The sequence below is a fragment of the Solea senegalensis genome, linkage group LG3, assembly GCF_019176455.1.
Source record: "Solea senegalensis isolate Sse05_10M linkage group LG3, IFAPA_SoseM_1, whole genome shotgun sequence".
NCBI lineage: Eukaryota > Metazoa > Chordata > Actinopteri > Pleuronectiformes > Soleidae > Solea > Solea senegalensis.
In genome coordinates this window covers 1,610,938-1,683,026 of record NC_058023.1, presented here as the reverse complement: position 1 = coordinate 1,683,026, position 72,089 = coordinate 1,610,938, and the positions used below count along the sequence as shown (strand labels likewise).

Genomic DNA, 72,089 nt, shown 5'->3' with positions numbered 1-72,089 from the left:
CTGGGCTTCACCCGATCTCGGATAAGCGGATGGAGGTTGATGCTTAAAACCTGACCCATTCCAGATGAACCCATCTTACCGAACCATAACCTGGCTGATCGTCCGTCTGCAGCGCGTGGTCAACGATTATCTCGTGGGGCGACGGCATTCCCGACACGATCTCCGCTTAGCGCCGACGCTCCGTTTTACGACGGCTGACCCGCGCTCGTCTCGCGGAAACACCTGCCACTTTAGGAGCCACTAAAGTCTTAAGAGCAGAACATAACATCATCATCGTAAAGTCTAATGGCCTGAAAATATGTCTGACATTTACTACAACGCCGATACACGGCTCATCCTGCAGGGATGAATATTTTTATGGGCATCATTAGAAAAGTACAGCGTGCGTTATAAAAGCCCCGTCTCTTAAAAGATCCCCGTTTATATCGGATGACACCATTTGTGGGGAAAGTCCCTGGGGCTGAATTCATCAATCGGGTCAATACGTGGACTAAGTGGGGGGTCGGGGGTCAGATCCCGAGTCTGGGAGTCTGCTTTCATTCTGTATTTATGAGATCGATTTTGGGCAAGAGTCGCGGCTCAGCGCAGGTCACCGGGGGTCGCCGGGACGCGATGACATCATACAAATAACCAATGTGTAGCATCTGCCACGAGCGAGCGCTCCATAAAACTCGCCCTGATGTCGAGTTAAATCAAAATGCGCTGACTTGTTTCAACGTAGCGCGTTTCATTTAGCACCATATGTAGATAACTCTTTATCAACGCTGTATCAAACACATGGTGTTCATCACAGAGCTGATGTCATCGATGGCAGAGGATTACAGAGGTGTTGTTTTTTTATCATAAACGATATCCAACAGGTTTTATATTCCAGTCAGTGACGCAGCCACAAAGAAGCTTTAGTGCTGCAACATAAAGATAATTATCCTGTTTAATCACGTGCCAAAAACGGCCATATGTAACAAAAACAAACACCAGATGTTTATTTATTGAATTTGATGTATCTCAGATTTTTCAGACGCTTGTGTCTCCTCCATCAGAGTGAGTGACCAGCAGGTGGCGCCGACTTATCACCAAAACACAACCATCGTAGTATTGTTAGCGAGGACGTAGCTGTGGTAGGTTTATTTGAAGTTTGTCAACCACTCACTCTCCCACACCAAACCCCATAGAGAAAATCAGTGATTTTAGCTCGCGGGGACCCAGGAGCTGCTGGTCTACCGCTGCCTCGTGTGGTCATTTTGTGTCACTGAGGTCAATCTGAATGAAGGATTTGTAATGCCAAATTTTACAAAAAAGTGTGATCTCAGTGATGGAGGCAGCAGTGGATCAACAACTCCTGTGTGCTGTGACGTTAAAATCGCTGATTTTCTCTATGAGGTTTGGTGTGGGAGAGTGAGTGGTTTTTCAAACTTCAGTTTCCTGTTGGAAAAGTCCGTCTAACAGTGAGATAAAGACGTGAAACATGTTCTTTTTGCCTTTTATTGGCAATATTCCTGTCCCTTTAATACAAACCAGAAGCTTCTAAATTCTACATTTTAAAACGTTACAATCTCGATAGGACCTTTTTAAATAATGTCTTTATTTGTGTAGTCAAGACTTTGAGAATTTGACCTTAAATCAATAAATCAACAATTATTCAGTGATCGATCGACCGTGGCGATCAAAGCGAGAGAGAGCGAGAGAGCGAGAGAGAGAGTGATGCATCAGACGAGTGTGGACAGAGAAATTAATAGAGCTGTCAGCGTTTTCCAACACACACACACACACACACACACTCACACTCTGCAGGGGTCTTGATATACGAGTCTGCGTTTGTGGTCGTGTGCTGTGCTTGTGGTTGCCGCCGGTGACGACTGCATCAAAAACCACCATGATGTCATATCTGTCTAGGTTGATCGTGTGCGTGTGTGTGTGTGTGTGTGTGTAAAAAATGACTGACCTCAGCTTTACTGTAAATCTCCTCTATGTTCTTTTCACCGTCTCTGTTTCTATGTTGTTCTGTGTCACGGTTTTAAATCGCTACTTCCTGTTACTACGTCTGCGCAAAAGCATTTAGCATCGGCACGTACCCTTAGCCTTGTGGTTTTACTCTTATGTCAACATTAGCAGGTTAGCACTGAAACTTTTTTTTAGTTCAGTACAAATACAGTGTGTGGATAATGCTTAATGCTAATGCTAATGATACAAAATGATGAGCAAGGGTCAACATTGCTACCACAAACATGTTAGCAGTTAGCATACCGACGTCAACATGTTGGCAGTCATGATTGTTGACATTAACATGCTAGTGTCAATATATTAGTAGTCATATTTGTTGATGTTAGCATGCTAACAGTGTGAGTAGGTATGCGTCATTATAAAAATCTTTATTTGTTTTTATCCACAAACATAAACACAACTACAGTAAGTCATTCATTAGCTAGTGAAATTATTTTGTCTTGTTTTGAACTGTGAACTGTCCGTCTCTGAATATCTTCCTGCAGGTGGTCCGTCTGTTATTGTCTTCCCCAGGTGTTTAAATAGGACGATGCTGAAAGACGAGTCAGAGTCAGAGTCAGAGGAATGAAGAGCGTTACACACACACACACACACACACACACACACACAGGTCATTAGCAGGTATTAGTCTCAGGTTCAGTGAACAGATGTTTCATTTTCTTCTCACTCCTTCAGTCTTCAGTCTCTGCATCACTCGTCCTTCTCTTTTCTTTCATCCCTTTTTCATTTCTCTCCTTCACTGTGTTGTGCACTGGTACAAATACTATATCAAGTATTTATATCAAAGAAGTATCAGTACTTTGCGTACGTACGTCCTTGTGTAAGCAATGTCTCGTGTATGTTCATACCTGCTTACATACTTACTTGCTTACGTACTTACTTGCTTACGTACATTCTTGCTTACGTACTTACTTGCTTACGTACTTTCTTGCTTACGTTTATTTCATTTGCTTACTTACTCCTTTTTTTGCTTACGTATTTCTTTGCTTACGATTTACTTGCTTACCTTCATTTGCTTACAACTCATTTTTAGGCACTTTTGCTTACATTCTCTTGCTTGCGCACGCTTCTTGCTTAAGTACTTACCTGCTTTACGTGACTTTATTGTTTACGATTTCTTCTTTGCTTACTTATCTTTGCTGGCACTACCTTTTCTTGCTACTCTTTACTTGCTTAATTATTGCCTGTTACTGCACTTACTGCTTTACACTTATTTTTAGGTACTCTCTTGCTTACTTATTCTCTTGCTTTACGACTTTCTTGCTTACGTGACTTAGCTTTTGACTTACTGCTTTACGCACTTACTTGCTTAATTTGCTTACTTACATTTGCTTAGCTTACGTACTTACTTGCTTACGTACTTACTTGCTTACGTACTTATTTGCTTAGGTACTTTCTTGCTTACGTACTTTCTTGCTTACGTACGTTCTTGCTTAAGTACTTACCTGCTTACGTACTTTATTGTTTACGTACTTTCTTGCTTACGTACTTACTTCCTTACTTCTTGCTTGTTGTACTTCCATATGTAATTACGCATGAATGAATAAAAAATAACAAAACAAACTGTAAAACTGCCATGAAAATTAGACATAAAATATGAAAATATAAAAAAAAAAATGGGAGAATGTTACTACGTCAACAGGTGTGAGTGTGTGAGTGTGTGTGTGTGTGTGTGTGTGTTATATGAGTGTGAGCAGACTAAAACATGAGTGTCTTGTGATTGTAGCGTCTGTAGTTGTGATGGTTAAAGTCTCAGTACGTCTTTCATCATGGTCTCATCCACCTCTCTGCACCTTGGTGTTAACATCATTTGTCCTGACAGACGACTCATTCCTTCCCTCTGATGTTTCTTCATCCAGCACATATTAGCGACGATAATTGCCTTCCTGGCTGCAGCAGTTGAACTTTCACAGGAACGTCTTTCAGTGATTTGAACCCTCACCTGCTGTTTGACTCGCATGTCAAACTGTTGTTTCTGGTTTCTCACTGAATGAGCCTATTATTCCTCGCTCCTGTCTCAGTTCTGCCTCTTATCCAACATCTACAGCTGCAGAATCCACAAATACATCAATGTTTTTATTGAAAATAATCAACATTAACCTTTTAAAAAATCAGCACTATATTTCCTGTGAACGTGAGACACTTGTTATAAATAAAAAGAAGAAAAAAACTGATTTTAGCCAATTAACAAGAGACTCAACTCATAAAATCTACATCAGATTAAGTTAAAAAACATGCTTACCTGTTTATTTCACTGTTAAACACATGTTTTCAATGGAAAACAGAGCATTTTGTCAGTTTGTAAAGCACTCACTCTCCCACACCAAACCCCATAGAGAAAATCAACGATTTTATCATGGCAGCACACAGGAGTTGTTGATCCACCGCTGCCTCCATCACTAAGTTCAAATGTCTTATTTTGTCACTTCGGCTTTTGAAATAATCCGTTCAGATTGACCTCAGTGACACAAAGTGACCACACGAGGCAGCAGTAGACCAGCAGCTCCTGTGTCCCCGCGAGCTAAAATCACTGATTTTCTCTATGGGGTTTGGTGTGGGAGAGTGAGTGCTTTACAAACTTCAAGTCTGTCTAACGGTGAGATAAAGACGTGATCATGTGACGTAGATGTCGTAGACGTGAACTGACGCAGATTTTACAACACGACTCTTTTTGTTTAAGTGTTAAAACGTGTTAATATGGCTGGTTACCTGCAGCAGCCACTGGGGGTCGTAAAGTCTCCTTCTAAATTGCCACCCAGTATCTAAACAAGCCTCAGGGTCAAGTACTGGTTGCATTTTTGCCCAGTTTCACTTCATCTCTCCCTCTCTCCCTCTCTTTTCCATTCCATTCTTCCTCTCTCTCTCTCACTCGCTCAGCAGAAATTCTTTATTGTGGTTTTTGGTGTTTTGGTGGAGTTATTCCTCCTTACCCCCCGAGCTTTGGCAAATGACAGAATAAGCCCATGTTAATTCCTCAGCTCCAACCACAAACATGCTCTCCCTGCTGTTCAGTGTGTGTGTGTGTGAAGCTGTGGCCACTCTGTTTGCTCTATGATGTCTATGGAAAAGCCTTATAGTCTCCATATGCATGTGGGGGTCAATACTGTGTGTGTGTGTGTGTGTGTGTGTGTGTAGCAGAATTGTATTTTATTTTTTTTTAGCCAGTATGACTTTACATTGACCTCCGATCAATCATTTTACTACTGTATGTAATTATGGCCCTGGATGCTGACTTTCATAGTGACAATAACAAAGCTGGCTGACTGAAGCGTATACAGACACACAGTAGGCACTGACTGTGCCGTGAGGCGCCCCCTGGTGGAGGGAAAACCAGATTTTAGCCTCTTAACAAAAGACCCAGCTTATAAAACGTACATCAGTTGAAGTCTACGATGTCTTGAGAACATGTTCACGTCTTTGTCTCACTGTGAGACAGACTTTTCCAGCAGGAAACTGACGTCTGTGCACCACTCACTCTCCCACACCAAACCCCATAGAGAAAATCAGCGATTTTAACATCACAGCACACAGGAGCTGTTGAGCCACTGCTGCCTCCATCACTAAGTTCAAACGTCTTATTTTGTCACTTCGGCTTTTAAAATAATTAGTTTGGATTTACTTTAGTGACACAAAGTGACCACAAGAGGCAGCAGCAGACCAGCAGCTCCTGTGTCCCAGCGAGCTAAAATCACTGATTTTCTCTATGGGGTTTGGTGTGGGAGAGTGAGTGGTTTTACTAACTTCAGTTTTAAATTTAACACTGCTTCATCAGCAGCAGGGGGCGCTCTACTGTCCCTTTAAATGGCCTCACTGACCTTTTAAGGAAAGCCACAACCGAGGCAGTCTGGTCGTGTGACCCCTAGTGGAACGCTGGTAGTCGCTCGCAACCTAGAACACAGTGAACCTGTGTGTGACCTCATGACCTCTACATGTGCTTGTCACAGGAATGCCTTGTAGTGTGTGTGTGTGTGTGTGTGTGTGTGTGTGTGTGTTGTAAAGGTGTTGAAAGATCAGGCACAGGGTCCAACTACACCAACTTATGTTAAACAATACCAGCTGAGGTGCACACACACACACACACACACACAGTGTAAAAATGTACCATATATATAAATATTGATACATTGATAAACATGTACTGTTTATTGATGATAATATTATATAATCCGCTTGTTTGTGTGTCATTGTGACACATTTTCAAACACTGGACGATGACGGTAAAGGTGGCTGACCTGTGACCTTTGACCTCCCCTCTGCTGCTGCTGCTGCCGCCGTTGAACCCTGATCTGCTGTTTCATTCACTTTCACAGTGAAAAAAAGAAAAAAGAGTGAGTAACGCGATCCTCAAAGTGTGTTTGGCCTCTGGGGCGTCGTTTATATTCTGAGAAGACACGATTTCACGAGTCTGTGGGAGGCGGCTTTAGTGTTACTGTACACTCAGTGTGTGTGTATGTGTGTGTGTATGTATGCGTGTGTGTGTGTTTGTGTGTGTACACTTGCATTGATCCAGAGAAAAATGATTTAAATAACGTTTACTGAGCGAACGCCTCAGGAAAAGACAGCGTCAACTGCTGCTGATGGACAAACATGACTCAGCAACTTTTATGTCAGTGTGAGTGTGTGTCTGTGTGTGCGCGCGTGTGTGTGTCAGGACCAGGAGTCCTCACAAAGACGTTAAGAACTCGTAGTTTCTCTGCTCGTTTAAGGTTTTTGGTTTTTTTAAAGAATATTTCTAAAGTGAGCAGTCAGGGGCGGAGCTAAGGTCAGGTTCCGGGCAGGGTGAGGGCAAAGGTCAGTCACGCGGTGGTGAGCGGTGAGGATTGTAGTTAAAGTTGGTCGTGTAGTTGTGAGGTCACAGTGTGTGTGTGTGGGAGAGCGCCACCTACCTCGCTCCGCCAGTAAATCTGACAGATCATTTGTTTGGCCTCTGAACTGTGATCACCCCTCAGAGTCCTCTTCTCTGTGTGTGTGTGTGTGTGTGTGTGTGTGTGTGTCTGCTGAAGTCATCAGTGAAGGACGAGCAGAAAAATGGGATTTTAACAGAGAGAGAGAGGGAGAAGAGAGAGAGAGAGAGAGAGAGAGAGGGAGGTGGAAACACGTGGGAGTGGAAAGCGTTTGACCTTAAAGAGACGCCGCCGCTGCCAAGAAAAGTATTTTTATTAAAAATGACCCTCAGATGAAAACTTTAAATATAACCCGTTTGAAATGTCACCAAACGCTGTTGTCGGGACTCACGTGAGTTCCTCATTTCCACGACTATTTTTATTCAATAAAGTCACTTTTCTTTTTAGGTCCAAATAATATAGTGTAGCACAATCCAGGAATTCAGGTTTACAAACCGTGACTGTATGAGCGCCCCCTGCTGCCGAGAACCAGCCTGACACACAGACGCTCACACTTTTCCAACAGGAAACTGAAGTTTGTAAAAACCACTCACTCTCCCACACCAAACCCCATAGAGAAAGTCAGTGATTTTAACTAGCGGGGACACAGGAGCTGCTGGTCCACTGCTGCCTCGTGTGGTCACTTTGTGTCACTGAGGTATATGTGAACAAATGTTTTCAAACACAGAAGTGACAAAATAAGACATTTAAACTTAGTGATGGAGGCAGCAGTGGATCAACAGCTCCTGTGTCTCTGTGACGTTAAAATCACTGGTTTTCTCTATGGGCTTTGGTGTGGGAGAGTGAGTGGTTTACAAACTTAAGGTTCCTGTTGGAAAAGTCCGTCTCACAGTGACATAAAGACGCGAACACATTCTTAAAGATGGACTGAGACTTAAATGAGACCTGTGGAAGGTTCAAGAGTCAATATTTGCTGATTTAAAAGGCAAAAAAGTCAAAAGATTTCAGCTTAATAGTCCTTAATTTCCACGTCGTGCCAGTTCTGTCCAAAAATATCTGAGAAATGTTCAGTGCAGGAAACGCAGTCACACATTTATCACGTTCTGACCAGAGAGCCTGTTTTAGTCTTACACTCAACTCCAACAGCTAAATGAAGGAGTCCATTTAGCAGCAGCAGCAGCAGCAGCAGCAGCAGCATCAGCAGCAGCAGCAGCAGCATCATCAGCATCATCAGCAGCATCAGCAGCAGCAGCATCATCAGCAGCATCATCATCAGCAGCAGCATCATCATTATCATCAGCAGCATCAGCAGCAGCATCATCATCATCAGCAGCAGCAGCAGCAGCAGCAGCATCATCATCAGCAGCATCATCATCAGCAGCAGCATCAGCAGCAGCAGCAGCAGCATCATCATCAGCAGCAGCATCAGCAGCATCATCATCAGCAGCAGCAGCATCATCATCAGCAGCAGCATCATCAGCATCATCATCAGCAGCAGCATCATCAGCAGCATCAGCAGCAGCAGCAGCAGCATCAGCAGCAGCAGCATCAGCAGCAGCAGCTCCTCCTGCACTCTTCACCCCGCCATTCATGAGGAGGAGAGAGAAGAGAGATTACAAAGCGAGGAGGTCGCTGTGTGTGTGTGTGTGTGTGTGTGTGTGTGTGTGTGTGTAAATGAGAAAAGGAAAGTGCGAGATAAAAAAGAAACGTCTGCACTCTTCACCTCCTTGATGAGAGAGGAGGAGGAGGAGGAGGAGGAGATTAGACGGCGAAGGGAGAGCGGAGGTGTGGAGGAAGAGAGGGAGGAGAGGGTTATGGGAGGATTTTAACGAGCGTGTTGGGGTCTCGGCAGAATCAGGGGGCCCTCTTTAGAAAGAAAGACCGTTTATTTGTGGTTGTGTTAAACACATTGACCCGAAGTTTCCCATCACACGGGCTGAGGTTTGGGGAGATGAAATAAACCTACGGGTGATTGACTGAATGAATCAGAACATAATGAGGTAATAAGCTTTTCTGATTCTGCGGATTTCCAGCCCTCAGCCAAAGTACACCAGTTGTCCTCTGACACAAATGAGTGGAAATGAGACGATTAGAGGAGGAAAAAGTCCAGCGAAAGTGGAAAAAACAAGTTCTTTTCTTTTTTCTCCTCCGCGTCAGGTCAAGGAGAGGCTGCGAGTCTGAGTCCCTGACCTCCCCGTGCCTGTAACGGCAGCCTCGCGAACCCTCATCGCTACATCACAGGACCCTCCGCGCCACACCGTGAACTCCCCGCGAGACCATCAGCGGCGTCTCTTACGAGCCCCCGGGCGCCGCTTAACCCGCAGTTTCCCAGGCGCGGACCCCGCGACGCCGCACAAAGGCCCTTCTGTCGCCCCCCGGCACAGGCCCGCCGGTCCCTGCCTGCAGACCACGGGGCGGCGGTCCGAGAGCGAGGCCGTCGCCTCAGGTTCACCCCTCACTTCATCACTTCCCATCACTGATAGTCGTCAGTAATTTAATAACCTGGAATCCACTGATGATTGTAATGTAAGAGGAAGTCATGCAAGAAAATGTCAAAATAATAGTGTTGTTGAGCCAGGTTTGCTGCTTATTCGCCCGGTTCTTAAAGGGACAGTACTGACATGTGGTCACGGCTAAAAACAGCCTCACTGTAATAAAAATAGACGTTAGTTTAAGTCTACGACATCTACGTCACATGATCACGTCTTTATCTCACTGTGAGACGGACTTTTCCAGCAGGAAACTGAAGTTTGTAAAGCACTCACTCTCCCACACCAAACCCCACAGAGAAAATCAGCCATTTTAGCTCGCGAGGACACAGGAGCTGCTGGTCTACTGCTGCCTCGTGTGGTCACTTTGTGTCACTGATTTAAATCATAACAAAGGATTTTAAAAGCTGAATTGACAAAACAAAACATTTGCACTCAGTGATGGAGGCAGCAGTGGATCAACAGCTCCTGTGTGCTGTGATGTTAAAATCACTGGTTTTCTCTATGGGGTTTGGTGTGGGAGAGTGAGTGCTTTACAAACTAACTGTCAAACAGTGACATAAAGACGTAAACATGGTCTTAAAGGTATCATAAATTTGGTAGAACAACCAATGGGAGGCGCACGCTCTCTCCGAGCTGCTCTGTGATTGGTCAAAATATCTAAAGGAGGAGCAGAAGTCTCGTTTGTAAAGCACTCACTCTCCCACACCAAACCCCATAGAGAAAACCAGTGATTTTAACATCACAGCACACAGGAGTTGTTGATCCACTTCTGCCTCCATCACTAAGTTCAAACGTCTTATTTTGTCACTTCGGCTTTTAAAATAATGTGTTCAGATTAACGTCAGTGACACAAAGTGACCACACGAGGCAGCAGTGGACCAGCAGCTCCTGTGTCCCCGCGAGCTAAAATCACTGATTTTCTCTATGGGGTTTGGTGTGGGAGAGTGAGTGGTTTTACAAACTTCAGTTTCCTGCTGGAAAAATGGCCCAAAAACAGAACCGGCTGAACCTGTGTGTGACCTCATGACCTTTACATGTGCTGCGTACAGGAATGCCGTGTAGAGAAGGTGCTGAGAGCTCAGACTGTTCACTAAAACCAAAAAATGTGTTTTAACGCTCCCTAAACGTTGCAAAAATCAGAATTCACCTGAGCTTGTTTTTGCCTCTCGAGGTTTTTGTGGGAAAAGAGCTCCAGGTTCAGCGGCGAGTTCATAAGTCCCTCGTAAGATGCTGCAGAGAGGCCCGAGAGGTTTTCATAACATGCTACTATAGAGGGACCCCTCACACACACACACACACACACACACACACACACATGCCTCCCAGCACTAAAACAAACCATTAGCATCCTGAAAAAAATCCTCGTATGATTCCAAAGAGTCGATTTGTGAGGAAATGAGAAAACCTGGCCTCGCGTCGCCGTCGCCGCCGCTGCTGCTGCATTTTTGACTTTAGAGATGGCGAGGTCAAAGGTCAGGCTTCAGCTCAGGGTCACAGAGTCTGCTATTACCTGAACCGCCGCTCGTCTTGTGGCGTGGATTTGTGCCTGTGGTCTGGTTTCCACGCGCTCGTCCGAGTGTTTTAAGGATTTATATCGTGAGGAAAAACTGCAGCAACGTCATCATGATCAGCGGTTATTGAGTTTTCTGACAAAATAAACAAACAATTATGATCAGAAAAACGTGTTCACGTCTTTATCTGAGGCAGACTTTTCCAACAGGAACCTGTAGTTTGTAAAGCACTCACTCTCCCACACCAAAGCCCACAGAGAAAATCAGTGATTTTAACATCACAGCACACAAATGTCTCAAATGTCTTATTTTGACAATTCGGCTTTAAAAATCCTTTGTTCGGGTTTATTTCAGTGACACAAAGTGACCACACGAGGCAGTAGACCAGCAGCTCCTGTGTCCCCGCGAGCTAAAATCACTGATTTTCTCTCTGGGCTTTGGTGTGGGAGAGTGAGTGGTTTCACCAACGTCAGTTTCCTGCTGGAAAAGTCCGTCTCACAGTGAGAAAAAGACGTGAACAGAGTCTTAAAGACGTCGTGGACTTAAACTCGCGTGGAGACGAACATCAGTTTTTCCCACCTCTATTACGCAGTGACGCCAGCAGAGGGCACTCCACACTCACTCCGATGACCTCGGACAAACTATCGTGTCATTATTATTTGATCGTAATTCCCCGCGAGACGCGATGTTCATTCAGAAAAGTCGGTGAAACGTCGACTGTTTCGTGTCTCTGCAGAACCTCACTCCTCCTCCTCCTCTTCTTCATCCCTCGTGTTCCCATTTCACCTCTGGTCCTTCTTCTTTCTTTCTTTCTCTCTCTCTCTCTCTCTCTCTCTTTCCCCCTTTTTCTTTTTTTTTGTTCCTGACGACGAGTCAAACATGGACTCCTCCGGTCGCCAACACAGACATGGTCGACTGGAAGAACACAATCACTCTCATTAACTCTTCTCTCGCTCGCTCTCCGTCTTAATTCCCTCCGTCCTCCTCCTCTCCGTCTCTGTCCAATGATGTGATAAACATCCACAGATGTGGATGGCACCGGCGCGCACACACACACACACACACAAAGGGCAGTAGTAGCAGCCTGTTAGTGTGTTGTGAAGCTTCATAATTGGCCCATTTATCTTCATGTTAATATGAAGTGGTGGAGTCGATGTAACCTTCAGTGGGAGGCGATTGGTTTCATATGTGAGCCTGGAGCATCCTCACATGCACACACACACACACACACACACACACACACACACACACACACACACATGCACACACACACACACACACACACACACACGTGCACGCACACACACCTTGGCGAACTCTGCTGGGATGGTCCGATGGTTACTCTCCGTTTCATCACTCTCTCCTCTCTCGTTCCTCTTCCAGCTCTGGTTGTCTGATTGTCCTCTGGCTGATCTCAACATCTGTGACTCTCGCGCACACACACACACACACACACACACACACACACACGTGCACTACACACCCACTGGCCACTTCATTAGGTACAAAAAGACATTTGTTTCAAAGATTTAAGGCAGTTCTAAAGGTAAAAGTGAGCTCAACGAGGTGCTTCCAAAGCGTACCTAATAAAGTGGCGGGTATAAATTCAGCCAAAACACAACAATGAGTCGTAAGTCTTGTAATCCTGTCGATAACTGCAGCCACGCAAGGATTTACACAGACTTTTCCAACAGGAAACTCAAGTTTGTAAAAGCACTCACTCTCCCACACCAAACCCCATAGAGAAAATCAGTGATTTTAGCTCGCGAGCACACAGGAGCTGCTGGTCTGCTGCTGCCTCATGTGGTCACTTTGTGTCACTGAAATAAATCTGAACAAAGGATTTTTAAAGCCGAATTGACAAAATTAGACGTTTGAACTTAGTGACGGAGGCAGCAGTGGATCAACAACTTCCTGCGTGCTGTGACGTTAAAATCGTCGTTTTCTCTATGAGGTTTGGTGTGTGTGTGTGTGTGTGTGTGTGTGTGTGTGTGTGTGTGTGTCGTCGCTGACTCAGCGTTCTCCAAGTAATAAAATAATACGCTTCTGTTCAAGTTCAAATGCTTTAACCCGTCGTCCCACTCCTCCTCCGCCTGGGCGTGGGTCTCTGTGGGTGGTTGCCACGGTAACCGGCAAGGTCGTGACCCCGGCGTGTGCCACAGTTGATGGAGCGCTCAGCCTGCGCAGCATGATGTGTGTGTGTGTGTGTTTCCTTGTGTTCAGACACACACACACACACACACACACAGAAGCCCCTTTATGCTGGAATCAGTTGTCAAACAGCTGTGTCTATATGTGCACACACACACACACACACACACACGCACACACGTACACGCACGCACACACACACACACACACACACACAGTGTTTCACTTGGTCAATGTCCAACTGACTGTCTCCATCTACACCAGGTTCACTGTGTGTGTGTGTGTGTGTGTGTGTGTCGACGTAAAGGACGTACAAAAGCGAGCACATCCCATAATAATAATAACATATATATATATATTTTTTTTACATGTACTAAAGTCGTGTTGATGATATTGGTGATATTTCTGTGATAACATTTTCCGGGGGACCCGCGCATTACGCTAGGGCTCTATAGCGCCCCCTAAGGTGAAAACAGAGGCAAAATTGAGTTCCACCGAATTTCCCGAAACTTGGTGAGAACACGTTATAGACTGAGACAAACAAAAAAGTCAACCGGAACCATGACTGCAACTCAACAGGAAGTCGGCCATTTTGCCGTTTTTCACTCTACGTAAATGAGCTAACTCGTGCGAGTTGTTTCGTACTGACATTAAAAAAAAAAAAAAAAAACACGATAATTTGTACTAGACACGTCAAAGGTTGTAAAGTTGACAAAAAGGCCACGGCAACCCCCTCTGCGTTTGGGCAAATTTCGACCATTTGCCACAAAACAGGAAGTACCTATAACTTCGGCATACGTTGAGTTCCACGGAATTTCCCGAAAGTTGGTGGGAAGATGTTACAGAACGAGACGATTTTCACTCTACGTAAATGAGCCATTTGTCGTACCGACATGAAAAACACATGCCAATTTGTTATTGGGGGAAAAAACAATTTGACTTCTCGCGTGGGCGTGGTGTCTCACGTTAACGCGTCGTTCTTCGTAAAGACTCCGTCAGAAAACCGTCGGCTGCTTTCTGAGCCAGCGTTCGCGAGAATGACTCGTAACTTTCATCGCGTCCCGCAGAGCGACGCCAGACGAGGAGGACGTGTGAATTTACGTACAGTAAATTAGTATTATTTATATACTTTGGTGCACATTCTCCTCACAGCTGGGCGTCCGTGTGGATTTAGAGCGGCGTCTTCTCGCGTCTGCGCGCGAATAAAAGTGATTAAAGGACGTCGTTTGTCGTTTTTTACAGCCAGAGTGAAAGATGTTCTAAGCGCCTCCTTTTAATCTTTTGTATAAACTTTATCCATGCCACGGAGACGACGAGGCTCGTCACCTGTGTGTTGACAGTGGTTGCCATAGCGACTGATATCTGAAATACTGCGGGGATAACACACACACACACACACACACACACACCACTGTTGCCAGAGAACAAGGTTGGCGGAGCCTCAGTGTGTGTTTGAGTTTTATGATCCCAACTTGAAACGGGCCAACTTCAACTCACACTGTGTGTGTGTGTGTGCGTGTGTGCGCGTGTGTGCGCGTGTGCGCGTGTGTGTGCGTGCGTGTGCGATGGAAACAACTTTATTGGTAGGTAACAAAGCCACACGACTGGGATGTGAGAAGAGAAGAAAATCACCATCAGACGCTGAAACTTCTGCCTCACGTTCATACAAACATACATACAGACACCAAATACAGTTGTTTTTTTATTTAAAGTACACGAAATTAGCTGATACGACATCGACGTCACATGGTCACGTCTTTATCTCACTGTCGGACGGACTATTCCAACGGGAAACTGAAGTCTGTGAAGCCACTCACTCTCCCACACCAAAGCCCATAGAGAAAATCAGCGATTTTAACGTCACAGCACACAGGAGCTGTTGATCCACTGCTGCCTCCGTCACTACGTCTAAATGTCTTATTTCGTAAAATTCGGCATTCAAAAACCTACGCTCAGGTTTAAGTCAGTGGCACAACGTGACCACACGAGGCAGCAGCGGACCAGCAGCTCCTGTGTCCCCATGAGCTAAAATCGCTGATTTTCTCTATGAGGTTTGGTGTTGGAGAGTGAGTGGGATGAAAAGTGGCGATGGAATTATACGAATATATGTCACATACTCCATCTTTAATGCATCATTATGACCGTGTGTGTGTGTGTGTGCGTGCAGCCTGTTTTAATATATGAACATTAAAATTCACACACACACACACACAGTAGCTGGCTTGTCCCTCAGTAATGTTTACAGCTTTGCTCTAATCTCAGATAATTATGTTAATTACACATCATTAGGCTCTTTTATACACACACACACACACACACACACACACACACACACATTTAAACCACTTTATTGTGTGTCCGTTTTCTGCCTCAGTGAAAATCTTTTTCTTTTTCAGATTTTCAGGCTGAGAAGTCGCTGAGTCAGCTTCAATCGATCGATCGATCAACGATCAGCTCACCCCTGTTCCTGGTTTCTCCACTAGAGGGAGCTGCAGGTCAGATTTCACTCATGGATCCAGAGGTAACGACGCGATGAACGTGATGTGCTCGCGGGGGCTCAGGAGCTGCTCTCCGTGGGCTTTGGTGTGGGAGAGTGAGAGGTTTAAAAGGTGAGTTATTCTTAGTCTGGACCACGTTTGCTTCTTGATTCTTTCTTGTGCTATATTTCGTGCAGTTTTTGGACTCTTATTTTACATCTTTACGACTTCAAATCCACACTTCGGACTATTTCGGAGCATTTTATGGACTTTTTTTTTATGAAATAGCACTCCTCACTCGCTGCCCCGGCGCTGACACTCTCCGACTGTTATTGCTCCGTCTCTCCTCTCTGGCCTCCCCGTGACTCCTCACTCTTTTCTTACATCCATCCATCTTTCTCCATCTCGGTTGCTGTTTTCTCTTTGTTTTTCTTTTTCACACCAGCAAACTGTTAAACCAGACAGCTCCTCGCTGAGCGGTCCAAGACGGTCGTGTAATCAGTCACACACACACACACACAGAGGCCATGTGGAACAGGTGTCTGTGCACACAAACAGTGAATTCGAGCAGAATGTTTGTTCTGAAACGCTGGCAATCGATCAAGCGGGCCGTGTTTTTACAGGGTTAATTTGAGGAAATGGACCGAGGGTTGTGCGCTGGCTAATCTCACTCACCTGATGATGAGGCCACACACGCACTCTCTCAAACAATCGCACATGCTCACATCAAGGGAACACACTGCTAATATTACACAACACGGTTCAATTCTGCGTTAAAAACAACGCACACCAAACCCCATAGAGAAAATCAGTGATTTTAACCTCACAGCACACAGGAAGTTGTCGATCCACTGCTGCCTCCATCACTAAGTTCACGTGAGTTATTTTGACAATTCGGCTTTAAAAATCCTTTGTTCAGATTTACTTTAGTGACACAAAGTGACCACACGAGGCAGCAGTGGACCAGCAGCTCCTGTGTCCCCGCAAGCTAAAATCACTGATTTTCTCTATGGGGTTTGGTGTGGGAGAGTGAGTGCTTCACAAACTTCGGTGTCCTGTTGGAAAAGTCTGTCTCACAGTGAGATAAAGACGTGGACGTGTTCTTTAGATCACGTAGACATCCAGTGTGCGTCTTCTCTTTGATCTTTTTCAAGAAAAGACGAGAATCGAGAAGAAGAAAGGGATTGTGGGAGTGAGAACGTCTCCTCCTCCTCCTCCTCCTCCTCCGTCTGTCTCTGTCCTCTGGTGTACCAGCCTGTCCTCTTCCTCACCTTCCTCTCCTCGTCTTTGTGCTGACTGAAGCTCCAGTCCTGACCCAGACTCCAACCCCCTCACCCCGCTGCTGCCCGCTCACAGCTCCTCTCCTGCTGCCGGTGAGCTGGGCCTCTCTGCTGCTCTGGACCGGGATCTGGTTCGTCAGGAGGAATGTGCACACACACACACACACACATGCACACATGCACACATGCACACATGCACACACGCACACACACACACACACACGTGGAGAAATGACGCAGCTTCTCTTGTCACTTATTCTCCCTGCGTCGGTCTCCGGGGACGATGAAGGGATGAACTTTCACTGATACGACAGAGACCCGAGTCTTTTTGTCCACCTGTGAGGACAAAGAGAGAGGGAGGAACAACAACGACGTCTTTAAAGCCTAAAGTCATTTATTTTCCATTTTCAATCGTCACTCTCAAACCTGTATCCGGCCACGGTGTCGTTTTCCAGAATGAACTGTTTTCAAAGAAGTCCCGTTCAAAATATTCAAACAAATGTCCTCTCGTAGTGTTTAAGACACCGTGTCCACACTCTGACCTTCTCCTCCGATCTAAAGTCACAAAGACACAAGGTTTGACTCGAGTTTGACCTTGAAAAGGAGACGTTCCTCCTGTTATTCGACCTGTTTGTGAAGACTCGACGAGCACAAAGACGGACGAGGGCTGAAAGGACAGAAGATGGACCGGGCATGATGGGACAGGTGGACGACAGGTGATTGTGTGTGTGTGTGTGCGTGAGTCTCCTTTTCGGGTCATTTTAAGTGGCGTCTTTGTCGTTTCCTTCCCGTCCTCCTCCTCCTCTGTCTCTCTCTGTGTCCTTTCTTTCGCCGCCTTTTACCAGTAACCAGAGAGGACGAGAGAGCGAGAGATAGAGCGAGATAGAGAGGAGACGGGGGGAGAAAGAGAGAGAGAGAGAGAGGGGAGAGAGGCTTAAAGAGGGGTCAGGAGATAAAAAGTGTCTCCTCACTGTAAGAGAATCCCTGCGTCTTCTTACTCCTGTTTCTTCCTCCGAGATAAGAAAAGGGGACGAGGTTTTATCTCTTAATGCTCAATTGAGTCTGGAGACGCTGTGTGTGTGTGTGTGTGTGTGTGTGTGTGTGTGTGTGTGTGTGTGTGTGTGTGTGTGTGTGTGTGTGTGTCTCAGGCCTGTCTCTTGACGCTTATCATTCCTCCTCCTCGCCTCTCTTCTTCTGGTCAGTTTTCCACTGTGCATTCATTCATAGATTCATCAGTCACACACACACACACACACACATAGACTTTTCCAACAGGAAACTGACATTTGTAAAGCACTCACTCTCCCACACCAAAGCCCATAGAGAAAATCAGTGATTTTAACATCACAGCACACAGGAGCTGTTGATCCACTGCTGCCTCCATCACTAAGTTCAAATGTCTTACTTCGTCAATTCGGCTTTTGAAATCCTTGGTTCTGATTTAAATCAGTGACACAAAGTGACCACACGAGGCAGCAGTAGACCAGCAGCTCCTGTGTCCCTGTGAGCTAAAATCACTGCTTTTCTCTATGGGCTTTGGTGTGGGAGAGTGAGTTCACAAATGTGTGTCCTCCATTTTGTGAGCCTCTGTGTGTCAGGCTGGTTCTCAGCAGCAGGGGGCGCTCACAGCGCCTCACACATCCACAGCAGCCGCCCCCGGCTCCTTCTTCAATCCTCTTTAAAGCCTCTGGCTAAACATGTGATTACCACAGGCTCTGGTTCTGATTCTGGTTCTGCCAAAGCTACACACACACACACACACACACACACACACACAGTTTTTTTCTGACCAATCAGATTACAGCACAGAGAGCCGATTGTTGTGTCGCACAGTTTATGTTTATGGCTCTTTATGGTTGTTAAATATGAACCTCAAACATGGAGAAACTCAGGCTGCCAGGCTGTCGTCTCCATGTTCGTTACCGCCTGCGTGTGTGTGTCTGTGTGTGTGTGTGTGTGTGTGTCTGTCTGTGTGTGTCTGTGTGTGTGTGTGTGTGTGTGCAAAGGTCCCCTACCATGTACAGTAAAGGCAGCTTCCAGAGCCACTAATGATCCCCTCAAGGTCTAATGGTGCCAGTTAACACGAACACATGTCTGAGGTCACACACACACACAGACACACACACACACACAGACACACACACAGACACACACACAGACACACACAGACACACACACACACACACACACACACACACACACACACACACACACACACAGAGAAAGCCCTCGGGGACACCGGAACACCAAATCCTGCTAATACACATTCCAACATCTAGCAACATTCAAACAGGTCAAAGGTCACAGCCGTTGGCACCTTGTATAGGGTTTTACTGCCACACACACACATACACATTTGTCTTTACATTTCTTTCAAGCTTTTTTTTACCTCCCTCTTTTACTCTACCATTCTGTCTCTTTCCGTCCACACACACACACACACACACACACACCTGTAGGCTGTTGTGTAACATTGTCATATGTGTGTGGTCACTTGTGTGTCCAGGCTCGTGTTTTACAGTTTCTGTTCCCATGACTTTCACCAGCACAGACAGACAGACAGACCGACCGACCGACCAGCGGCCAAATCCTACCACTGCTCCACCGCACGGGCGCCAGCACCGGTAAAAACAACAACACAGATTTTTAAAGACCTTTTTTTAATCATCGCAGAGTCGGAAACGTTTAGCTGTTTAGCTGTCATGTTAGCATGCTAACATGTTAATGCTATTTAGCTCACCACATTAGCTCAGCGTGACTGTGCTAACATGACATTGTTAATGATTGTGATTTGTTAGCTTTAGCTGTACTTATTTATTTTCAGTGCTAACACGTGCTCAACAAGTCATCAATACATGTTTGAGTGGTATCACTATTAGCGTGCATTAGCATTAACCAGTCATTTTAGTAATAGTTAGCGTGGTAACTTTCACAGGTTACCGTGGTTACGCGTTTATTGGTGTCACTGTTCGCATGCTCACCACATTAGCTCAGCACAACTGTGCTAATTTGACATGAATGCTAATATGTTAATGGCCACGGTGTGTTAGCTTTAGCTATACTTTCCTTTTCAGTGCTAGCATTCTGAGCTAACGTGGCGCTAATGTGCTAAAATCATTAGCCAATCATCCCCACTTGTACACTTCATCATGCTAACATGTTGTCGTTTGATATGTGGTGTAACACATTAGCTCAGCATGTTAGCACCGAAACAAAACAGTTAAATTAATATTTAACTGCACTGCACAACATCGTTTTTGTCTTTTATTATCATTGAAACTTTTTTTTTTTTAAATTGCTAAAGATTTAAAGTCTCTCCGCCGCCGCCGCGGAGACGCAGAGACGTCACAGTCTCGTGTTCCTGGACGAGACTCTGAGGTAAATGCAGTGGAAATGAATATATTTAAACGTCTATGTTTTGAGCAGATGTGCTTTCTTTGTATTTCATATCAAAACCCTGGAACCTGCGGCGGGCGACGTTCTGAGCGTGAGATATAAAAGCCTCAGCGACGATGTCATATCGCTCCTTTTTCTCCGAGCCCAAAAAAACCCCATATCTGTAACATCATTTTAATTCTTACAGATACCACAGAAAATATTAATATAACCCTAGTAATTTCACAGATGTTTCAGTTTCCAGATTCAAGGCGGAAAAAAGTCTCTAAATATCAAACTCTTGGAGCGTGGATCAAACGTCGCAGGTCTATCACGGAGCCACGGCGTTTGCTGTTAAACGACGGGTGAAAAACTGCTCCGTGCGTCTGTCCAGCGCTGTGATCTCTCACTCTTTCATCGAGAAAATGAAAAGCGTTTAGAGGAAGAAGGCTGAAGTGAAGCGCCAGCTGAGGGAGCGCTGTTTTCCTGGTGCTTCGTGGATCGCGGGGGAATTCATTTTCCTGTCACACTAAATCTTGTGTTTTTGAGCGTTGAAAAATCCTCTCTTTTCCAAACCGGAGTGGCCCAGTTTTAATGATCCGTGACCCTCGTGTTACCGTTTATTAATCCCTGGAAAACAGCTGAGGATTTCACTGTTTTGAAGAAATGTCTTTTTTTTATTATTATTTAAGAAAAAAAAAGTGATTTTAGTTTTTCTTTTTTTTTTTTCGCAGCAACAAAACAAGACAACAACAAAGTGAACTTTTGCTTGGAAGCGTGTCAACAGATCTTGTTTCCCCAGTTGAATTTGGAGAGCAGAAATGCAAACTTATGAATTTGATGGGAGTCAAACACCAACAGTTCTTCTAATGTTCAGAGAAAAGCGATGTTTTAGTCTTTGAATCGTAGAAATACCCCTGTGACATCACTCAACCAATGTCAGCTTAAGTGTTCAGTCGAAAGTATATGTTTACTAATTTATTTTAGAATTACGCTGCCTTTTTTGGTCTGCTGGTCTACTGCTGCCTCGTGTGGTCACTTTGTGTCACTGAGGTGAATCTCAACAAAGGATTTCAACAGCCGAAGTGACAAAATAAGACATTTGAACTTAGCGATGAGGCAGTGGTAGACCAGCAGCTCCTCTGTCCCCGTGAGCTAAAATCACTGGTTTTCTCTATGGGGTTTGGTGTGGGAGAGTGAGTGGTTCACAAACTTCAGTTTCCTGTTGGAAAAGTCCGTCTAACAGTGAGATAAAGACGTGTATGTGTTCTCAAAGATATTGTAGATGGCTTTAAACGCTAACTGTCAGTGTTTTCACACAACCACACTTATAAAAACACTGAACTTTGCAGAGACGCAAACGTCTGAAACTGAAGAAGTGGCAAAGCTGCAGTTTCATAGATGTGAATCAGATTTCATCCGATCCCTAAATGTGGTTTAATCAGATTTGTGAAGATTCTGGATCTCAGCTGGAGTGGAAAAGACTCTGGACTGGAGCTGCGGCTCTGAACTCTGGAACCCTTCACTCACTCCTCAACCTGCAAACAGCCATGAAACATGTTGGGTTTCATTTTTCTACCACTAATAAACAGCAGAGGACATTCACAGTCCACTCGCGTCCCCAGTCCGTGTTTTCATCACAGAGCCGGTGGTCCACTCCTCATCCGTGATTTACACGCAGCTCAGACGCCAGAGAGGAAAACCAGCAGAATAACACAGATTTCACGCTGACGGAGAAATACGAGGCCGGAGGATCCGAGCGTTTGGCGTCTCAGACGACGTTCCCCGACTACGATAAACACCAATTGTGCGTTTCTGTCTCACTGACTTGGTTTTTACGGCGTCTCTGGCAGCAAGCGCACGCAGCGCACTCGACATCACCCAGAAAATGAAGTGTGTTAGCGTCAGGAGTGAAACCTAAGTGCTTGTCTTCTGTCCTCTGAGTCACCCTGATCCTGAACATGGTTTTGTGTCCACTAGTCCTCATGGAGACCAAAACCTGGTCCTAATGAAACAGAACCTCATTTTCTCTCCACTTGTTTGTGGAAGTGAAGTGGGTTTGCCATTGATGTGAAGTGGGTTTGCCATTGAAGTGAAGTGGGTTTGCCATTGATGTGAAGTGTGATGTGAAGTGGGTTTACCATTGAAGTGAAGTGGATTTGCCATTGAAGTGGGTTTGCCATCGATGTAACATGGGTTTCCCATTGATGTGAAGTAGGTTTGCCATTGATGTAATGGGTTTCCCATTGTGAAGTGGTTTGCCATTGATGTGAAGTGGTTTGCTATTGATGTCAAGTGGATTTGCCATTGAAGTGAAGCGGGTTTGCCATTGATGTGAAGTGGGTTTGCCATTGAAGTGAAGTGGGTTTGCCATTGATGTCAAGTGGGTTTGCCATTGATGTAACATGGGTTTCCCATTGATGTGAAGTGGGTTTGCCATTGATGTCAAGTGGGTTTGCCATTGATGTCAAGTGGATTTGCCATTGAAGTGAAGTAGGTTTACCATTGAAGTGAGTTTCCCATTAAGGTGAAGTGGGTTTGCCATTGAAAAGAAGTGTGTTTCCTGTTGAAGTGAAGTGTGTATCCTGTTGGTGAAGTGTGTGTTCTTGTGTTTGTTTGTTTTTCTGTCATAAACACTGACCTCATGGAGGATACTGTTGAAATGAATGGAAGTGAATGCAGAGCCCCGTATGTGTGTGTGTGTGGTTTTGTCATTAGTGTTACAGTGAACAGTTATTATAGAAGTTCCCAGACTGACTGGCCTCTGCTGTAACAATGTGTTAAAACATGTCTGTCTTTCATTTCTCTCTTTAAACTCTGTGTCTCTCTCTCTCTCTGAGGATCTTCGGCGTCGGTGAAGAATCCAAACGGTCCAAACGTCACAGAGAATCAAAGAGAACAGTTGCTGCTCATGCAGTGAGACAGGGCTCAATCAGGAGGTTAAGGTAAGGGAAAGCTAAAGAAAGGTCAAAGGTTAAAAGAGGCAACATGACGCATGACAACAGAAAAGAAGAAGTTCCGAGTTAAAAGCACGACTCCATCATCAGCTACCTCTCATCCACTGTTTCCCCACACGTTCAAAGCTGTCTCTCTCTTCTGTCTCCTGTCCTCAGTGTCTCTCTGTGAGACAGGTTGTAAAAAGACGACTGGCTCACTGTTGAAAGACACGTCGCCGCCTGGAAAGAGACGCGAGAGGAGACGGATGGGAAAGTCACGCGGACGAGTCGATGACAGCGCGGCCTGAGTTATGAACGCATGGCGATGAAATGGTGAAGACGAGGATATGGAAAAGAGGAGAGGAAGAGGAGGACCAAGAGGAGGAGGAAGAGGAGGAGAGTTACAGTAAGAAAGACAGTGATGAGAATTTAATCTGATACAAACTCATCTAACAAAAACAAATGTATCTAATCTAATCTATTGTAAATAAAATAATTTCTTAAATTCTAATCTAATGTAATCTAATCTGAGACGACAGAGTTGACGTAGAGTGGGTTTTTCGTGCGTCGTGCAGTTTTTCGGTAGACACATCAAAGATGACACGTTATCCAAAGGTCGTGCAGGTTCAAAAGGGGGCGTGGCCACGGCGACCGTCGCAGTTTCGGCGAATCGTGACCATTGGCCACAGAACAGGAAGTGGGCTGTAACTTTGCCGCACGTTGACCGACGGGCTGCAAACTTCCCACGCGAGACGAGAGACTCGACCAGAAAACATCAGTCACGGTTTTCATCACGAAACGAACTTCTTTTAAAAGTTATTTTAAGAAGTCGTAGAGACGTGGAGGTGGAAAGAGAAGACTTTGGCTGCACAGTGTGAGTTACTGCTCACAGGACGAGGAGCTTTAAAGCTACGTGTACTCACATATATACGCACATTACTTTGAGAAATGGCCGCAGCGCGAAGACAAAGTACACATAAAAACGCAGGTAAGAGGCCGTGAATAAAAGCAGCGTGTCCTCGCGGCGCCCCCTTTACAAGAGCTGTTTAATATTCCCAGCGTTGCCGCGTCCAATAACAGCTGAACTCGTCTGCTCGTAGCTGTGAAATATTTCCCTCAGACTCGCAGTTATGAAAGCACACACCGAGCTGCCGTGCCTTTTTCTGGATAATCACATTCACAAAATACTTTCCTTTGTCGGGATTTGTTTGGTTTGACCCTGAGGTTCTTCACCCGCGGAGCCAGTAAAGTGGAATATTGAGAGGAAAACGCAGCTCATTCCAGCGCCGGAGTTGAAAGGTTAAGGGTTTTTAAGGAGTATTTTCTCCTGATGACTAACCAATCTGCCTCACAGGATGTCCAACAAAAAAGAGAGAGAGTCTGGCAGCGGCGCGGCGCTAACATTTGTTAGCAATGCTACAGTCGGAGCCAAGTGGGGAACTGAAGTGATTCTGTGGAAATGACATGTGAGACTCCAGAGCTGCAGCAGGATTTTCAGGGTTGGAATAAACAGAGCGGACGCTGCCAGCTGCTCTCAGGACGAGATGAAGGAACTTTTACTGGAGGAATTTAAAGGTTTGAGGAAACGTCTCCAACTCTCTCTCTTCTTTATGTCTCATGCGGGACAGAGACGTCTCTGATCCTCGTCCACGTCAAAGGTGTAAGGACACGGAAGCTGAAACAGAGGTCACCATCCTTCACACGACCTTCAACTGCACCTCTACGACCTTCAACTGCACATCTATGACCTTCAGCTGCACATCTATGACCTTCAACTGCACCTCGGCAACCTTCAACCTCACATCTATGACCTTCAACTGCATCTATGACCTTCAATCAACCACATCTATGACCTTCAACCTCTCAACCTCACATCTATGACCTTCAACCTCACATCTCGACCTTCAACCTCACATCTATGACCTTCAACCTCACATCTACGACCTTCAACCTCACATCTATGACCTTCAACCTCACATTAATTTATTTTACTACTCTATACAATCTAATCTAATGTAAATGACTATATAATCTAATCTAATGTAAATGACTCTATATAATCTAATGTAAAGTACTCCATATAATCTGATCTAATGGAAAATAGTCTAATAGAAACTAACCTAATTTAATCTAATCTGATGAAAACAATCCAAAGAAAACTAATCTAATCCAATCAAACGTAATGCAATTTAAACTACTCTATTTATTTAAATCTAATTTAATCTAGTCTGATATTAACTAATCTGACGAAAACAAATGTATCTAATCTATTGAAAATAAAATCATTTATTCTAATCTAATGTAATCTAGTCTGAGACAACAGTATTCACATGTAAAAGTAAGTTAAATCAAAAAAAACCCACAAGCATGTTTCGCCTACATGAGCTTTAATGTGTTCAATTAAAGTTAAAGTGGTAATGATGAAAACACACACACACACACACACACACACACACAGGCTTACATCAGAACATGTCAGGACTTCCTGTCTGGATCCAGATCAACAGTATCAAATCCCAAACCACCGGATCAGTCCGGATCATGTTCAGACCTTGTTTAGGTCCAGTTAACCGCGCAGGAACATGGCTGGACCAAGCGTCTCCGCAGACAGACGGCTTGTTTAGTGTCCGACAAACGTCCAAATAAACACGGAGGCAGAGAGAAATAAACTGTCGTCTGTTCCTCTGATGAACGCACGGACACACAAAGACACAAACCGTGTTGGCATCTGGTTGTTGTGTCTCACTCGTGGCTCTGGTTCTGGTTTCTGAGGGTTGGAAGCGGCTCCACCTGTCAGAGACCATGTAAACCATTCGACTCTGGTCCTGTGTGTTTCAGGAACTTCGCGTCATTTTATACTGAAATAGTGAGAATAAATCACCATGTGGAGCAAACGCAGAGTTATGTGGACTCATGTGGATTTATGTGGATTCATGTGCCTCACGCTGACCACAGGAGAAACGCGGAAGAATTTAAGTCTGAGATAAAGATCATTTAAGCATTTAAAATGAAATGTAATGTTTTAATTTTGTGTGATGGACATTTTACAAAAGCAATGATACATTTAAGATTTTGTTTTTGTTTTAAAATACAGCCAAAAGACGCACTTACCTACCTACCAACGCATTTGCCTCCCAAAACACAAACTTACCAACCAACCAACCAACCTAACTACCTACCAAAATACCAAGCAACCAACCAACCAACCAACCTACCAAACAAGTAACCTACCTAACTAACTACCAAAACACTTACTTACCTTTGTACTTACTTCCCTATCTACATACTATTCTACCTACTTGACACACACACACACACACAGATCCGTGGAAACATCTGTGTGACAGATTTGCGTTAGCTTCTTTCATCCCTGGTTCATCTGAAGAACATCAGGAGTGCGTTCATGGAGATGTCAGATCCCAGCACGAGGAAACCAAGCCACTGATCAATGGCTGATTTATTGATCAGCTTCATCAGTGTTACAGTAAAGGAAGTCGAACACGCACACGTCAGACGTCATGACTGCGATCGCTGTTGCAGTGTGGTGGTGGTGAGGAGGTGAAAGTGTTTATTGTGGCGTGTTTACGTCAAAGTTTACGTTCTCTGCGGAACAAATGTGTTCACAGTTACGTGTGTTTACATGTCAGTGTTTGTACATTAAGGCCACATGTTCAGTGTGTTGCTCTGCGTCACCGTGCACATGGTTCACATGGTACACGCGGTACACGCGGCGCACGCGGTGCATGTGCTCAGTGCCAGTTGTGTTTGGGTTCACATGTCGGATGTTTATGCAAAAACTGCTGAGACCTGTTTGTTTCTGATTGGCTGAACGTCAGTGAGTCTGACTTAGTCATAGGTGAACCTACCTAACTACCCATGTATAAATGAACCTAACTACCAAACAGACAAACAACTAGCCTACCTACCTAAGTACCCATGTATTATTTAAAACAAACCTGTATGTGTTTGCCAGCTCATGTACAAAATGAGCTTCTCTGGAGGTGAAATCAGAACATTTTGGCCCGACAATAAACAGAACCGCAGCTCTGTTGTCTTGTTACGTTGAGGTTTAACTGGTTCACACACACACACACACACTCACACACTTACTGGTAAACCTCGGGGTGGATGTTGTCGGGGAAATGTCTGAAAAAACATGTGTTTCATCGTCAAAGAATGGCTCTCAGCAGCAGCAGCAGCAGCAGCAGCAGCAGCAGCGTCAGAGTTGGAGGCGTTGTATAAGACATTATCCTCATTATGTTCTTTTTTATTTGTTTTGTGTTCTCACAAACGCAGCCAGATTCACTCAATTATCTCATAATTATCTTGGGGGAGGAGAGTCTGTAACAGACTGACAAACAACTTTACTTTAAAGTCTAATTTACTTGTGAAAAACAAGGTGTTTATTGAATTAAGATCGTCTTTAGATCTCACAAGAGAGAACACATCTGATATTTCATCCAAAGTTGTTTAAAGTGAGGAACGTGACTGATAAACACATATTAGAACATTTAATTTTTGTCCTATTTATATTTGTATTACACTTGCTTCTTAAATACATTTTTATATATAATTTAAAAATATTTTTCCTTTGTTTTTTGTTATTATTAAGAAAAATACTTTTATTTACTATTTACGTTGCTGTCGCCTGTCAACTACAACTTCCGGTACAGTAATTGGCGTTACACACGCGGTTTCCGGTTTGCTAATCAAGAGACATTGCGGTCAACGTGAGTCACGTTTCCGTTTTGTTGAGCCTATAATTTGTTACATTTAGGGATACTGGCGTCATAACATTAGCCGAAGTACCCGTAATGAGTTCATGTTTGAATTCAACTCGTTGACGTAGAGATAACTTAAGCTGGTTTAGTTTTATCGTGACGAAAACTTAAAAAATGTGAAGATCCCGGTGGAGTTCCGCTGTTAAACGGAGCGCCTTTCCCTCCGGCGGATTTTAAGTGGATTAATGAACTTCTCGCCGCGATAGACGTCGGATATAACAACAAACACGGAACATGTAAGTCTACACGAGTGTGAGAATGTGTGTTTAATGTGTGTGCGCTGAGTTTTGAGCGAGTTATGACTCTAAATTGGACGAGTAGCATTTGTTGTCGTGGGACCAACGGCGCTGATTTGATGAGTTAACCGTCAACAGGTGTTTAAATCCCCGCTGTCACTGATGCTAGGCTAATGCTCACTCACACCTGTGGTGTTTATGATTATTTCAGGTCTATTAGTAGCTTGTATTAGTTTGTCCTTAACCGGTTGAAACACAGTTAAAACCTCAGGCCTCCATTTAAAGACGTTTTACCATGACATTTTTTCATAGTCTTTGCCTCAAACTGACATTTAATAAAAAGAATTTACGTATATACGTTTGCAGTAGTTTGAGGGAAAGTTCATATTGTTTTGACTGAAAATGACACTGGCACAGACTTTTTATTTTTTTTATTTTTTCGACAACAAACTTCCGTTTGTAAACCACTCACTCTCCCACACCAAACCCCACAGAGAAAATCAGTGATTTTAACTCATGATGGCACAGGAGCTGCTGGTCTACTGCTGCCTCGTGTGGTCACTTTGTGTCACTGATTTAAATCCGAACAAAGGATTTCAAATAATTGACAAAATAAGACATTTGAAGTTTGTGATGGAGGCAGCAGTGGTTCAACAACTCCTGTGTGCTGTTATGTTAAAATCACTCATTTTCTCTATGGGGTTTGGTGTGGGAGAGTGAGCGGTTCACAGAAACACCTTTATTGTTATTTAAATGAACATTTTGACTGTTCTTTAAGCTCAGAAAAAATAATTTTCTTAAAGTCCATTGTATGTGTTGGAGAAAAATGGAGGCCGTGTGTGAGAGGGAGCGAGGCCCAATTAGTGAACTTGAACTCTGGAGGTCACTGGGACGAGAGTTTGCGACCTCTGAGAAAGGTCACAGCCTTGCAGTTTACTTAGCCAGGCTGACACACACACACACACAGGCCCATAGTCTCTCTTACATACACACATACACTCATGCTACATCATAGAGGTCAAAGTTCATGGGTTAACTAAGGGAACTAACAGCAACTGGAGGGAGAAGAGAGGGAGAGAGTTTTCTAACCTGCATCTGGCCTCCAGATGGTTTATGAGTCATCCCCGGGTTAGACACACACACATACATAGACGTAAAGGAGCAGCTTTGGCTTCCCCCCGCTGAGACTAGATCATTCCCAGGTTGGGTCAGTCGGGGGGTAAACTTGACACCTGACTCTCTCACTAACACACACACACACTGAGAGAACATTCCAACTTTCTCCCTGCAAACAAACAACACTGTTTTGTCACACGGGCCTTTAACTGTACGTGCTCACACACACACGCGTACGGAAAAACACCTGAGTCACTCGACTGCCAGCGGAGAGTTCAGGCGCAGGTTGGCGTGCTCGAACGACCCTCCGAGGTGTCAGCGTGAAGAAGATGAAAAAGGGAGCGAGTGCAGAGTATATGAAGCGCTGGAAAATATATGGCACTAATATGGAAAAAGGCAGAGGGGGAAGAGAAATGGAGGGAGGAACAAAATAGTTGATAAATGGAGAGTTTAAAATGCACCGACAGCCTGGATTTGACTCAGTGAAATGTCATCAGGTGGAGAGGAATCGAACAGCGACGTTAGCCAGAGAGCAGACACAGGGATGTCCACGGTTCCTCCTCCATTTTATTGCATGTATTTATTCCATATATGTTGAGTAAATGCATATAAACAAAATAGAAGGGAGCTTAAATTAAACCATGCTTTCTGATTTTTCAGCTTCTTAACAGTGAATATTTTTCCTGTTTCTTTGCTCCATAAAACAAAGAAATCATTAAAACTGACTAATTTTGAGAGAGTTTTGGTTTGTGGACAAAAATGATTTTCTGACATTTCACCGGCCAAACAAGTACTCGATTTAATCCATTATGAAAACAATCATTAGTTGCAGCCATAGCTTCTTAAATACAATCCTAATGTCGTGAATACGTGCCAGTTTAAATGATGAACAATCAAAAAAATGCCCATGAAAGTAAAACAAGGAAGTTCATAATGGAAAAATCATTATCAATCTACAGAATCAACTGTTTTATTTACACATTGCTGTTATTCCTTTTTAAACGCACGCTTTTGATTGTGTAACTACACACCGATATTTGACTGAACTGTGACTTCATGAACTCTTGACACTGAAGGTCGGATTGTGAAGATTGTCTCGTCGGCCGTCTTATCTGAGGCGACGGCAGCAACAAAGGATGGAAAGATTTCAAAACAAAAGGCATCGTGATTTAAAAAAAACAAGGCATAGTTGTGGTTTTTGGTGGAATATCCTTTAAAAAACCAAAACAAAATACCAAACAATTACCTGCTGTGTGTTTGTAGTTTCCGTGTGTACCTGTGTACGTGGTTTTGGTAACGCTGCACGCACACACGTATCCCAAATGTTGCCAAATGTTTTTGTTGATCCGTGAACTTCTGTGTGTTGAAAAAGTTGACCCTTCTGTTACCACACCCTGTCGTAGAAAAATTCAAAAACTATGGATTGGCAATCCGTCCAGGGTGTGACTTCACCTTTGTTTCAACCTATGTCAGCTGAGCTTGGCGCAGCATCATTTTGTCTTTGTTAACGACCCAAACGTCAAAGTGGGCGCTGCACACACTGGTGTCCTTAGTAAGTCACCTGCCAAGTTTTCTCTCAAGAAAACCCGTTTAACAGTTACGTGATTAACTGAAAGACACTGTCCCGTAAAAACGTATCGATTTTTCGTATTGTTAGCCATTATGTACTTGTTTAGGTTTAGAGCTGATAAAGTTTGTGAAAGTTCCGTAAAACTGCACCTTGTTCAAAATCGAGTACGTCTGAATATCTTTGATCTGGCAAAGTTGCCACGGTGACCTCATAACTCGACAGGCTTTGAGTCAATGACTTTGAGCAATTTTTCTTCCGTTCACTCTAAATGTGACTGACAACAAACATAATCTTGGATAACCTTAAACTAGCATTCTTGTTTATATGATTCTTGTTCAGTAGGAATTAATCAGGCTCATGCGTTGTTGCTTTATTCCAGCAGATGGCGTACATGAACCAGAATATGAAAATCGCATAGTGTCACTTGAACCTGCTTAGTAACCCGTTGCTGTGGCAACCCGGTCACAGGTGACCTAACCACATTCCGGTCCTCTTAGCCTTTTTCATTAGGGGTTGTCAAATAATATCCCCAGACGTCCAGATAAAGAAAACGTTCTCCAGCTGAGATATGGGACTTTATCTTAGAATTTTAGTCCCAAGAAATCCCAAGAAAACTCAAGCAGTTCACTTAGCGTCGCTACTGTGCATCCAGCGTGGTCCCAATCCACTGATGTGATTGGCTGAGTGTCGTCACACAGTCCATATTTTCTTGGACCTCTAGTGCCACAGAGTCTGGAAATTTCAAATGATTCGTCAAAACATGGCAGTTCATAGTGATTTACGGAAACAGCTTTGGATTTGACTAGGTTGACGACTGGATCGGGTTCCACAATTTAGTGTTACGGTTAGTAACTTTGAAGTTCTTAAGATAAAGGCCATTTCAATGTGACCTCATCATTGCGACCTCAGCACAGCTGAAGATACCTTCTGACCACTGAATAAGTGAGAGGGACAAATGAGCACAGTCTTTGACTAGGAATCGCAGTAAGTAAATACCATGGATGTTACAGAGATGAGCAGCGACACTGGAACCAAACGTTGGTCTGAGATGATGGACGACATGGACAACAACATGGAGCAAGCAAAGGCTAACTCCCAGCTGGCAGAGCAACAAAATGAGCGTCCAGATTCCAGGATCCTGAACAAAGACAAGTGTGAGAAAACACAGGTCTGTAATCGGAGGCAGAGAGGTGGACGTAATAGATCAACAGGTGGTCAGTGGCACCAACAGGCTCCTAAAGACGAGTTCCACCAAAGGACGGAGATGGACAAAGACATCGAGTTCCTCCAAAATAAAGTTTCCAGGCTGTCCAACCTGCTGGAGATGGAGACCGGGAGGAAAAAGTCCGTCCTTGCCGACCTGCGTAAGGAGCGGGACTGGAACAGGAAGCTAGGTGATGATTTGCAGAAATACAAAGATGCGCTAGAGTTTTCAGTCAGTGTTGCAGAAGAGGCCAGTGATGACCTCAAAGCTCAGACGGCTGAGCTGTCTGCCCGGCTGGATACGGAGACCAAAAAGAACAGTTCTTTGTCCAAGGAAAAAGAGTCTCTCAGCATTGAGCTGAAGAAATGCAAAGACACACTTGAGGGTTCAGTCAGTGTCCAGGACGGTACCAGTAATGAACTCAAGGCCGAAGTTGCTGAGCTGTCAGCTCGGCTCGAGACGGAGACCAAAAAGAACAATTATCTGTTCAAAGAGAAAGAGTCTCTCACATTTGAGCTGCAGAAGTGCAAAGACACTCTCCTGCAGAAATCGGAAGCGTCCTCTTCTAGCACTGAAACAGAGAATCTCTGTCAGAAACTGAAGTGTCTGGAAAAAGACAAATTTGAACTTGGCAACAAGATCAAGATTGAGCAGGAAGTAAACAAGTCCCTCAAAAGAGATGCCGAGAATCTGTTTTCCAGGCTTCAGACAGAAGAAAAAAAGAACAATGATCTGCAAAGATGGATGAAGAGCGTCACCACCAAGCTTCAGAAGGAGCGACGGCAGCGACTGGAGCTGGACGTTCAGCTGGACAAGCAGGCGGTTGCCCACAAACGCAAGCTTGACGCCGTGAAACAGTCCAGCGCCGAGACGGAGTCGCTCCGTAAAGAGGTGGAGGCAATGAAAGCGATCAACCTGGAGCTCTCCACCCAACTGAAGCTGGAGGAGGAGCTCAGTGAAAGCCTCTACACTCTGAATGAGAGGCTCTCCACCTGCCTGGACATGGAGACCAAAAAGCTGGAGGAGGAACAGACCTGGAACCTGCACCTGAGGGAGAGCCTGCAGAAAGAAAAAGACGGCCACCAGCAGGAACTTGAGGCGCTCATCCAGGAACTGGAGAATATGAAGGGGGCCAACTCTGACATTCTCAAGGAGCTCCAAGCTGAGCAAGACGCCAGTCAAAAAAAGAGCCACTACATCTTTGGTCTCCGCAAGAAGAGCAAGGACAAGCCGGAGGACGAGGCGGCAAATTCGTCCTCGTCACAGTGCGATGGCAACTGTGCAAATTAACTGCTGACCTGAAGAAATGAGGAGACGCCTGAGGACGCAAAGGAAGGAGAAATCATGGGTGATTTAGTCCAGAAGAGGGCAGTAACGCAACATTGTGGGCGCCGACTGCCATAAAACACCACCAGCGACCGAAAAGCTGTACATCACACGGTCTGTGGCATATAGGTGACAAAAACCCCCCGCAAAACTTTGTCAACGCATTCGTACCACTGTGATAAACTGAAAAATGAAGTAAGGAATCAAACAAGAGAAGACAGTGATGCAACGTTACCGACGCTAACTGCTGAAAACCCACGATAAATGTACAATTATAGCAAATCTATAGCTAGTGCTGATTTTAGATGCGTTTGTGTTTTATGCTAATGCACAGATTTACTTCTATCTCAAACTAGTGTTTGATGTTTTCATTTTAAACCTATTTTTACATTGACTCAGAAGGAAAAAAAACGTTATCACGATTATTCTGGAATTATGGATATGACTGGATTTGAGAATGTTTAGGCAGTTATCGTACAATCAAAACAAGAACCAAGGTCATAGTGTTATTGTTTGTTTTCAGTAGGTTTCAGGTTAGGACTAGAAGTTGTTTTTTTATTCTCATTTAGTTGTGCTGGTGTTTTACGACAGTTGGCGTCCATTACGTTGCATTGCTGTGGAAGCTCATTTTATTCTTTTTATGCTCAATTTAATTACTCATTTAGAAAAAATAGATGGCGATAAATAGTTGATTAGTCGTCAATAAGTCGTTGTAGCCCCGTTTGATGTAGAACCATGAAGCCTAGATGTGTGTTTGAAATGTTTTAGTACAGCATTTACTTATATTATATTTTGCTTTGTATTTTTCATATTTAGGCTTTTCATAATTTCTCACAGCAAAGAACAAAGGAAACATCTTTTTATTACCATCCTTCAAGAAAAACAAATAAAGGTTACTGCTGTACATTCAGTACATTCATCAAATGCAGCCACTTTGAGTTATTTAAAAGTAAAACTGCACTTTATATTTAATGTTTTTGGAGGTGATAGTGAAATGTTTTATGTTAAAGTGGCTAAATAAAAAAACTGCAGTCACATTTTGAACAATGTGCTTTTTGACTGAGCTTTTTTTTCCCCCCCAGGTATCAAATTCACGATGAGTGCAAAAATCAAGGTTTTTGAAAGTCTTTAGAAAACACTGCTGAGAATTCACACTGCTGCCTTTCAAGTCCAGTCTGGTTGCCATGGTAACCTCCACAGGCAGATGAGACCGTTTGACAGGAGCCGTAAAAAAAGTTTTATTGCAGAAAAATCCCCAATATTTGGAAGTCAGCCAAGAAATATAGGAGGAGTTTGCGTTTGAAAAAAGAATAATTCTGAGTCAGCATTCATTTTAATGTAATAGTAAAGGAATTGGAAAATATGGTGTGAGCGGTGAACAGCATTAAGGATGCTGACTCAGCATTCAGTGATTCTAAAGAATTGATTAGAGAATCCCTAAAATGAATTGATCCAGTTTTATTTTAAAGCAGCGTCATGTGATCTCTACAAAGAGTCAACAACGTTTCAGTTTTAAAAACATGTTTGTTTGTTTGTTTTGGGTCACGTCGAGGTCAGAGAGCCCACATCAAAACTCTGGGCTCTAAAATAAACTTCCAGCTCTGATGTTGATTTCTCCACATTGAGCCAGAACAACAAGCCCATAGACTAAATAAAACAGATGTTTGTTTATTGTGTATAAAAGATTGTGCTCACTTGTATCAGCCTGACAAATCTGCAGCAGGACAGGCCGATGGAATCTGCACAAAGCAAACGTGGAAATGTTGTTTTCTCGCTCGATCTGTAAATGTTTTCGACGTGTGGTCTGAACCTTTCACAATAAGTTACCGTAAACGTTTGTTCTTCACCTCATCAAACATGGAAAAAACAAGGACTTTGGAAACCAGTGAGCAGCAGAGTTCAGCCAACGCTGCCTTTGACTTCATGTAGTCATTATCTTCTCAATGAACTCATGAGTTGTTTCATCTAAGAAATGCCAGGAAAAAAAACTCCTGATTGTTTTCAAAATCAAATGATGAACCTGTTAGCTTTCATAGCATAGTTGTGGTATCGGTGGATACTCTGGGTTGTGGTTTCGGTATCTGTGGATGCTCGAGGTTGTGGTATCGGTGGATACTCGAGGTTGTATCGATCATTTGTGGTATCTGTGGATGCTCGAGGTTGTGGTATCGGTGGATACTCGAGGTTGTATCGATCATTTGTGGTATCTGTGGATGCTCGAGGTTGTGGTATCATTAGTTTAACAATAATTATCAATCAACAAGCCATAATGCTATAAACAATTTAAGCAAGATTTAATACTGTAAATATGAATAAAAAAACAATAATCCGGTGAAAAGCTTAAACCGTTGTCTTCCTGAATCTCAGACTTTAGAGCTGCAGGCATCCCAAGTGAAGCTTGCAGACGTTTTTATTCACATTGATGTGGTTCACCTTTGGCTGAACCTCTGTTGTTGTGGGTGAGACGCAGGTCAAAAAGCTGCAGAGGCTGAATGAGCGCGTTTGTCTGCAGGTGAATCTGCAGCCGTTTACAATAAAACCAGAGCGATAAAGGAAGACAGATAAGATCAGGTGACTCCCACACACACACACACACAGATGGCCAGAGATGCAGCCAGGCGGTGGAGGATGGAGGTCACCACCTCTGTCGTGTTCCTGGATCTGATATGAAAGCTGGATGTTTCTGGTTGTTGTGGCGTTGGTGGCGTTTTTTTTTTTTTCCTTCTGGTGCTGATGGGAAGTCAGTCACTTGCGTGCGAGTGAAAACACGCATGTTTTCCTCCACTAATGACCTCCTGTGTACACGTGCAGTATGTAAACATGCATGCAGTCACTAAGACGAGGTGTGAGGGGTCACACACACACACACAGAGGTTTGTTCATTGTTGTTTTGACAACCTCCATCTTGTGTCTGCCAGCAAAAGGGGCGTGTTTGGTGGTATTCATGGTGGGAGAGAGGGAGAGAGACTACTGCACTGTATATGTGTGTGGTTAAATTTGATTATGCCGAAACACATTGTGTCCATCTTTAAATGACATAATTGTCCAATATTTCACTTGACAGGTTTCTTATAGGTGTTCTCTAATGTCACTAGAGACAGAGACTTTACTTTATTGATATTTTACGAGTTTCCGGTCCAGAAGAGTTTTCAGTTTCCGTGATTTTTCAGCTTCTTAAATGTCAATGAAAGCGATAATAAACGAGGTTGAACTGATCCGTTGATTGAACGGGGTCAACTTCAAGTTCTGACTTCAGACGTCCGATACAAATGGAACGCACCTACAATGCAGTGTGTGCTATTAGCAGCTACGCTAAATGGTGGAACACACACACCTGGATTCGTCTATGGCTTCTATCAGTCTATGAATTTGTGTGTATTTTGGTCTCTGCTCTCACTGTCTGCGGCCTGATTCCATTTCCATATGCATGACTCGTGTGTGTGCGTGCGTGCGCGTGCGTGTGTGTCGGCCGTGGCCAAAAATAAAAGATTAGGAAAAATATTCCACTCGAGCAGGGCAAAAGAAAACACGTTGTAGATTTACGCCGACGACGCTCGCTCTTCTCAGGCGGTATAATGTGGAACATTAGATTTATCATCATCAGCGGTGATTAAAAAGAAGAAAGTCTTCACATTTGGAGAAAAAACCTCTCGTTCAGTCCCTGTTAATAAATCTCCCCTCTGTTTCTTTCTCCTGCTGCGTTCTCTTCTTAGTATTCGCGCCTACACTCACCATTAACTTCAGTTTTTTTGCATTTTCTCTCTTTTTGGTCAGGTTTACTCAGTTTGAATTGACCAAAAGTGAGATTAGCCGTGTTTATCGCGTACAAAAACCACAACACATTTTTCATGTTACGGTAGTAAAAACACAGTTGTTGTAGGTTATTTATTAAAATAAGCTTAATTTCGCCTATTGGCTTTAAAAATACATCCCAAAATGATCCTGTCAATGCATCTTATATACAAGGGTTATCAGCTTTAGCATTAGCCGCTACTGATGTGTGCCATAAACTGTTGAACCCACCTACTAATTAAAAAGTACAAAGTTTCAGTCCTGAAAAGTTAAAATAACATTTAGCGCTGAAGCTAAAAGTTTTATTTTTACATTTGAGTGTGAAACATTCAACATTATAATCTGTTCATTTCTGTCGTTTCAGGTTTCAAATCCCGCCCAACGTCTTTTCATCGATCACTAAAGGTCAGCTTCTGATTTTTATTTTTGTGTAAAGATGCTGTTAATGCATTTTGAGACTGTTATGTCTTGTTTTGCTTTTGTTTCTGTAAATTTTTTAAAATTTGTGCCACTTCCCTGCTTCTCCTGAAGCTAACATGCTAACCTATTTGTTAGCTTGGATTTGTGCTGCTGCTCAGAGGGTTTGTTTGTGTTTGTTACAGCGTCTTGTTTTGTTGTTTAACGTCTTAATATCAATTCTTGTACTGAGGCTAGCATGCTAGCCGCCAGCTAGCTTATTTTTCTGTCATTTCACTGCCTCCACTAAAACTAGCTTGCTAACCAGCTAGCCTCTATATTTCTCTCTTCTTTGCTACTACTCAATCTAGCGTGCTCACAGCGCACAAAAGAATTATATGTAGTCACTTTTAACGTTACAAACGTGGGATGCGCCGGTGAATCTTTGTCTGTGATTTGACGGTCGTTCCGCGGAAGTCACTGAGGTTCTACCATAATGATTTATTCCGATTTACATCTGAATTTTCTAGATGCCACAACCGGTGCAGGAGTTACGGTAATCAAAGGTGTGCATGCAGAAGGGTTAAGACTGTAGACTCGGTTCAGTTGGGGTTTTAGCCGCTCAGAGTTTGCATTTCTCCCGACTGTCGTTCTCCACACGTCTATGTTTCGGTTGTGTTTAGCCAAAATGCCCTGAGTTGTAGTCTGCTTCTCTTGAAGTGAACTGAGACCTAAGTTTTTGGTGGACCAGAGTTTGGTTGCACGTTCACACCTCCCCCAAACCAACTAGACTTTCAGAGCAAGCAAACTGGGGTTCGATAAAGAAGGAGCTGGTGTGAATGCACCTTTGATGTAGCTAAACTGTCTTTCAGTGTCTAAATTATTTATTGCAAACACAACGTTGTTGTGGTTCGGTCCGTGTGGTCCGGGTCGTCTGAAGAATGCTGACCCATGAAGCTTATTGTTTTTTGTTCTTCTCCTCGCATGTGAAGAGGCTCGTTTTCTACACACATCGCAGTTTTGATGAACCTCATTAACGAGCAAAAGCACATTCCTCTAAGCCTTTATAGGGTTGTTACACACACACTCACACACACATGAATGAGTGAACACACATTGGTGTTGGTCTTTATCGAGCGATTCCTGCTTTTATTTACCTCGTAGTGATCGTGTCCATCTGCTTGTAAAACAGTGCTGTTGATAGAATGAGTCTACATTTGAACTCTGAACGCATCCATCTACACACGCACAGACACACACACACACACACACAGCTGCCAGCCTGTGTACTTGTTCCAGGTCCAGCGCAGAGCTTTCATGTCTCCTCACCAACACATCACCACTTAAAGAAACACAGGTGGTGAAATTTCTCAGATGTGCTGACTTTTTGCCAGTCGAGGAACAATAACAGTCGTCATGGCGAGGTGAGAGAGCGGTCAGTGTGGGGGCGTGTTGTGTGGACGCCACATTGAACAATCGCTTGAAACAGAACAGAGACAAAATGGTGGACGTCTTTCCCTCTGCTGATATTCAGCAACAGTTTACCGCTTGTGTCATCACGTTGTTGTGAAACCGTCGCAGGTGGGAAGGTGAACGCTTCCATGACGACAGACTACACAGTTCTAGCTCCACTCACTGTTTTCCATTACTTCATACGACCACCTCAGTGAGGTCTTCATAGCACGGTCGAGCGAAACTGCCGTGACGTGGTTTTACGTGGAGCTCAGATTCGTGACGTCAAGGTTTTGAAGTTGAGAAATGTTCAGACCTGATGGGAACTGGAGCTTCAGTGTCTCCTCGATGAACACAGTGGACCCAACCATTTCTCCATGACCTCTCTGGGAAATACCGTACTCTGCGTCTTCTGGCCAAGGGAAGATCTCAAACACAAAAGACGCCTATAGAAATTCTCAGTCGTCCATGTCATAGTTCTCCAAAAGTCAGTAGCAAGTGGACTTTACTTGAAGGTGTCTCACTCCCTTCTCAGAGGAACAGACTATAAACTGTCTTGAGGATGACCTGAGTCCTGGGTTTCACCGTCGACTCTTGGGTGACTGTGAAACTTCCAAGTCCAGTTGCTACTTAGTCAGTGACTTTTGATGTACAAAAATACTAAGAACCAGCGTAAGGCATTGGAGATCGACTCATGCGAACTCTACCTGGAGAGAACGTAAGACACTGTAGACCAAGACAGACCACCTCCAGGTCCAGAAGACGACTAACCGAGCTCCACATTCCAGAAACGCAAGTTCTGCCAAAAAGTGGATCAGCTTTAGGACTAAACTGTGAGACCATTGTCTGTTTTTTACCAGCGGAGGAAGAAGATGACGCGGTGCGATGATCTGCTGAACATCCGTGGTCACAGTGCATTAGAGACATTGTGGAGATGCTATGCACACGTTCACTGTATTGCACATTAGCCGCATTAGCATATACCGCATGCATACACCTATTTTTTGTGTGTGAGTGTTGTCATTAGAGACAAAAGAAAACAACAAAGGCCAAAGGAAAGAAGTCGCACACGTGTGCATCGGTGAAGGTAGCGTCTGACGGTGTTGGGACGTCTGTGAAATCTCTGTGGTCGGACGGCGGAGGCTCAGGGTGTAGACAGTAACACAAACCACATCACCAGAGGAACCTCAGTCAAGGTTGGAGCTGGCTATTTTACTCACTGTGAAATGGAAAGAAGTAAAAAAGAGGTTCCTTTTATAACAAAAGGTTATTTTGTAGAAGGACGCCTGGTGTGCATCGCTGTGTGTTAGAAGATTACACATGATTCTCCTCACAGGTGTTAGTGTTTTTCACATAGTTGATGCCAAAGTGCAAGGAATTGTCATAGAAACATCTCTTCTTTTTCTTCTTTACCCCCCCATGCAACGTTTACTCTAATGGCAGCCATGTTCTCATCCTCTGATATCATGACACAATGTTAACACAACCCACATTGTAAGACCACACTCACAAGTCTTTGTTTTGTTGCTGAAAATGAAGATTAATGACGTTTATATGTCACGTACGGACATTTTCACCAATGAATAAAATATCCGCCTGATAAAAACCTGCATCGGCTTAAATCTACAAACTCATCGTGAGTATATTTGTTGCTTTATTTCAATGTAACTAACACTTTTCCAACAGGAAACTGAAGTTTGTAAAGCACTTACTCTCTCACTGAGAAAATCTTTTCCTGTTGGAAAAGTCTGTTTAACAGTGAGATAAAGACGTGAACATGTTCTTAAGACATCATAGACTTAAACTGAAGTTGGCACATGTCACATGTACACAACACACCGGCGACATGAAAGCACCTGGCCTGAACTGTCCCTTTAACAACTTTAGATGGATGTTGTTGTTAAAAGGGTGACACTGAGTTGCTGGCTGACTTTTACGACCGCACTCATGCGACTGCTGCGCCGCGTTTTTCACACTTAACCATTATCCCATAATTGGATGTTGTCGCGGGGGCCGCGTTTACAAAACCCAGAACCACCTCGCCCTCGATCTACGAGACACCAACGTCCACCAGACACCTTTATTGACCCGACAGTATCGGATTTACACAGTTTCCACGTTCTACGTTTTCCTGAGTGTGACAGTCATGGCCCAGAATTTAGAGCGGTGCCGGTGGTGCACGTGGAGGTGCGGCGGGTGATCTACGAGGTGCACATGGATGAGGTTGGTGTCCGTGCTCTCGTGTCCTAACACGTCAAACCACTCGTGTGCGGTTTCCAGAGCCGCCTCGGCGTGTTCCTTTGAAGAGCGGGGTGAAAAACGCAGCCGTTACCATGTTTTATCTTGTGGAGGAGAGGTTTTGTTGAGGGGTGGAGGTCAGGATTAGGTGAGAGGCGGAGCTAATCCTCATCCACACACAGAGGGAGAGAAAAAGGAGAAAAGAAGGAATTAAGATTGAGTCTTAAATAACAGAATTTTTGCATTCTCCGATTAAAGTACAGTTGTGAATGCAGAGTTACTCCTGGGTCACACTCTCTCACACAGGTGCACACGTACATTCTCATCTTTCCTGCTTTGTAAACGTAAACGTCAACATTTATATCCCGGTATGAAAAGTTTGGTACCGTCACATTTTTTACTGACCATTTTGTATTGTGTATTTTTATTTGCGTCTCGTTGGTCGTTTTGTAACTCTGTGTGTTTGACGGAGCTCATTTCGTTTATTCCGGGGAATATTTCCTAACATGATTGACGCTAAAAAAAACCTTTTCACAACAACTGTGGTCTGTAGTTACAGTGTGTGTGTGTGTGGGGTGGGCGAGAGGGCAACGCTGGAGGCCAAGCGAGGCGGCGACGTCCTGCAGGATTGAGAGAGAGAGAGAGAGTCGTAAATGTAAAAGAGTGTGCGTGTACATGTGCGAGTGTGTGCGAGTGTTGGTTCCGCACAGTGAGAGGTTATCCAAACAAACCACTAGAATGTCAAGTTACATGCCGACGATTCCTCTGTGTTTTATTGGCTGACTTCACTGAGTTACTCCTGGGTCACACACACATGTGCACGCACGCACGCACACACACACACAGAACCATGCCACACACACTGATTTCCCTGCAGTTATCGCACACACACGCACGCACATACTCACACACGCTCGCCTGCACACACACACAAACACAGTGGCTTGTATTTAGGATCTTTTTTTTTTCCTGTCAAAAACACTGACCTCGTCAGGACCAGTCGTCGTCATGGAGACCAAAACCTGGTCCGAATGAGGCAGAACCTCGTTTCTGAGGAACATGGTTAAAGTTATAGGATTAAGATTTAAAGTTAGAGTTATGAAGAGTTAATGAAGAGTCCTGAGTAGAATAGTTGCACAAACCTCTGTGTGTGTGTGTGTGTGTGTGTGTGTGTGTGTGTGTGTGTGTGTGCTTGACCTTATAACAACCACAGAAGGAGGTTAAAAAAAGAGTGAGCTGAAAATGCATTTTTCTTTCCTTTTTCTGGACACATTGTTCTTGAAAACCCTGGAGTTTTAGAGCAGAGACATGAAATCGACCTTCACTGATCAGGACATTATGAAATAATCAATAACATGTTGATTTTTCTTTGATTTTTGCTTCAAAATATCAAAAATTTAAGCTTCGTTTTCCAGCTGAAAAGTTTCCTCATGGTAAAAATATCGATTAGTGTTCGTCAACGTTCTCAAACGTCTCGTTTTTGTTTAACGTAATTCTCTGAAGAGTAAAACACATCCCGTATCATAAATAATTCAGCAATCGATAAATAATCTTAACAAAACCACAAATGTGATGCTCATAAATTGAGGCGGAGCTCGTTGAGGGTTATTTATTTTGTCTTTTCTTCAAAGTCTAAAACTTTATTAACATGTCTTATTTTCTTATTGTTCCCATGAAGAACATGTTTGCAGGGACGCCACATGTTTGACTGCTGAGGAGAAAACGGCACATTCATGTTGTGTTTACGTGTCTTACGTGACACGCGCGCACACACACACACGTGGTGAAGAAATGATTGATTTCAGACGCTGCAGCCTTTTGTCTTTTACTCTGAGGCAACAACGTTGTTGTTGTGTAACGGCGACGTTTTTACGAGGACAGATTTACACAGCGAAGACTGTGGGGAGAGAGGAAACGTTTACGCGTCTTCACATGCACGCACGCACACACACGTGCACGTCTGTGTGGGTGAGAGAGAGAGGCGTTCAGGGCCACGAGTTCAGCTCAGTGTGAAGTTATGGGAGAGTTAAAATGCAGAAGAGGCAAGGTCAGGCCACCGGGCCGACTCAGGGTCAGCCGTGTGTGTGTGTGTGTGTGTGTGTGTGTGTGTGTGTGTGTGTGTGTGTGTGTGTGTGTGTGTGTGTGTGTGTGTGTGTGTGTGTGTGTGTGTGTGTGTGTGTGTGTGTGTGTGTGGGCTAACAATGTTTAAAGGTAAGTCTTGGGTTACAGCTGGCAGTGGGGGGCGGAGGCTATGGTGAGAAATTTAGGGTCGGGGAGAGGGAAAGAGGTGAGGTGAGTGTTAGGAAGGCAGGGAGGTAAAGTGTGGTTTACGGGACCGGACACACAGGGTATGGGGGGTGACGGAGGGGGAGGAAGAGGGTGAGAAGTTATTGGGAGGAGAGAGTGAAGGAGTTGAGTTTCAGGTGAAAAGGTGAAGGTGGAAGCAAAGAGGAGAAGTTGGCGATCCAGTTACATCGAGGTCAAAAGCTGCAGTTGCCACGGTTACTGTTAGTTGGCAGCAGCAGCTTTGGGTTTGTGGGAGGAGCTAACACTGGGGGGCGTGACTAAATCCTCGATTCCACCTTTGCTTCCGAAGGTCTATGTCAAAATGTTTTTTTGCGTTGTGGTTTGTTGTTTGTGGGCGGGCCTTAGAAAGCAGCCTGCTGATTGGCTACTGAGTTTTGGAGCAACAGCTCAATGGACTGGAAGTCGGAAATTGTCCCCCGAGTTTTCCCTGTCATCACTGATAAAATAATTGTTATCCCTTTCTTCTTGACCGTGGGCCAGTTATGACTGTGAGAAAAACGTTAATGTTTGTGAAGCTCTCCAACATACAGTCATGGTGATTTATTTTTACATGAAGTGCCACAAGGGGGAGCTGTGTCTTTACAATCTTTACAGTAACTCAAGAAATGAATCGGCAGATTCATCCGTGATGAAAAACCGACATTATTAACAATCCTAATGTTCTGTATTGTGGATATGATCCGTATCAGATTGAAGGCTGCACCTGTTTATATGAAATAATCTAAAATAAACGCTATTAAAGACATGTTTTTACAATCATCACAATCATTTCAGTCAGGATAATCAGGATAGTCAATGACTTTTTTCTGAACAGCTGAATCTTTTGTTTTCTCCGTTCGTTGCTCATATTTTTTTAATATGGTAAAGTTTTTATTTTTGTCCCTTTTTTGTAGAAAAAAAATTCCCTGGTTTGGTTTGTGTGGACGGAGCATGTTTCTTATCTGCAGCAGATCTGGTTTGAGTAACTGATCCGAGGGTTTAAAGACTTATCACACGTCAAAACACTGTACACCAATTTGTTTGACTACAAGGCCGGAATTTACAGCCTGAGAGGAACAGAAGCTCCTCCGTCACAGCGAACACATTCACACTCGTGTTTATCAGAAGGCTTTTGGTTTATCGCAGGACTTTTTTGCAGGAATCAGAGCGGCTTTTGTTTCTGAAGACCCTATCGTGGCAAACACATGTGCGTCCTTGAAACTGCAAACAAAAGGGAAAATTAACGTCAACCAGAGGCCTCCACGTGGAGTAAAAAGCCTCGCTGTAACAGATCCACCCCCGTTTTCCTTGCGGCCCACATGGGTCTGGGTCACAGGCTGTTGCCAGGAGAACTCAGGCAGCCCATTTGCCCTTCTTCCCCCTAATCCAATTCCTCGAGCTCTTGCAAGGGGATCCCGGAACGTTCCCAGGCCAGATGGGATGAATAATCCCTCCAGTGTGTTCTGGACCAACTCTGGAGTCTCCTCACTGTTGGACTCACCGGCAAAAACCTCCACACGGACGTGTCCAGGAAGACTCATACCGCCCGGAGCGACTCATCTGGCTCACTTAAGCACAATGGAGCATCAGTTCTTCATTTATCTGCCTTTATTTTGAAAGCAGTGAGGGGAGGAATGGGAATTGAGGTGAGAGAGCAGAGGAATTAAATGGGGAAGGCTTTGGCCAGCTGGGAGTCGAATTAGGGATCTGCTGCTCGAGGATTTTGGGGCCCATGTGGTACATTTACCATTTGACCGTTGGGTCAAACAGGAACAGCCAGTCCTATCGATATTACGTAGCTCCATGCTGAATCTCTAAAGGTTAGCGCCGCCACCGCTGCGTCAATAATAACCAACCACCCATCCATTTTCTACCTCCACAGGAGGGTGGTGGTGATGTTGACATAGGATCATAGGAGGGGTACACCCTGGACAGTTCGCCAGTCCATTGCAGGGTCAAATATAGAGACAAAACAACCATTCAACCATTCACTCTCACACCTCCTACGGTCAATTTACCTAATCCTGTGGGAGGAAGCCGGAGAACCCAAAGGAAAACTGTGCAAACTCCATGCAGAACGGCCCTTGTTCCAACTGGGGCTCGAACCCAATGCCTTCTTGCTGTAAAGGCAAGAGCATTAACCATGACACCAGCCGTGTAGCCCCCAATAACCGACCAAATACCCAGAAATACTTGACCCCAAACCTCATGATCACGGAGGATCAGGGATGAGTCTGAAGAAAAGTTACTATCATCCATCTTCTACTGCTTTATCTTCCACACCAGCAACTTCCAGCTCTTTTACTCTTGGTCAATTGTTGCTCAGGCAATTTAAATTCCCGATTCAGCTACTGCTTTAGTCATGAATCAGATTGGGGGATCTTGGTGTGTTTGCTGATATTGCACATCTCAAGAATAAATGAATGTTAAAACCAGGTCTGAAGGAGGTCTTAAGCACCAAATTATTGCAAAGAAGTTGTGCCACTGTTGATGAATTCCCAACATAAAACAATCCAAATGATTTTGGCTTTGAAAGCCGATCTGTCGCCAACCTCACCGTCTCCGCTACGATCGTCCAGTGCAGACGAGCCTTTGAAACCACAAAATACTTGAACTTTTCCCCTCCAAACGCGGCGATCTTTTAAAATCTTTCTCTTTTGTTTGTGGAGCACGAGTGTCGCGTGCTTATCGTTTTCACGTCGAGGGCCAAAGTGAACATTACCCAACACTTCTGGAAGGTTTTTCTCCTGCTGCTCTGCGGCGGCTCTGGACACCTTGCAGTCGTTTCTTTCTTTCTCTGTTTACCCATCGTTCTCTCTCTCTCTCTCTCTCCCTCTGTGTCTCTCCATCGTTGCTCTCCCTTACATCTGTTCCAGGGGGTTAAGTAGACTGTTGACATTTTTGTGGCCGTCGTCGTATAATGTTGGGACTATCAGATTTATACCGACACGGTTCACCGGCGTTACACTGACTACTCTTTTGTGTCTGCTTGTGTGTGTGTGTGTGTGTGTGCATATGTGTGCATATGTGTGCACGTGTGTGTGTGTGTGTGTTTTATGGATGTGACCTCGCTGAGAGTGAATGATGTTTGGAAGCAAACCGAGGAATTCCGGCTTCTGAAATTTCCATAATTCTGACTTTAGCCCATTTTTTCTTGTCTCCTGTGTCGCCCTCAGAAACGCTGGGGTTGTTCGTTTTGGACTTGTTTTCAGCACACACACACACGCGCAGTTGTGAGTGTACTAATACTGCAAACGCAGTGGTGGAGGCACGTATGCCTGCAGACGGACAGACACTTGGACGAACACGCTTGTTGTGTTCGCCTGTGCTCCAGATTCTCCCGAGTTCCTGATGACATTGTTATGATCATGCTGGAACAATTTAAACACACACACACACACACACACACACACACAGAGAGACCGGGGTCACGCAGGAGTGATTGTGCCTCGCGGAGCTCAGTCTGGACTCAAACACTTTGATATAAAAGGCTCCCCTACTGTTTGACCTCCTCAGCGAGCAAATGCACTCACGTACAAACGCTTTAGCAGCGAGGGAAAGAAACTGACAACGAGTTGGCACCAAAAAAAAAGACCGCTGAGAGTTTATAAAATGTCTGAGACTAGATTTATAAAGAAATCACTATGTATGACTACTTTAACTTATAATCTAAAGATATAATATGGGACTTTGAGCGTTGTTCACTCCATTCTGGTTTTTAAATATTATTCTATGTTCTATTCAATATTTCTAGCTTTAGTTTTTTTATACCTTTTTATATTCTATAATAAAGCTGCAGCTAACTGTCATTTTCTTCTACAACAACAAAGACGTTGATGGTTTTTTGGTTTATTTAAACGTTGATATCATGAAGTTGTCGGACATCTCTGGAAAGCGTCCGGAGCAGTTCTGCTCGCCAGAGTCCAATCACCAGGATCATTAAGGTTTAGCAACAAGTGAATGTGGAAACAAAGACTCCCCGGTGTTTATTTTTCTGTCAGTTGAAACTGCTCTGACACGAACTGACTCTCGACATCGTCGTTAAATTCAAATTTAACGTCGAGGCTTGTTAGTAAAGACCCGTAGGAACGACTGTGATTCAAGCTGAGGCTGACGTTTGATCAACTTCCTGTTCCGTTGCTGTCGTTAGCATTTCCCCGGCATTTATCCGCAGACAAACAGCCTCGCTCGTCGAGAAGACTGACCCCTTGTGGAGTTCTGGGAAAGTTCTGGGAAACGATCACTGTTCAACATAGTCTCGCCTAGTGAGAGTTGTTTTAATTCAGTGACAGCAGCTTTAATCTTTGAAGAACCGTTTGTAAACCACTCATTCTCCCACAACTGACAAAGTAAGACATTTGAACTTGGTGAATCAAAAATCCTCAGTTCAGATTTTCCTCAGTGACACAAAGTGACCACACGAGGCAGCAGTGCAAGCTGAAATCACTGATTTTCTCTATGGGGTTTGGTGTGGGAGAGTGAGTGCTTTACAAACTTGAGATAAAGACATGAACATGTTCTTAAGAGTCTCTTGTTAGAATCAGTTCGTCCTCACCTGAACTACATCTTTAGGTGGGACAGACGTGGTGGACCTTTGTCATCATTCTTTACTTCTCTGTTCCCTCTTTTTTTTCATTTTAGTTTCTGTCTGGCTCTTTTCATTTCTCAGGCGAGTTGCCACCAGTGAAATTACATTTTTTAACAAAATATAACCTCCATAGTTTTTACGAAGCACTTCAAACGAATCATCGGGAGCAGCTGTCGTACAGTATCTCACTCAACATGCCTCACTGCGTCCAAACCCAAACTCAAAACAACTGTATTGTTTTTTTTTTTTTTTATTAAGGCAACATATGCTGGTTCGATCACGAGCGGGCATTTGTAACACACGGCGTTATTGAATACGCCATCGTTTTTAATCATGTCTAAAGTTTCATTATGAAAGCAGGAGAAGAACAAGTCCTCATTCTCCACGGTTACATGGCCTCAGGTCTATTTTTCTCCTTTATTTTCCTTTCATCCATCCACTCTCTGCCCTCTGGAACACCTCGGCGCGTCTGTCCTCCATCTCCAGCCATGCATTTCTCTCTCCTTAACTATTCCAGTAATGTGGAAGTATTTATATGCTCTTCTCTCTCTCGCTCTCTCCCAGTCTGTGTCTGTCCTGTCCTACAATATTATTATGGTTGGCAACAGTAGCTCGGAGCCTGGCATGGACGGGAGACTCTGCACACGGAGTGTGTTTGGAAATATGAAAAGAAAAAAAAAGAAAAAAGAGGAGACAAAAGGAAAGTGAATGAGGCAGAAAGATGAGTCGCGAAAGAGAGGAGAATCTAAATTGTGTCCACGCTAACCTCTCTGTGATGAATGAAATCAACAAACCTGTAAAAAGCCTCCTGGCTCGCGCAGAGATCGTTATGTAATGTTTCGTGTTGGCTTAAAAAAAGCCCTCGCTCTGCTTTCTCTCTTCACTTATCGAGTGCAGGAGCGGCGAAAGCGGCGTCTCTGCGAGCGATCCTCGCTCCTTATTTATTTACTGCCAGAATCGTGAAGCGCACATGTGTTTGGGATTACCATGTGACTCGTTCGCTTTGTCGTTACATAAAATCGAGCTGTGGCGGCGGCGCAAATACCAAAGCGAGACAGACTGTAATGATTTTAATGCTTTGTATAATTACTGTAATTTCAGATCTTTGTTTAATTTATGTGTCTTTTGTCGCCGACGGCTCTTTGCTGTGGTGTCAGCGCTTTGTTTTTCCCCCCAACAACAATCACAGCGTCAGTCAAACACCGTGGGATCTTTTCCACGGATGACGCTAACGTATTGTTTGTCATCTGTGTCACGTACGTTCTGTAAAGAAATAATAAAGAAAAGATTAATATAATTATAACTTTAAATGGCTTTTGGAGGGAGCGTCTTCACTGGTGATGTTTGATCCACACATCAAGGCCTCGTTCCCCGCTATTTCTATCACAGAGTTATGCACAATTAAGATGGAAGTCAGAAACCAAGCCAGGAACTCAAACACGAGCAAAAAACAAAAGAAAACAAACTGGAAAACGTCTTTTCAGGAGATGAACAAAGTCTGTAGGGTTCAAATCCCACCAACCTCGCTCTATAATCCATCCAAAAAGCCGCTAAACAACAGGCAAACTCCAGCTCCATCCCACCAAACTGAATTCCCAACAAAACGTCCAACAAAAATCCATGCAAAAATCCCACCATCTTGCCGATAAGATCTCGTCAAAGTCACTGCAGCTCAAACCAATCCAGTCTTTCCAGGTCATCGTCAGAGTCTGTAGGATTCATACTGCGGTGAACCCACTAAACTTCCTCCAAACTTGCACTTCAATCGTCCAAAAACCCACTAAACAGCAGCCAAAGACTCCCTTCACGCTCTTACAAAAAAATCCATCCAAAACATTCTACTAATATCCCACCAACCCCTCAGTAAAATTAATCTGTCTCGCACTGTAATCAACCAAACGACCAAATTTAAACTCCTGTAAGAATCCCATCAAACAGCGACTGAAATCCGTACAGATTCGTACTCTGGGAACCCACTAAAATTCCCCTAAACTCCTGAGACTGTAAACCATCCAAACTTCCAAGTCCAAACTAACTTAATCCCAACATTATACGGTGTCAAATCAAACCAATCCAATCTTTTCAGGGGATCGTCAAAGTCTGTAGGGTTCATACTGCGGGAATCCTCACAAAACTCCCAGGAAAATTCCACCAAACTCGTACTATAATCGTCCAAAAACCCACTAAACAGCCAAACTCCCACTAAATTCCACCAAATGAAACTCCTGTCAAGAATCCCTTCAAGCTCTTAATAAAAAATCCCTCTTAATTGCCACAAACCTGCCAATAAAATCCAACCAAACTTATTTGCAATTGATCCTTGAATATTTTTGCATTTCTTTACAGGTGATTTCACCAAATTCTGTTGAATTCATGCTATGGGAACCCAGTAAAATTCTCATGAAACTTGCGTGGTAAATCAAACGAACTTAACTCCCATGAAAAATCCCAACATTATATTGGAAAAACCACTGAACTTGACAAAGATATTGAGAAATCCAATCCCATATTTTGTCAGGCAATCACTGAACCACGTACGATACATTTGCTTTGAACCGGGAATGTACGTCATTCCCAGTAAATTCCCTCTAAAATCCCTGTAAGTGTCAACCTCACTCTCGTGCTGCAGTAGAAACTGAACAGCTGCGAGAGAAGGATTCATCATCTGGAGAGCTTAAACCACCGTATTTCAGCAGCTTTTTTAACTTTCTGCACGCGACCTGAAACCTGAAATGTTTCCTGTGTTCGTGTGCGTTAAACGGACATCAGACGAGACCCACATTGTCTTTGTTCGGACCGAAGACAATCTGGAAAGAATGCCCCGGGAAGAGCAAAACAAAACAAGAACAATAATGATTAATTTCCCCCCCCTGAAAACGAGCAGTGACGTTCGGCAGCGATGTGAGAAAACCAGCGTTGGCGGTTCTGGCAGACGCTGCAGGCGAAAAACCGCGTCTTGTGTTTCCCACTTTTATCTGCGGCTCCTTCTCTTTTGTCGCCGTGACTTGAAAACAGATGCAGTGGAAGCTGCGGCCTCGACTCCTCGTGTCTGTACACGCTGAACCTGCGACGCACACTCGTAAATCTCACTGCGTCACAAAGATGAAGACACAAACTGCTGCTCTCTATATATAATCTATACAATATCTTTTATCTCTTAGTGTATATAGTTTGTCTTTTTGAATCTCTCTATATATTCACACACACTCTCTACATCTCTCTATCTCTTTTGGTATCTTCATATATGCAGTCTTTCTATATCTCTTTACATATATGCATATGTGTATCTCTTTATCTCTTCCTCTCTCTCTCTATATATGTGTTTCTGTAAATCTATAAATCTCTACGTCTCCGTCTTTGAACGCGTCTGTGTATAATGTGGTTGTCGTCGACAGATGTCGGATAATTAAAACATGTTTCCTGCTAACGAACATGACGCTGCAGCTGTGATAGAGAGACACTGACGAGCACAGAGAGAGAGAGAATAATTACACATCAAAGAATCAAAAAAATTATGAAAAATATCATTTCATTTTTGTCCCGTGTGAAACGCTGAGACACGGTGGACTTTCCAAACGTCTGTCTGCTTCTTATTTGTCTGTGTGTGTGTGTGTGTGTTTAAGTTTTTCATGTTTGACTTTGTTTCATTTCCCATAATTCCCGCCCTCCTTGTCTTTCTTAACCCTCTGGCTTAAGGCTGATCAGCCTCAGAACACACACACACACACACACGTGTTTGGGGGGCGTGGTCTTTGGTCCTGGTGTCTTCCAGAACGTCTTCATCACCTCGACTTGATGTTCTCGCTCCACATGAGGAGGAGAAGCAGAGAGTGTGAGAAATGACTCACAGAAGACTTGGTGAAGAGGTCAAAGTTCAAACGCGTGTCTTTTTGTCCTTTAAACGCAGCGTTGACCTGCATCGTAATAAGACAACGTCCTTTACATCTATTTCATTTATTGTCTCCTATCCTCTTGTGTTTCCTTGTCTCCTCTCCTCCCCCATCTCCTTGTCTGCTTTCTTTCTTTCCGTTTCCTCTCCTCATCCTTTTTTTTTTCCATCCTTTTGTTTCCTTGTCACCTCTCCACCTGTGTCCCTGTCTCCTCTCTTCACTTCCCATGTGTTCTTGTCTCCTCTCCACCTCTGTCCTTGTCTCCTCTCCTCTGTTTGACTCCTCTCTTCATTAACTCTCTTTAAAGACCGATAAAAATTGTGTTTCTCACAAAAATCTTCCGCTCTAAACAAACACAACACACACACAAATGAAACCACATGTCAACACACACACGCAAAATGTTTTAAAACCAAATTAGTCGTTTTGTATTTTCACGAGATTTTATTGGTGACAGGGTCACACAGCGCGTAAACACACACACACACACACTGCTGTGTGTGTGTGTGTGTGTGTGTGTGTGTGTTTTCACTGCTTCCAGATGAGGATTATTTGTGTTTGTTGTGGATTATCAGACACACAGACGACGGAAGAGAACAGAAGATCAATAAAACAAATAAAACAGAAGAGGTTCAAAAGAGGACGTGAAGCCAATAATAATAATAACAATAAGAAAAACACCATTGATTCATAATCACATTCAAATGTTGGAATCAGTGATCAATGTTTCCTCCGTAACCTTCAACACATGCCTGAAAATATGAACTTAAAACACAGATATCTTTACGAACATGTCCCACACCAAACCCCATAGAGAAAATCAGTGATTTAAGCTCACCGGGACACAGGAGCTGCTGGTCCACTGCTGCCTCGTGTGGTCACTTTGTGTCACTGACTTGAATCTGAACGTAGGTTTTTGAATGCCGAATTTTACAAAATAACACGCGTGAACTCAGTGATGGAGGCAGCAGTGGATCAACAACTCCTGTGTGCTGTGACGTTAAAATCGCTGATTTTCTCCATGGGGTTTGGTGTGGGACAAAGACGTGAACGTGCGATGTAGACGTCGTAGACATAAATCAATATTATTATTATTATTATTATCATCATTATTCCTCTTTCCCCCATTTAATTTGGGCTTCTCCTCCTCCTCACATCCTCTCCTCGTTCTGCTTCACTTCACATCTGTGGAGATTTTCCTGAAACATGGAGAGAGATGAGATGGCACAACATGGAGTTAGTGTGTGTGTGTGTGTGTGTGTGTGTGTGTGTGTGTGTGTGTGTGTGTGTGTGTGTGTATCTCTACGCTCTGTTTTCTGTGGTCAGACAGAAGGTTCTGGAAAAGTGGATCATACGCGGAATTTGATGGCTCATTATCTCTTTATGTCTCCAACAAGTCACGCACCAATGAGAAGGACTGTGTGTGTGTGTGTGTGTGTGTGTGTGTGTGTGTGTGAATTGAACATAAAGTCCGGCCCATATGGATTTTTTGGATGGATTCCAATATTAGGAGGCACATTTTGACTCCACTTTATCATTGATTCAAGCTTAAAAACATATTTAAAGAAACCCGACAGTCATTCATAATCATGCTTTTTTTTTTTTTTGTTATTTAAATGTATTTTACATTGAAAACACAAATAAAAACAAACATGTAGAATATTGAAACAACATCGACAAATCAGCCAGGATCGTTCATGTTTTTAAAATGCTAATAAAGTTGTTGTTTTTTTGGAAATAGAAAATTAAATTGGAACAGACTGAAAAAAGAAAAGAAAAGTAATGAAAGTAAAAAAGAAAAGGAGAAACTCCTGGCCTGAGAGTCAAAGCTCAGAGTTTTGAGGTTCTTGTCATCACTTTGTGAAAAGCTTTGGAGCGTGAACACACACACACACACACAGAGATCTGGAAAACTGCTTAGTTTGGACCAAAACCTCTGAAACTCAGATGAAATAAAGGAGAAAAGTTCAGACGTTAAAGACCAATCGTCTAATATATAAATATAAAGATATAAAGCTACCATTCAATACCAAACTCAGTAAACTCACTTTTAAATGTAAAGTCGTGAAACTCCAAAGTTAAATCAATCTGTGCCACATTTTGCATATTTCTAAGTGGGATTTAGGAATTCAGTTTGATATTTCACAGCTTAAACTACATAATTGTCGCTTAAAAAGGGAGTTAAACCCAAAAAAATATAGTTTTTTTTACTAATTTCCAGAGATAAATGCGTTATCTGATGATGAAACGTCTCATTCCCACAACAAGGACGTTGAGATTGAGCAAAAAGTCTGCTCTTTACTGTGTTTTTGTCAATTATAACAAGTTTTATGAGTAAAAGATCTGAAAGATTGGTCAAATTTAATCCAACTCTGTAAAAGAATGTGAATTAAAACAAACCGAGCAGCAGCAGAATCATAATTACGAGGATTTAAGTGGGGAAAAATGGGTGAAACGGCCCTTTAAGTACTGAATAGAGTCAGTTTAAATGTACAAGCTGGATTATTTTGCTGATAATGAATATTAATTTAACCTTGACTCCTGGGAGTTACTCGACCACTCGGTGCCTTTAATGATCGGGAGTTCTGCGCCTCAGGCGAAATCACGGGTGAAATTAAGACGCGGAGAAAGTCTGGAGCGAGAGCACGAGCGCGCGACGAGACGTCCGTCAATCTGCGGCGCGAGGTAATTGTAAACAAGCTTAAGAGTTTAAAGACGTTAGAGATACTTGATGAATAAACAGCAACTGCCAATGATGGAAAAATACCCAAAAACAGACGAGAGGGAAAGAATGTCAAGAGTCATGGTTATTTGAAGAATGTAGATGCCATTATAATAAAAAAAAACAGGGAAGGAAAAATAGGACTAAAGTGCTTCAGTTACGGGAATCCAACCGACAACCCCCCCTGGATACGAGCGAGTGCTGACCAGCTAATTTGAGGATCCCTGACCACAGAGGAAAGAGTGTGTGTGTGTGTGTGTGTGTTTGCATGACTTCAAGTATTTGGCAGCAGCAGGAGAATAAATTTCTCCCCTCATCTTCTTCTTTTTGGACAGCGTGGCTGATGTGTGTGTGTGTGTGCGCGGCGTGCAGGTGCACGTGTGTGTGGGGGGAGAGAGAGTGAGAGAAAGAGGACACTGAAAACAAAAGAAAAATGTTCCTTGGCCGCGATCCCTTCTAAAAATAAGTGAACTGGTCAAAGATATCGAGGTATTATATGTGGGTGGTGTCTTCTCGTCTTACCGTGTGTGTGTGTGTGTGTGTGTGTGAGCGAGCCAATTCACACACTGCACTTACTGGAATCACAGCCGCTGGAATAAAGACAGAGGAAAACACACAGAAGATGTTCTATCTTAATCAGCTTCAGTGCGACACATGTTCACGTCTTTATCTCTGAAGTTTGTAAAGCACTCACTCTCCCACACCAAACCCCATAGAGGAAGGCTGGCTGGTCTACTGCTGCCTCGTGTGGTCACTCTGTGTCACTGAAATAAATCGGAACTCATAAAATAAGACATTTGAACTTAGTGGTGGAGGCAGCAGTGGATCAACAACTTCCTTTTACAACCATGACTTCGGCTCCTCCTTTTGAGACTTTTGGGCCAATCACAGAGCAGCTCAGAGAGAGAGAGCGCCTCCTATTGGTTGTTCGACGTCTGTAATATCTTTCACGTCTCACTGTTAGACTTTTTTCCAGCAGGAAGCTGAAGTTTGTAAAACCACTCGCTCTCTGTTTCCGGACACATCGGACACATGTCCTTTATTTATGTTACCCACACGTTCATTCACTCATCCATTCATCCGTCCTCACTTCCGTCTCCTGACTTCCAGTAATGTGTAACTATATATACCATTCTGTCTGTGTGCGCGTGTGTGTGCGTGAGTGTGTGAGAGTCAGAATGATAAAGATTTTCAGCGCCGATGCCAATAAAAATATTAGCGCAGTAGAACATTTCAGATTCCGATTTATCTGCTGAATAATCTTGGCGGTAATTCCTGACATGTTATCAGATCTTTATGACTCGGAGATGTAATTAAGGCCCGAGCGCTCACACAGTGCTGAGAGGACGGAATTATTCTTATTTATTTACATTGAACGTCGGTGGAAATGGACAGAAATTGGTGAGAATTGTTATAAGACGAGAGAAATACTTCATAGTGATGCAATGTGGCTCAGTAGCGCCTCCCTGAGGTGAAACCCGGTAGGACAAAGACAAAACTAAGTTGCTCGAAAAGTCTTGAAACTTGGTGGAAATGTGTCGAAAAACAAAATGAACGAAAAAGTCCATTGCCGCCATGACCTCCGCTCAACAGGAAGTCAGCCATTTTGAATCTAGTGGTAAATTTGTCCTCGGCACTTTAAAGGTGAATCGTCCAATCACGGCCCTGGTGTAAGTGAGCGTCGTAATCCCGTCCCGTGTCCTCAGCATGACTCCGTCTTCATTCGTCTCATCTGTTGGTTGTTTCTCTCTGACCATAGAAACGGCATCTCGCCATTTTAGAAAAACAACAACAACAACAAAAAGACCCTGCGTACAAATGCGTGGCTGTGTTCAGAAACACAGACACAGACACGGGGATAAATCTCCGCTGTCACCTGATCGCCCTTCGCTGCTGTCCTCATCCTTCCAGGCTCCACTTTGGAGAATTACCATCTGAGTGGAAAAGCTCCTCATAAGCTGAAAAACCGTCCACGCGCCAAAAAAAACCCAGAGCGCCGAGTCCAGAGAATTATTGAAGCTCGTCCTGTAATTTCTGGAATAACTGCTCGGCATTCTTCACCAGAACAGTTTGCTTTCAATGTGAAGACATGGCTGTGACTGTGATGTCTGTCCCCTGTCTGTCCTCTGTAGGGTCAGCGAGATCACACTGTGAGACGTCCTCCTGTGTCTCTGCCCTCAGTTACTCACACGTTTTGAGTGTTTATTTCGTCATTTGGAAACGTCATTTAAGACATTTGCGCGCGACCGGGGAGTGCGCGTGTGAAATGTATTCACGTAAACAGAAACGTTGTGGAATAAAATCTGATATTTCAACATGCGAAGCAGTAAAAGTATGTCGGGATTAAGAGTTTTCCCCTGACGGAGGGTTTAATATTCACTCTGTTGACTTTGGCGTTTCCTCGCGGTGTCAGATATTCTCTGATAACTCTGAAAGTGATTTGGTTTTTAACCACAAGGTCATGGATCTTTACGAGGTCTGGTGTTTCTGCGAATGTTCGCTGACAATGAACAGGAGAAAAATGTGCGTTTGCTTCTTAGTTTCTGTCAGAATTCAGTCAAAGCTGTTTTTAAACTTTATTAAACAACTGAAATTATTGGTGCTGATTATTACATTTTTGCATCTACCTTCAACTTAGTGATATTGTATAACTGTCATCTCAGTTTCTTAAATTAGCCTAATATGTTGTGTAAACATACTGGCCTTTAAAGAGTAAAAATTAAAATATAATATATACATATATATATATATAAATTATTAATGTTTGATATGTGTGGTTCAGGCTGAAGTAGCTTTAAAAGATTGACTCATTTAAAGTGGAAAAAAATATTAATATATAAAGTTTTTACAGCAATTTTTGTGAAGGTGACTTTTTCTGCCGCCAGGAACAAATGAGTAACTTTTTGTTGAACATTTTTCAAGTTTCTATGGGATTTTCTCACCTTTCCCTACATTTTATTTTCTTCAAAATTTGAATCCTATCATCAGCGTATTGGTTAATCATTTGGACAAAATTTGAATATATGTTGAGTTTATTTGATATAACGTAATAATAAGGTCTGAATCAGATCATCTGATTTTGACTTTTAAAATGTGGAGGTTCCTCTTTATAAATCCACTCACAATTCAAATTTAGAGTTGAGATATTTTAAATGCACATTAGAGTCATTTATCTCTATTTTTTTAGGTGACCTTCTGAAGAATTAGTGCCCCAGATATTCCAGGTCTTCTCTCGACATTAGGACTTCATTCTCCTAAAATCTAAAATGGAAAATAAATCTTTTGCACTTGTGTGTGTAGAGACCTGACCTGAATACTTGTCTGTGCTCTGTTTTTTTTAGTAATTCACACGACATGAATCTAAACCCTGAATCCAGTCTGAAAACAAAAAAACTGCAGGTCAGTGGAAGTTCACCGTGGAACCACGACCAGAGGAGATCCTGAAACCACAGGTATGTGTGTGTGTGTCTGTGCAACATATAGCCACAGTGATGCATTCAAGGTCCTATAGGAGTGAATATGTCTGACCTGTTTGTTACAACTGTGGGACATTTGTTGAAGTCGAAACTCAAATGTTTATGTTGAGCAAACATGAAAGATTATTGTCATTAAAATGCAGCAAAAGTCACCAAACTTTGACTTTCATGGCCTGACATGGTTTCGGTCCTGAAGGAAAACACTGTACATTAATATTACTTGAATGCTTGAACTCAATTGCTTTGAGGACACTGAGGACAGTGTCTTTTATCTGGAGTGTCCTCAGATGTTCCTTCCTCGACGCTGAAGCTTCTGTTTTGGTTCTCGAACATTTTCTCCACATTCATTGTTGTGTTGCGTTATCTCAGAACACATGAGCAGCTCTTTCTCATCAACACTAAACGTAGAAGAAGAAGTTTGAAAGATGACACAGCGCTAATAAACACCGCCTTGTCATGTTTCACTACTTTCTTCCTTCTAATTGAAGCTTTTTGTAGCTGAAGTATTTTGTCCTTCAGAAGAAGAAGAAGAAGAAGCAGCAGCAGCAGCACAATAAAAGCAGAACAGAGCGAGAGCACGCGATGACCCCCGAGTGTCCTCCACAGGCAGATGGACAAATCATTAGACAGAGTTTTTTATTGCTGTCTCTCCGCCTGCCAAAAGTCTCCTTTCAACTTCAGCCAGTGGTTTAAACTTTCAAAGGTACCAAAACATTAGCATTTAATTTATATTTGTCAATAACAGAGCTAATAGTCCAAACCGCAGCAGATTCAACGGGCGACAAATCACCGCTGCTCCTTCTGCTGCTGCTTGTTCTGACGTGAACGTGAAGCGCGAGTTAAAAATAAAAAAAAGCACACAACGCTCAGGTTGCTGCGGTCAACGCCGCTCTTGGCTTCCGTCTTCCGGAGCATCAGAGACGCGGAGACATCTTCATATCTGTGTTTTATAGCCGTCCGCCGCTCTGCCAGCACTTTTTCATCTCAACTCCCGCCAGCGTCCTACTGTGTCTTCTGGACGCCGCCCAGCAGCCTGGTTTCCAGCGCGGGGCCAAAAAACCAGTCCGAACCGGGACTTCAGCGACTCACCATTTATCCGTCAGAACAGCATTTCTGGGATTCTCTCTGCTCGCGCTCGCCAAGCGCCAGGGCTCGTCTGCCAGTTGGGCCTCGGTTTGAAAGGAGCGATAATGGAGGATCTGTGCTGACATTACAGCATGTCTCTGAACCGTCTGCTTGTGATTAGACTGGATCCTAATCTCATCACCAAATGGCTGCTCCAATTTTCTAATAATCATCAGGCTAATGTTGCTTACTTGTGTGTCGCTGCTTCATTGTTGTGCGAGGATGAAAGTGAAAAGTGAAAGTGCAAACAGAGGATGTGACCTCTACGGTGACCTCTGCCGTGTCATATTTACAGTATATGGACGTAAACATGTCCGCACCAGTCTGTGTTACTGTCAAACGACAGAGGAACCGACATGTCCCTGCAAGGGTAAAGGTCCTCAGCGCTCGGGTTGGAACCTTTTTGAAAGACAATTTTTGTCCCCGTACATTATCAGACTGAACTGGGAGCAGCATGACGTCACAGACAGGATTTGTCACGTGTACGCCTCGTCACCGTAACTCCTAGACCATTTAGTGATTTCTCGAAGATTAAAAAACTATGGACTGGCGAGGGTCAACCCCCCTGCACGTGACCCTAGAAAATGGACATAAAGGTCCTTGACGCTAGGGTTGGAACCTTTTTGAAAGCCAATTTTTGTCCCTGTACTTCACCGTAATTCCCAGATCATTTTGTGGATTAAGAAACTATAGACTGGCGAGGGTCAACCCTCCAACACGTGACCCTCCTGTGGAGGATAAAGTGGTAGTAGACGGATGGATGGATGGATACCGGAAAGCAGAGAAATATTCAAGATTCAAGAAGTTTTTATTGTTATTATGAGGACATAATGAAATTTTTGCAGAGACTCCCGGCTTGAGGTACACAATAAAATAGCAAAAATAACGAATAACTTAACATTTAAATAGACATAACGAAAGGCTTAACCCTTAAATAAAGCACAACAAGAGACTTAACACTTAACACTTACAAAAACTAACTTTGAACGACATGAATTTTTTAGGGCACTAATCGACGTTGGAAGAAGCCACGAGTGACATTTCTTAATTTTCAGAAAAAAAATGTCGACAGGAAGTGTTGGTACAGTGTGATGCCAAAAATCGACACCCACTACAATAAAGATCAGCGTGCACTAAATGTATCCCTCTAAAATCTGTTGTGACACAACCCAGGAATGATCGCTGGTCTGGACGTGGATTTCAGTTTCTCAGCTGTCGCCCTGAACATAAACCTGGAACTCGTATTGAAAAAGGAGTCTGTGCCCAGTAAACGTCAGGACCTCGTCCTCACTGTTCTTCAATATCTGATTCCAAAACTGCACAAACAGCTGTGAGATGGTGGGGACAGTGAGCCAGTCCTTACCGTCCTGGTCCTGCTCCTGGTCACTTCCTGGTTTTTGGAGTCCTCTCGCTGCCCGCTGGATGACACTGCTGCTGTTGGACCGCGACGGCATCGCAGCGAATCAGTAAACTGGAACGAGATCAGACGGCCAATCAATAAGTGGAATGTATAGGCCCCCGTTACTTGGTTCTGAACCAATCACGAACTTGGCACCAGTTTGTGTTTGTGTTCTTTTCTTCTCTTCTGGACTCTTTCGTTTCTCATCATCAGTTTTCATCGGTGTCCTCTTGTCTCTCAGAGACTTTGGATCATAATTGACTGTGTGTTAAGTCCTCGTCGTACCTTTGGTCAGCACTTTTTTTTATTTTTAAATGTATTTTTCGAACTTGAAAGTTGCAAAACTGAAGTCAACAATGCTACGTTGTTACATGAGACAAATATGGTCTTAGACTTTGGGAAAGGTACAGTTCTTTTTTTCATTTTCATGGGTCAAAATTGAACTATGAAAATGCAAATGTTCTTCAGATAAGTTATTTACATCACCACTGCACATTTCATGTCTATGTTTGCCACTTGGTTATGAAGAAACCGGAAGATATTCACATTTAGGAAGCTGAAAAATCAGAGAAACTGGTTTAAATCCTTTAAAAATCACTTCAACCAATTAATCCATTATCTAAATAGTCGACAATTAATTTAGTAATCAATTAATAATCGTTTAATTGTTTCAGCCTTGCGGGAATTAGCTTCTAATAATATAGAGACAATTTTTTAGTATTTTCAAACCTCTTACGACCATATCTCTAACGTCACGATATAGATATAATATCAAGTTCCTTTCACATGAGGGTCGACCAAAGTACGGCAGTTACATAAGCCACAGTAAAATCCTAAACCAATAAAATCTCCAGGAGCTTTATGTCACTGTTAGACAGACTTTTCCAACAGGAAACTCAAGTTTGTGTAACCACTCACTCTCCCACACCAAACCCCATAGAGAGAAAATCAGTGATTTTAGCTCGCGGGGACACAGGAGCTCTGCTGGTCTACTGCTGCCTCGTGTGGTCACTTTGTGTCACTGAGGTAAATCTGAACAAACTTTTTCAGAAGCCAAAGTGACAAAATAAGACATTTGAACTTAGTAATGGAGGCAGCAGTGGATCAACAGCTCCTGTGTGCCGTGATGTTAAAATCACTGATTTTCTCTATGGACTTTGGTGTGAGAGAGTGACACGTCAGTTTGTTGAATCTGAAATATCCCTTTTTGGCATCTCGTGCCTCATACTCCTTGAAACATCTTGAAGGTTTTTTTTTTTTCTTAAGTTCCAGCTGTTTTAAATTTCTTGTGTGGAAGTAGTACCGGAATCTTCCGGTCTTCGGCCGCTTCCTTTAGACAAAACCAGGGTGAATGACGCTATTACACGGAGAAATGACTGTGCGGAGGGGGCAGCCAAAAGTCGGACATCTTTGTTTACTTTGTGTTTATACAGTGATGAGCCACCACGCTGGGCAGCCTGCCTTTAGAGAGACCTGTAATCTCACACACACACACACACACAGAAAAACACGTAGACTATGCAGTGAATCACTACACACACACACAAACATGAGCAGCAGTGGCAGAGGACAGTCACACACACACACACACAAATGTGCGGTTTAACCCTGGATTCACCCCGGTCCCATCCCATAATAGAGATGACAGAGCAACAATTGTGCTGTCATGGTAACGCGGCAAACCTGAGGTCTGGTACCAGGATGTTTAGCTGTGGTACAGATGACCACAATGTTGCTCACTGTGTGTGTGTGTGTGTGTGTAGGCTGACATTAAATGTTTGTGTCAGGTTTTTTTTCTTGTTTATTTCACTGCTGCAGTTCACAAGCAAACATAAATGTTAAAATGTTAAAATTAGCTGTAATTGACCATACATTTGATTATAAACCGGATAATAGCAGTAGTTCAGTTGTGTCATTTCACAAAAATACTGTAAATATTTTTTAATTATAGTAAATAATTATGTGATATTACATTTTGTTTGTGTGATGCTTTAATAAATGTCAAATACACTTTATCAACAGGTAAACAAGAAAACAAGCGAAAAAAGCAAAATATGTGAACTTACAAAAACGTTGAAATAGACAAATATACAACCATTGAGTGGTTTTAGCTTTTGTTAGCTTCTTTTTTTGTTTGTCTTGTTAACTCAAAATTGGCAGGAAATTCATAGCTAGCTAAACCCTCAAACTGGAATCCCAGTGAAACAGCTAGCCTTGCGACAGCTAACCTATCTAACAACAGATGAGAAGTTTAGTTAATTTCTATATTGGTTTTCTACATCTTTTTTTTCTACATCTTTAGCACAAACCTGGCCGCAAACAAAAAACACTGGAGAAATATGAGCGTGTCGGTGGCTAACAGGCTAAACGAGCTAACATAATAGAACACATAAATACTCTGTGTGTGAGTGTGGGAGATTTGTGGAGGCTTCACTGTACGTGGAACCGATTCAACAAGGTTTTATCGTTATTTAAGTGAATAAGTGGAGATGTTTGAGTTGGACTAATTATAGGCTTCTACTGAGTTCTGAGTGAGTTTCTTTAATAATCCTGCTGTTTTCTGCCAAACGTACAGTCATGTGAAAGTTTTTCCTTCTTCAGCATGTGTGGTGTTCATGTTCATTACACTTGTTGACATTTACTGTTTGTTATTAATCGCCACTTTTTCGGGGCAGAGCCGCGTCTTTTATTAGCCTGCATGGAAATATTAGTAATTTGTCAGGTTGTTAAACGCACAATCACGTTGCCGAACCACGGAGCACATGTGCTCATTTTTAGTTTTTTTAATAAGTTTGCGTGGCTTTTATTGGTCTGTGTGGGCTATAAATAATTGTCTGGTTAGTCAAGAGGCAGAAAAACAGATTCCAATTTGCGGTTACATATTATTAATAATGATCGAAGCAGTTGTTAAAGAATTACATAACAGCACTTCAGATGGCTTTGGGTTTTGGCTGAATTAGTTTGCCTGTGGCTGTGATTTGGACACAGAGTCATTCTTATCCCTCTACTTTTCTCTTGCTCAATCGTTCACCTCATCTTTTCTTCCTTTAATTTTGGTCTCCATCTGCTGTTCATCAGACTGTCTTTTTAGGCAGCATTGCCCTTTTTCTCCTAGGTTTCCAGCCATGCTTCTGTCACCCTTTAAGACTCGGTGAAGCAACGCACCGACACATAATCGCTGTTGACTTTGTTGTGTCTGCCACCGGCAATGGAAACCAGCCTGCGACACTGAGGCTCGCTCTCAGAGAAAACATGGCACAGAAAGGTATTTTAGCCACCGAACAAAAGACTTGTGCAATAAGATCTACGTCAGTTTAAGTCTACGGTGTCTTAAGAATATGTTCAGGTCTCTATCTCACTGTCAGACAGAATTTTCCAACAGGAAACTGAAGTTTGTAAACCACTCACTCTCCCACACCAAAGTCCACAGAGGAAGTTGGTGATTTTAGCTCCCGGGGACACAGGAGCTGCTGGTCTACTGCTGCCTCGTGTGGTCAATTTGTGTCACTGAGCTAAATATGAACAAATTCGTTTTCAAGCCGAAATGACGAAATAAGAGATTTGAACATAGTGATAGAGGCAGCAGTGGATCACCAACTCCTGTGTGCTGTGGTGTTAAAATCACTGATTTTCTCTATGGGGTTTGGTGTGGGAGAGTGGGTGGTTCACAAACTCGTTTCCTGTTGGAAAAGTCTGTCTAACAGTGAGTTAAAGACTTGAACATGTTCTTGAGACGTTGCAGACTTAAACTGACATAGATTTTATTACACAAGTCTATTGTTATGTGGCTTAAATATACATGCTTTGTCCTCTGCACCAAAGTCCATAGAGAAAATCTATGATTTTAGCATCACAGCACACAGTTCAGATGTCTTTTTTTGTGACTTCAGTGTTTGAAATCCTTTGCTCAGATTCATCTCAGTGACACAAAGTGACCACATGAGGCAGTAGTAGACCAGCAGCTCCTGTGTCCCCACAAGCTAAAATTGTTGATTTTCTCTATGGGGTTTGGTGTGGGAGAGTAAGTGGTTCCTTCCTATTTGACTCTCTCGTGGCTTGATCCCCGGCTATTAACGTCCTGTAGAAACGAACCACAGACGTCATGTGTGACAATGACTGAAATTAAAGACAAACACCTGTTAAATCCTTATTCCTGGATTTTTCAGCTCCTGGTTTTCCTGTCTCTTGACTACGTGACACCTCATTTCCAGGAAAGAAACAATTAACCGAAGACTCGCTCTGTTTTTGTCTCGTTGGAGGACGTGGGTTCATTTTAGTGCAGAGTGTCAGCGTGTCACGTAGTCGAGACAGGAAAAAAGATGATGTGGTTACTGTGTGGGTCATTGAGTCACCCGGGAATGTTTAGGAGCGGTTGAAAACAAATACATAATCCTACTCTCTGCTTGTCAGCGGGCAGCTTGGCGTGTCACACAGCCAGGATTTAAACATTTTGATAAAACAGGGCTTTTGAGGACAAGACCAACCTCCATCAAGGACGCCTTTTATTCTATGGTATTCTTTTTTTGTGGTAAAGCTCCTCTTCAAATTTGGGCCTTAAACTTTCCAACAAATCTTCAGCTGTATTTGTAGACAAAGCACACAAAACAATGGATATCCCACTCAAAATTTAAAGACAAATGTCTTATGACTGCTAATGGAAAAGGGTTATAAATTTTACCACCACTAGAGTTTGAGAGGACATTTTAGAATTTCTGTCCTGATTGTTTGGTGACGAGTCTTCTGGTCGTCCATACGTTGATCTACTTTTTGTGAAAGTTCTTGAGAACCTGTCGAGAGATTTCTTTTAAGTTTGGCACCAAAGTTCACTTGGACTTAATGATGACCAGATCAGTTTTGGAGGTAGAGTTCAAGGTCACTATGACCTCAGAAATTGAAAGTTTTTGTGGAAATGATGTCACAGGTTTTGCTATTTTCTGAGGTCATGATGTCTCCAGAATGTCCTGAGAAAATCTTTTAAACTTGCTCAGATGTTCACTTGGACTTGAAGATGACCAAGTTATCCTTAAGTGGATGAAGCTCAAGGTCACTGCAACCTCAGAAATTGTCTTTCTTTTGCCTTGTGATTGTGGTATCTCAAACATCTTTGGCACAAACATTAACACAGACGTGATGACGGGATTAGAGTGTGATGTTCCGAGGTCAAGAGATCTTGTGAATGTCTATGCAAACATCTTTTAAACTTTGGTCCAAAAGGTCTCTTGGACTTGAGGATAACCTGGTTGGATTTTTGTGGTCTGAGGTCATGATATCTTGACAACATCTTGGGAATCCTTTTAACTTTGGCACAGAAGTTCACTTGGACTTGAAGATGACCAAGTTATCCTTAAGTGGTGGGAGAAAGAAATTGCATTTGTTTTGCCTTTTGAATGTGGTATCTGAAATATCTTTATGGGATCCTTCAAAGATTTGGGGTTGTTGTCCTGTGGTCCTGAGATTTCGAAAATGTCTTTGAGAACATCTTTTAAACTTTGGCTCAAAAGGTCACTTGGACGTGAGGATGACCTGGCTTGATTTTTGTGGCCTGAGGTCATGATATCCTGAGAACATCTTGGGAATTCTTTTTAATTTGGCTCTGGTGTTCACTTGGTTTAGAGGATGGCCAAGTTATCCTTAAGTGAAAGGAAGCTCAAGGTCAATACCACCCTAGAACGTGGATTTTTTTTTACCTTATGAATGTGGTATTTCAAACATTTTGAGGGAATCCCTTCAAATTTGGCACCAATGTTCTCTTGTACTTATGGATTAACTGCATAGATTTGGGTGTCCAAAGGTCAAAGAACGTTTTTGGCCTCTTGAACATAAAAGTGTTAGTCAGCCAAGACACAACCATTGGGTGGCAAATCCAGATGTTTTCTACAGCTCTGCAACAGTACGTGCGATGCTCAGAATAGTCCTTTAAACGATCGGTGACGTCCTTAAAAGATTTCCGACTTCCCGCCCTCGTGTTGATTTGGCCTTTTTGTAAAAACTGTGGGGTGGGCGTGTGTTCTTCCTGCGTGGTCAGAGAGGTAACCGTCAGACGGGAGCGGGCTCAAATACTCACCGCACCCCTGGTATGTGCTGGTAGCTGACACACAAAGAAAAATAAGCGAGGTGAAGGCTTCGATGATTCATCGTCCTGCTCTCCTCCCGCCGTCATTCATCATCAGCCCTCCAGCACTGAGCCTCGTCCAGAACAAGCAAACGTCGGCCCGTTCTGTCTTCTCCTCGCTGGAGGAAATGATGGTTTGCTTCCTCTGTCACAGTTTGGACTCTGGCTTTGGGTTGTTCATGGAGATGGAGTGGATTTTCTCTGGATATCAGTCGGACAATAATTGGCCCGGAAACGAAGAATAAAAACATGACAGGAGTAAATACCTCAATGATATCTTACTTGTTTCCAGTCATATTAATCATCAAACCTTTCCATTTATATTTAGTCTGTTATGTGTTAAGTAAGTGCTTTTGTATTCTTAAAGGAGCTAAACGTTATTTAAATTAAATGTCTGCTAAAAGTGCCGTCTCTAATGAGAAGGTGTTGGTGATGGTCATTGGTCAGTGGGTTTATATCCAGTTGCTTTAAATGGGTTTTGTGAATTCCTGTTTACGACATTGAGAGTTTTCCACCCATGGTGATGTCGTGAGATTTTGAGCCTTGACAGAATTCTTTTAAATTTGGTTCAGACCATCACTCAGGGTGACCCGCTTAGATTCTGGTGGTGGGAGGTCAACGTCACTGTGACCTCAGAAATAACTTGTGAATGTTATATTTCAAACATCTTGATGGAACATTCACTTGGACTTGATTACGAGGTTAGATTTAGGTTGGCCTGGGAACATGAAGTCTCAACAATGTCTTGACAAAATCCTTTCAATTTTTGCACAAACCTTAATTTGGTTTGAAGACAACAAAGACTTTCTCGTGGAAGTCGTGGAAGATCAGGTTTACTGTATCCTTGAACGTGTTATCTTAACAACATCGAGAGATTCCCCTCAAATTTGACACGGACCTTCACTTGAAATTGAGGATGACCTGAATCAATTTTGGGGTCTAAGGTTGTAGTATCTTGAGAATCCTTTCAAATTAGGCACAGACCTTCACAGAGACCTTTAAACTCATTCACTTGGACTTGAGGATGGACCTGAATCGATTTTGGTGATCTGAGGGCCTTAATATCTTGAGGAACATCTTGAGAATTCTGCTAGGTGTATTTGGCCCAGATGTATACTTGGACTTGAAGATGACAAAGTGATCTTCAAGTTGTGGAAACTCAAGGCCACAGTGTCCTTATTCTTATTCCTCAAATCTGACTCAAACGTTCACTCTGGTTTGACGTTTCACTCCATTTGTCATAATCTTCTCCTCGCTCAGGAAGTGGAGTGGATATGAGTCTCATCTCTTTACGTCACATGATTTTAGAACACATTGTTTTTGGTGATGCACGTACGTGTCACACACACACACACACACACACACACACACACACGGGCGACTCACAAACACAATCATACCCTTGAACGGAAACATCGTCTGAAAAACCACCACATTCCAGATTCTGGGGTTGGGGCTGCCTTTGGTAAGAACACACAAGCACCATGGTGTGTGTGTGTGTGTGTGTGTGTGTGCGTGCCTCTGTCCCCAAAAAACTGTATATTTGAAGTAGAAAAACCATGACTTAGCCAGAGAGCGACATCATCTCAGTGTCAGAGGCAGGAACTCAGAAGAGTGAAGTGGAGTTCAGGCGAGTGTGCAGACGATACAGTAGACATAATACTGAAGCATGAAGACATAAAGCTTCCTTTCATACGTAAACACAGCGCGAGGAATGTCCAAACACACACCACATGAGAGGAACACAACTTTATATACACACACAAACACACACTGTGTTTGGTTTGTTTGCAGCAGAACTTGAAAAATAGCAGCGATGGTTTAAATCGTTTCAAACATTATGGTCTTAACCAAACGTTCAAACGTTATTTAACGTTGGGATTGACAAGTGGACAAAGTCCAGAGACTGTTTCTGTGGATTTGTGCCACGTCATTTTTTACTTTTTTGTTGTTATAACATAGTAGAAAAGGAGTAGTTTTTCTTTTTTTGACGTCCAGTCCCGAGGTTGCAATGTCTCGTGAACGTCTGCAGAAAATCTTTTAAACTTTGGGCACAGAAGGTCACGACCGAGTCCTCAAACGGTGGAAGTTTCAAGGTCACCGAGCGTCTTCATGTTTGACACAAACAACGACGACATTAGGCTTAGTTGTTTCCAATCGGGGCCAGGAGTTCTCGAGTCTGTCCGTCCGTTTCCCTGACTCTGTTTCTTTTGTTTATTCGTGTTTACGTTCACGTTTCCAGTTGAACTCTGTATATTTATTAGATCTGGTTCTTCTGTGTCTCTGGTTCCTCACGTTTGGACGTCGCTCAGTGTTTGAAAGTTTCAGCACAAATATTCTTTTCTTTCTTTTTTTCCCTCTCTCTCTCTTCAGTGCAAATGAGGCCGGGCTGTTTTTTTTGTTTTGTTTTATATAAACAAACACACGTGTTAAAGAGTGTTTACTTCAGTGTCCTGTGTTCATCACATGTTCTACAAAGACTAATTATACACACACACACACACCTCCCATATCGTCGACGTGTTGTAAAATGTAAAAAAGACAGAAACTCAACAAGATTTTTCCATTTAAAAATCTATGGACGACTTCACTGCAAATATATCACCGTGTGTGTGTGTGTTGGGGGTCACTGAAGAGAACGACCCTGAAAACTGCTCAACTATAAATGTAACTCAGTGTTAACTGTTTCCTTTTTTACTCAAAACTGTCCGTCCTCGTCTCTTCTCCTGCTCCATCTGCTCCTTTAATGTTAGCGTGCTGCTCTGCTAACTATAACCCTCACACCAAAAGTGTGAAAGTAAGTCATTCAGCATCAGTGATAGAACCTGGTGTTTGTTTTAGTTCCTGCTCTGACGAGGTTAAAGCGAGCTGAGCCTAAAATGTGACGCCAACAGATGCCGGCCTCTGATTGGTCAGAGTGTCGTCATTGAAGAAGAATCACAGCCAACAATGTCCAACTGTGGACGAGTTAAAAAGACTTAAGAATTCTAGTTCCAAAATCTATTTAAAGTTCCTAAATCTACTTTTTAAGTCTTTTCTATGGAGTTACATTTACTCAGTGGTGCAGAGCAGATACTTTTCTCTCGATGAACAACATAAGCGTAAAGTTAAATCTGTCCGACGCGATAACTTTTAAGAAGTGCGATAAAAGGCCTTTGCGTTCCCTCAAAAAATTCAACACGCGGCACTTTCACAATAAAGCGCCGGCCTCGTCCAAGTGTGCAAGTACGAGGTTCAGAGCCACGTTTTGTTTTCACTCTGCTATTTTAATGCACTCAAGTCTATTTAAGCTAATGTAGAGCAGTTTCTGAAAATAATACCAACATCTCAGCTTTTATTACATTTGTGGTTTGAAACGAAAGCGCGCGCGCGCACACACACACACACGCACGCACACTCGGGCCTGCTTCTGTTCAGAGTGCGAGGGTCATGGAGAGAGTGAACAGAGATCTTAGTCTCTGATATACACACACACACACACACACACACAACCAGGACAACAGATAGAAAACACATGTTGGTGTAGTGTGTGTGTGTGTGTGTGTGTGTTGGAGAGAAAACACTAGTGAACGTCCACAGATCTGATTTAATATTCTGCGTCGTCCACATATATTTGACCGTCGTTTTGTTTTTTTTCTACTTGAACCACAAACACTTCTATTTTAAAACGTCGCGTTTTTGCTTCTGTTTCACTCGGAGCCGCGACTAAAGGGATTCTTTTCTCGCCTCGTCGTGCATTGACCGGTGTTGGCGGAAACGACGATGACTGAGTTTGAACGATCTGTAAACACTGCCTCTCCGTTGGATAAATCTGTGGCAGATTTTACTGTATTTTTAAAAAAACGCGAGGCTTAAGACATCAGAGTCGACTTTTTCACAAATGTCCCACGCTTGGAGACACGCGGAGAGAAACCGATATCCAGGTATTAGCCGAGGCCCGGCGGCCAGCAGGGGAACCTTGGGCCAGCTGTTGTGGTTTTGGATCAGACTATGTCCTGGAACGAGAGGTGGTCGCCTCTGGCTGTGACGAGGCTCAGGCACGTTCACGCCGAGGCCAGAGAATCTGTTTTCGCGTCCAGCCACCGTTTCATAAACCACTGTTTGTCCCCACGATCGTTTCAGTGGCTCGCGGTCGCTTTCTTTCCCACGACCTGCAATCACACGTCTTTTTGTGCACTTTGTCTTCACTGGAACCAGAGAAGGACAAGAGAGAGACGCCAGAGGGGAATCCTCAGCCAGCTGCTGTGGTTTTTGGACCAGGCTATGTCCTGGAATACAGCTGCAGCAGGAATATTAGCTGCTGCTAAGCCCAGAGAGCGTCTCGTCCAGGGCAGGAAAACAAAAACTCTGTGGACGCTTCCCAGAAGCCTGGACACGAGATCTGGACCTGAGATCATTGTCAGTGGAGATGAAACGAGACCTTCAGAACATAGGAACGAGACAAAGATCCGTGTTTTTAATTCCAGGTTTTAAATCAACAGTGAATCACTGTCAGCGAGTTGCGATGTTTTTGGTTTTTTAAAGACAAAGATTAAAATTCATCTGCGTATATTTGAGTCAAATGTTGTCACAGTTTTGTGGCACAACGGACGAGACGAACTATGAACTATTGGGATGAATATTGTGAATATTTTCTTAATTTCTTTGCTCCATAAAACAAAGAAATCATTCAAACTGAATCATTTTGGTTTGAGATTATCGTCGCAGCTCTAGATCCCGAATTCTTTTTCCGCGTTCACATCTGACGCCAATACGTTTAGATAAACGTCGTGATTTTCAACCATCGTTTTCCTACGTCAGCAGATGTATCTAAAAAGTCTGTTGGTCATTTAAAAGGATGGAAACCAAATAAAAGTGAAATGAAATTCCAACGTTCCAGACGGGCTTTTGGTTCCAGGTGTTAGACCGAGCCGACACCTGAGGGACCGGTTGTGGTTTTGGATCGAGTTAAAACTTGAAACACTGATACTGAGCAAAAATATGCAAACGTTTAAATTTAGACATTTGAAAACTGAGTTGTTTTTTTTTTGTCCTTTTTCATCATTTTTTTCCCATTTTTCTTTTACTTTCTCTGTCACTCATCATTCATCACTTCACTTCTCTCACTGTGTTCATGATCGTGCTGACTCGAGGATGAACGTGTGATTCTATTTTGACGATCAGGTCATGTTCTGTTCTCTTCTTCTCTTTGTCTCTGTCGTCTCTCATGATTAACGACGTGTCTCGTTAGCCACTGATGCTAACGTGTGCACACACCGCTGTTAATGAAAGTGATCAATCAGCCTGTTTGTCCCGCTGTTGTGTCTGTGTCCT

General features: G+C 43.3%; 2 long non-coding RNA genes across 2 annotated transcripts; both read left to right on the top strand.

The window, feature by feature from the left end:
- Nucleotides 1–20,068: 20,068 nt before the first annotated feature.
- Nucleotides 20,069–23,500, top strand: LOC122766345. Its single transcript, XR_006360057.1, has 3 exons — nt 20,069–20,134; nt 22,972–23,076; nt 23,245–23,500. It is a non-coding gene; the product is annotated as an uncharacterized LOC122766345 (long non-coding RNA).
- Nucleotides 23,501–27,974: 4,474 nt separating this feature from the next.
- LOC122766346 lies at nt 27,975–58,110 on the top strand. Its single transcript, XR_006360058.1, has 3 exons — nt 27,975–28,084; nt 37,457–37,497; nt 58,006–58,110. It is a non-coding gene; the product is annotated as an uncharacterized LOC122766346 (long non-coding RNA).
- Nucleotides 58,111–72,089: the final 13,979 nt, after the last annotated feature.